The sequence below is a fragment of the Anopheles marshallii genome, chromosome 3 (assembly GCF_943734725.1).
Source record: "Anopheles marshallii chromosome 3, idAnoMarsDA_429_01, whole genome shotgun sequence".
NCBI lineage: Eukaryota > Metazoa > Arthropoda > Insecta > Diptera > Culicidae > Anopheles > Anopheles marshallii.
This window is the reverse complement of record NC_071327.1, coordinates 2171079-2243167: the sequence shown is the minus strand read 5'-3', so window position 1 is coordinate 2243167 and position 72089 is coordinate 2171079. Positions and strand designations below refer to the sequence as shown.

The following is a 72089-nucleotide window of genomic DNA, read 5'->3' as shown; positions in this document are numbered from 1 at the left end:
AAACTGTTTTGTATGTTAAATCTTGAAAAAGAATTGTTAAATTTATAAACACTATAAATGTGTAATGTATAAACCGTTCTATCACAGCCTCATTGTTTAAATAGCTTTCCGCAAATATTGAATATGTTTTGTTTCCATAGTCATCTTATTTGAACATTGGTTTAATCAAATGACTCGTGAAGGAAAACATTCGCACCGGCCACACAGAGCATACAAAAAATGCTTCTTTTCCCAACCATCGAAAACATTCGATTCCCACAGGTGCACCCCGCCAAGTCATCGCGACACGCAAGGGCCGGCCTCCAGGACGAGCCTCCCGGAATTGAAGTTTTCTTTGCATGTTTTAGAAGGAGGCGTTCATCTACCCGGGAACTATTCGTCCGGTACATCCTTCGAAGCAGCACCTGGAGTAAGGAGTTTTTGGCAAACCAAGACTTGGGAGCTTGCATATCGGACGGTTCTCAGCACCATCACCACCAAGTCCGAGTGACATTCTGGTGCAGTGTAAGACATCTCTCAAAGCAAGCCCGTAAGACTTGAGAGTTCGAGTCTGTTGCTCCTCCCCGAGTCAAACGCCATTTGGCTATAATTAAGCCAGCGGGAATACAACGGTAGGACCCATGGTGCACCCATCGCTCGGGTGCACCCTTGATGGCATGATGTCTTCCAACCGCCGATTCGTACCGTCTTCGGGGCTTGAAACTTTTTGATTTTGCTCTAATGAAATAATTCAACCCTCACGCTGCAACCCGGGACCGTTTCTGCAAAAATGGCCCCGCTTGCCGGATGCTCGCCACGGGAAGGAAAGGTTTCGATGCAAAGCCGTAGGACGATACCTTCGGTGCCTGGAGGATCAATGCCTGTGAAGATGTGTGCATCGCAAGACACGTATCGCTTCATGCTTGAGTGCCCACGGCAGCAGTTCTCGCTTTCGGGGTCGCTTCCTTTTCCGGCTTAAGTAGCTGATTAAAGGTAGCCCACCGGTGGGACGGTTCGACGACTTTGGACAAAAAGCCACACCGTACCGCTGGGCGTACGGTGGATTAATGGCTGTACGGACAGGGTTCGGTTAGAAGTTTGGAAAGTGCATCGTCGAATCAAAGAGAAAAAAAAGGCAACACGAATCTTTCAATCAAATCATTGTACCGCAATCAGCAGCTGTGAAGTTTACGAGCAGTCGTTGTTAAACATTTGATGATTTGTTGTGTCAATAAAAACGGGGAGGTGGAACGATATTTGTTATTTCACAACAGTAAAAAAACCCAAACAAATCTGTTCAAATTTAATTGAAACTTAGCAGAAAATAAAGATTTATTTAAAAAAACGGACAGGCCCTCCCTTCCATTAACTCCTGAAAGTATGCATTTGCTTATGTGATGATGTTTGTGGATACCAACCTGGTAAATCTGCGCTGCATTTGTACAACTCTGTAGGACTGTGGATAATTTTCTGTGATAATGTGTCCGCGATCTTTAACACCCGCCGTGTTTATCGCGTATTGTTAGTGCGTGCATGTTTGTTCAACCGATTAATTCGATTCAAACTATAACCCCTTCGAGAACGATTTACCTTAACTTCTGTGAAAACAATCGTGTCGCATGTTGCAGCAGCCCTCTAATGCTACCCCCGGGGACACGTTCGGACACAACAAAACCACTAATTATGCGAAAAACGCGGTAAAACCACACCTCCGTTTCGATTACCGGGACAATTCTTTCCCACGGCATCCCTGGTGTGCAATGCGCAACGGACTATTTTGAATGGGGTTCTAAGGATTTGAAGGCTGGAATAGTTGGTGTAAAATCGATCAGCTCACGCATAGGTTGGTTGTAAAGTTGAAGTGTAGCTCAAGGGCTTATATTACCAGGTCCCACCACGCGCTCAATGTATTTACTGAAATCAAATACAAAATAAGAAATTGTAACGAATTTTAAAGAAGTCGTTCGAGAGAGTGCGGGAAGCTCTTGAAGCAATCTAAAGAGGCCTTTTAGAGTTTATGTACGATCGAGTGTGACGGAAGTTTTTGGTGGGTTGAAATGGGATCCAGAAATTGGGGTAAACTTAACAGAAGAGAATTTATTTCAAAATTCGCATTTTAAACAGATTTTTAATCACAATCACAATTAGTGTACTATTAGCATCCAACAGAGCAGCTAAACCTCAAAAAACGGCCAGGAATGATGCAACGAAATGCAGAGATATGAGCAATGCAATCTTATATTCAGGTTTGCGTCACACGAAAAGAGCAAAGTCTTTGCAATGGACATTCACAAACCCGGTCCAACATCCAATTTGAAGTCTGTAACAAACCAAACGTCCATAGACATGTTTACTTTTCTCAAGGTATTTTAAAAAGACGCCTCACTGCTAATCTTCTCAATTCTTTGTTTCCGATTCCGATGCTCTTCTGGAAGTGGGAATCCTTTTACTGTTTGATGTTCGATTTAAAGTTTTTCACTACTTCCGGGCTGCAATAAAATGGACCGACACAAAACAAAACCAAAACTCGTTCCACACGGGCGTGAATGTTTTCTTACGGGAACGGGGGTTTTGTCTGCTTCTGTTTGAGGTTTGGCTCAAACCGAAATGAGTAAACCTTGCCTCGAGGGTTTATACGTTCTATTCTGTGTGGAGAAGACCTGTAACTTGCCCTCGGTAAGGGATATGTAAAGGCAAGGAAGAAAGGAGGTTAACAAATGAACAGTTTGGATAGGAAGAGGAATGTGGATGGATGTGTTCTGTTTTTGTAACAAAGCACAATAGCAACTTCGGAAGAGACCCTTCAGAGCGATAGTTTACGTAATGTTTACAAAATGTTATGAATATTTAATGATTTTAATTGAGGCTAAGTGTGCGAAGAATAGCTAAGCTCTTGCTACCGAGCAAGCTCATCGAAGTGAGCAAATGAGCGGAGGCTATACGTATCTCTATAATGCGCTTACTTTATTTCGATTTCTGGACATGGTAACACTTATTCTCACTATCAGCCATTAAACTATTGCATACAGCTGCCCCTTTTGCGTAGTTTATCACTGAAAATGATGGGAGATCAACTAGAAGGAAGCAAGAAATGATATTTGCGTACATTTAGGCGGATAAGTTTAGCAACGATGATCTGCTAATCTGCCAAGGGTTGATTTGTTGGTCTTTTCGTCTAACGCGAAAGGCTCAGCATTAGAAAGTGCATACATGGAATGCAACATGGAACGGAATATTTAAATGTAACGATCTGACACAAGAGAGCGGTACCATAGCAACCGTAAAAGGTGTACTTTTGTAGAATGGGGTTCGTATCGCAGCATAAATGAACACTGGGCAAGATGGCTTTTTATGGTTAGTAACGAAAACAGAGAGGAGGTATTTACAGTGCATGACAAAAAATCATCATCAGAATGGGTTATTTAGCAACTAACAGTGATAATTTAATTCTACGTCATAAATTAACATAAAACTGTTTTAACAATTTATTGGTTCATAGAAGGCTTAAAAAATAATATTTAAATTTTGCAACAAAAATAATTGTTTTGACCGTGAACTGTATGCAACAACTTTTCTGTTTCATTCTATAAAACCATTGCATCCGTACCTATGTTGGCCTTCAATTGGCCGTTAGAATGCCAAAAATGCACACAAACACACACACACACACCCCTCTTATGTTCCACGCAACAAACAACACAGCAATTTGCCGCCGTTTCCTAAAGTCTTTATTTGGTGCCTTGTTCATGTTAATATGTTTACATTTCAAGGGGCGAACACGTAAATTAATTGTTACAGTTTTATTAGTTTTCGTGCAACAAGGGTGGTTTATGTTGCTCTTTAGCCTTGGTTTTTTTTCTCTCTCTCCCTTTCCTTTTGCATGGTAATGTTACGAGCTTGAGGTAAATGGTTTCGATTGGGTTTTGATAATGTCGGTCGGTGTGAGCCTTAATCGGTAGGGGCAGTAAAACAACCGGCCGACCGGGGCCACTCGAGAGGCATAAGGATTTTTCCAGCGAGGGTTGATTTGGACGTACTTCAGGCACGCAATGGTTGGTCGGAATTTGCGCGAGGGCGATGAAAACAAAGCCCGTTGGAAACGTAAGTATCGCTTAGGAGTTGGTGGAATAAATAACTCATCACATTAGACAAACAGAGAGAAACATTTCAGGGTTTAATTCACCGCGCAAGATGCACATTATTTGCATCACAGCGATTTAAAAACCTTTATGTATAGCTCTAGCTACAGCTGTAATATGGTATTCTGCCAATGGGATGGAAGACAACACCACTAGAAGGATTCTTCCCAATTTCTAGTCCCACCGATAAATGTAACACAAATTGCCGGACCGTTTAGCACTCGGCTGACACGCTTCCGAAGGGGGAAATGAAACGAATTTTATGCCGGGCGCTATCCGTATCTTGGTTTGGGGTAATTAGGCGTAGGAGTGAAACGTTTGTCACCAGCCCTCCAACAACCCAGAACGGTTAGTGTGAAAATTATGACGATGACAAATTATCGGATATCGGCGAACGTTGGTAATTGACCACGATACATTTCGTTTACGGATGTGAGCATGTTGGCAAATTTGGGACAGGAATGGAGTTCCACGAAGCGACTTGCAATCGGGTAAATATGAAAATGGGTAATTATAGGAAATAAGCAATTTGTAAGTAATTATCGAAGTTTGTAAAGGAGGGACCAGATGAACTGTTGGGTCAAAATGTGTTGTCGATAAACGTTTTTAGCAGGATGTTGCTTATAGATCTTTTTTCTGAAGATTCCACTCCCAGTAAATATTTCATCGACTCAACCGTCGTGCCTTTAGACTATACGCCTGCATGTAGGCAATGTATTGAGCAAATAAGAATGTTGATTGAACATTTATTCCATACCTTTAGGTGTTCACTAAAAAAACAAATGGTATGAGTGGACTGGTTATGACTCACCACATAAGGTGTTCCGACTGCTTCTCCCTTATTACAAATAATTAGTCCTAATCGCGATTAATCACATTACTAACCTTTAAACCCAAATCCCTTTGAGTAGAATGTAAATATCCTACCTTCGTTACTTGCTCTAGAGCTCTTCTCCAGCTGTGTTCACCGGCAAAAACCTGTTCGCTCCACGTCCATCACTCAAAAAGTACATCAAACAATGCCTTGGCGGTGGTGTGTCACATGAACAATTACAACCGAAACACGAACCAGTCTGGGACCTCCTGAAACGAAGCACAGAAGCGGACATGTGAAGGGTGTGTTGCTGCTCGCAAATCAAACACGACTCACCAGACATGTGGTGTGGTCTTTTTTTTACCGATCGTGATTGACTTCCGCGATTTGCCACAATGCTGAGTTTCGGCTGATTGTTCGACGCGTCCACCGGATGGAGTGATGGCACTGAAGTGGCAAACACTTTACTGGTCCGCAGTTCCAACGCTGACATCACTGACACCATCACAGTTTTGTGTGTCCTCTCCCTATCCCCCCTCCCTTATGTTAGTCCTCCAAATGTGAGCACTGTGTCAGTTCCACTTGTCCTGCGTGAAAAAAAGAAATAGTGTGAAGTCTTTGGCTGGTACTGTTTGCGGACAGAAAATTGATTTTCCCCTGGTGTTCATTTCACTCTTTCGCTTGTGTGTGATTCTGTGTCTACGAACACGTGTGCCTTTTTTGCCCGGAGTGTCTCTTCCGTTTTTTTCTTCTGAATGTCTTTTTTCTGCCCCAATCCGGTGTCTGGCCTGGGCTAACTTGTCAGCCATTTCATGGAGCGATGGAGTACGGTGAACAGGTCCGCAAACGAAAAGCTAGATGGACACTCACGTTGGTGTCCTTTCGAAGGACACCGTACCATCAGTTCTTGCCATTTTGGCCCTTTACATTTGCAAATGGTCACATACAATTTTAATGTGCTCGGGGTGGATTGGTCGGGTTTGGAACAGATCCAGGGATGCTCGGACCGTTCGGCGGATGGCAAACAGGACGGAACGATGCAAAATGGCCACTTTTGAAGCACGGGTCGAGCAGAACCCACCCTGATGGGGTCAAGCGCGGAGGTTTACTTTACACCACCACTTTTACATTCCGCCATTCTAGAGTGGCTTCCAGATGACCATCTGGAAGATGTCGCTACCAGCGTTCCAGAGAGTGTACGAGCCACCTGACGGCTATTTTTACTGTCCATGCTGCATCATTTTCTCTTTCTCATCTTCATGATTGGCATGTTATCAGGGCGCCTTTTTAACCTTGCCTTATAAGGAGAGTTCTTCCGTTTGGACGGACAAATCAATTGCGCTAGTTCAAACACCGTACCCGAGGGTGACCTCCCTCAAGGTAAAACTATCAACTACAAGAGTTCTGCCCTTTCCATCGTCCTTTCATCCTTTTTTATCTCCCTCGTTTGCTTTACGGTAGCCATTTCACATCAACACGTCCCCTATATCGTCCTTATCATTGGCCGCAAACCTGTACTACACGGATCCACTCGAACAACTGCTGTCCCCGGCTTCATGCCCGGTAAATCTCGAGATCTCGCTTTCCGTGTCGCTTTCGACACTGTTTCAATTAACGAAATTAAACAAACCCGAAAATGGTCCCGTATGTGCGAACGGGGGATCATCGATCGATAGCTACGGCTACGTGGCGCGATTTCCAACCTGCTCATTCGGACAGTGCAAACACGGCTGTGTCTCGTGCTCATGTGCCCTGCGGAAGGTTGTGTGCTTTGATGTTGGGAACGGACGATGAGAAGGGTCTTGCCACGGGGCTCGTTTCAGCGCGGGATGGAAATTGAATCGATTTACATTCATCTCACTGTTTGCACTTTCCAATTTTCGGAATGATGATAAAGAAGGAACACTGCAGCCGAGTTGTTATCGTTGGCTGTTCATCATTCGAACGTCTGACGGGTGTTCGCACCTTGTTGAGCTATTACCACGAGTAGTACGATTGACAGATAGTACGCGGCTAATGGGACGAATTGTGCTAAAGAAAAGCGACGCGTCCCGATGTGTAACGACGAAGTGGTTTCAAACATCTCACGAAAACATCTGCTCTGTAGTTTGTGCAAGTTGTACCAACTTAGCTTGTAAAAGCGATGTTAATATAACACATTTTACAAATTTACGAGGAATGCAGAGCAGGTTGTTTAAATTTCATCTTCTGGTTCATGAAAATCTAATAAATCTGATTAACAAATATTGTCGATAGCATTGGTGAAGAATTCATAATAATTTATCTAAGATCTAATATCTTTTGTAAACTAAACAATATGAACCTGTAAAAATTATATGATATAGGATTATTTATTTTCGTTAAGGTAGATTCCATCAATCAACTAGGTTCGTTCCGTTCCTTTAAGAAAAGAACCTGGTTTCGTTCCGTTCCGCAACAAATTTCCCATCACTACGATATACTAACACTAGCGATCGTTCTCATGATCATGACGGATAGAGATGGGAAATGTATTAATATTTCTACTATCACGCTCAATGATAACATGCGAGAGCGGTACAGCTGTATGCACGCTGTAGCTGAATCAATGTCACCTCCTAGAAAGATGCTCTCCTGGTATCGGAAATCCAGAAATCGGCTCGTTTGTATGGAGTTTCGGCATCAGTCGACGGGGAGTTTGAGAGAGATGGAGGATGCTTTCCCTTTCATCTAGCTCACTGACACTAGGCGATCGTTCTCACGAGTTTGATAGTATGCGGTGGTGGAATTGCCCATCACTATCGAATACTCACAAACTATCACAAGATCTGCCATCACGCTCAATGATAACATGCGAGAGCGGTACAGCTGTATGCACGCTGGAGGTGAATCAATTTCACCTCCTAGAAAGATGATCTCCTGGTATCGGAAATCCAGAAATCGGCTCTTTTATATGGAGTTTCGGCATCAGTCGACGGGGAGTTTGAGAGAGAAGGAGGATGCTTTCCCTTTCATCTAGCTCACTTACACTAGGCGATCGTACTCACGAGAAATTGCCCATCACTATCGAATACTCAAAAACCATCACAAGATCTGCTATCACGCTCAATGATAACATGCGAGAGCGGTACAGCTATGTGCACGCTGGCGCTGAATCAATGTCACCTCCTAGAAAGATGATCTCCTGGTATCGGAAATCCAGAAATCGGCTCGTTTATATGGAGTTTCGGCATCAGTCGACGGGGAGTTTGAGAGAGATGGAGGATGCTTTCCCTTTCATCTAGCTCACTGACACTAGGCGATCGTTCTCACGAGTTTGATAGTATGCGGTGGTGGAATTGCCCATCACTATCGAATACTCACAAACTATCACAAGATCTGCCATCACGCTCAATGATAACATGCGAGAGCGGTACAGCTGTATGCACGCTGGAGGTGAATCAATTTCACCTCCTAGAAAGATGATCTCCTGGTATCGGAAATCCAGAAATCGGCTCTTTTATATGGAGTTTCGGCATCAGTCGACGGGGAGTTTGAGAGAGAAGGAGGATGCTTTCCCTTTCATCTAGCTCACTTACACTAGGCGATCGTACTCACGAGAAATTGCCCATCACTATCGAATACTCAAAAACCATCACAAGATCTGCTATCACGCTCAATGATAACATGCGAGAGCGGTACAGCTATGTGCACGCTGGCGCTGAATCAATGTCACCTCCTAGAAAGATGATCTCCTGGTATCGGAAATCTAGAAATCGACTCGTTTGTATGGAGTTTCGCCATCAGCCGACGGGGAGTTTGAGAGAGATGGAGGATGCTTTCCCTTTCATCTAGCTCACTTACACTAGGCGATCGTTCTCACGAGTTTGATAGTATGCAGTGGTGAAATTGCCCATCACTATCGTTTACTCTCAAACTACCACAAGATCTGCTATCACGCGCAATGATAACATGCGAGAGCGGTACAGCTGTATGCACGCTGGAGGTGAATCAATGTCACCTCCTAGAAAGATGATCTCCTGGTATCGGAAATCCAGCAATCGGCTCGTTTATATGGAGTTTCGGCATCAGTCGACGGGGAGTTTGAGAGAGATGGAGGATGCTTTCCCTTTCATCTAGCTCACTGACACTAGGCGATCGTTCTCACGAGTTTGATAGTATGCGGTGGTGGAATTGCCCATCACTATCGAATACTCACAAACTATCACAAGATCTGCCATCACGCTCAATGATAACATGCGAGAGCGGTACAGCTGTATGCACGCTGGAGGTGAATCAATTTCACCTCCTAGAAAGATGATCTCCTGGTATCGGAAATCCAGAAATCGGCTCTTTTATATGGAGTTTCGGCATCAGTCGACGGGGAGTTTGAGAGAGAAGGAGGATGCTTTCCCTTTCATCTAGCTCACTTACACTAGGCGATCGTTCTCACGAGTTTGATAGTATGCAGTGGTGAAATTGCCCATCACTATCGTTTACTCTCAAACTACCACAAGATCTGCTATCACGCGCAATGATAACATGCGAGAGCGGTACAGCTGTATGCACGCTGGAGGTGAATCAATGTCACCTCCTAGAAAGATGATCTCCTGGTATCGGAAATCCAGCAATCGGCTCGTTTATATGGAGTTTCGGCATCAGTCGACGGGGAGTTTGAGAGAGAAGGAGGATGCTTTCCCTTTCATCTAGCTCACTTACACTAGGCGATCGTTCTCACGAGTTTGATAGTATGCAGTGGTGAAATTGCCCATCACTATCGAATACTCACAAACTATCACAAGATCTGCCATCACGCTCAATGATAACATGCGAGAGCGGTACAGCTGTATGCACGCTGGAGGTGAATCAATTTCACCTCCTAGAAAGATGATCTCCTGGTATCGGAAATCCAGAAATCGGCTCTTTTATATGGAGTTTCGGCATCAGTCGACGGGGAGTTTGAGAGAGAAGGAGGATGCTTTCCCTTTCATCTAGCTCACTTACACTAGGCGATCGTACTCACGAGAAATTGCCCATCACTATCGAATACTCAAAAACCATCACAAGATCTGCTATCACGCTCAATGATAACATGCGAGAGCGGTACAGCTATGTGCACGCTGGCGCTGAATCAATGTCACCTCCTAGAAAGATGATCTCCTGGTATCGGAAATCTAGAAATCGACTCGTTTGTATGGAATTTCGCCATCAGCCGACGGGGAGTTTGAGAGAGATGGAGGATGCTTTCCCTTTCATCTAGCTCACTTACACTAGGCGATCGTTCTCACGAGTTTGATAGTATGCAGTGGTGAAATTGCCCATCACTATCGTTTACTCTCAAACTACCACAAGATCTGCTATCACGCGCAATGATAACATGCGAGAGCGGTACAGCTGTATGCACGCTGGAGGTGAATCAATGTCACCTCCTAGAAAGATGCTCTCCTGGTATCGGAAATCCAGAAATCGGCTCGTTTGTATGGAGTTTCGGCATCAGTCGACGCGATGTTTGAGAGAGATGGAGGATGCTTTCCCTTTCATCTAGCTCACTGACACTAGGCGATCGTTCTCACGAGTTTGATAGTATGCGGTGGTGGAATTGCCCATCACTATCGAATACTCACAAACTATCACGAGATCTGCCATCACGCTCAATGATAACATGCGAGAGCGGTACAGCTGTATGCACGCTGGAGGTGAATCAATTTCACCTCCTAGAAAGATGATCTCCTGGTATCGGAAATCCAGAAATCGGCTCGTTTGTATGGAGTTTCGGCATCAGTCGACGGGGAGTTTGAGAGAGATGGAGGATGCTTTCCCTTTCATCTAGCTCACTGACACTAGGCGATCGTACTCACGAGTTTGATAGTATGCAGTGGTGAAATTGCCCATCACTATCGTTTACTCTCAAACTATCACAAGATCTGCTATCACGCTCAATGATAACATGCCAGAGCGGTACAGCTTTATGCACGCTGGTGCTGAATCAATGTCACCTCCTAGAAAGATGATCTCCTGGTATCGGAAATCCAGAAATCGGCTCTTTTATATGGAGTTTCGGCATCAGTCGACGGGGAGTTTGAGAGAGAAGGAGGATGCTTTCCCTTTCATCTAGCTCACTTACACTAGGCGATCGTACTCACGAGAAATTGCCCATCACTATCGAATACTCAAAAACCATCACAAGATCTGCTATCACGCTCAATGATAACATGCGAGAGCGGTACAGCTATGTGCACGCTGGCGCTGAATCAATGTCACCTCCTAGAAAGATGATCTCCTGGTATCGGAAATCCAGAAATCGGCTCGTTTATATGGAGTTTCGCCATCAGCCGACGGGGAGTTTGAGAGAGAAGGAGGATGCTTTCCCTTTCATGTAGCTCACTTACACTAGCGATCGTACTCACGAGTTTGATAGTATGCGGTGGTGGAATTGCCCATCACTATCGAATACTCACAAACTATCACAAGATCTTCCATCACGCTCAATGATAACATGCGAGAGCGGTACAGCTGTATGCACGCTGGAGGTGAATCAATTTCACCTCCTAGAAAGATGATCTCCTGGTATCGGAAATCCAGAAATCGGCTCGTTTATATGGAGTTTCGGCAACAGTCGACGCGATGTTTGAGAGAGAAGGAGGATGCTTTCCCTTTCATGTAGCTCACTTACACTAGGCGATCGTTCTCACGAGTTTGATAGTATGCGGTGGTGAAATGTCCCATCACTATCGATTACACTCAAACTATTAGAATGATCTGCTATCACCTCCGATGATAACATGCGAGAGCGGTACAGCTGTATGCACGCTGGAGGTGAATCAATGTCACCTCCTAGAAAGATGATCTCCTGGTATCGGAAATCCAGAAATCGGCTCGTTTATATGGAGTTTCGGCATCAGTCGACGGGGAGTTTGAGAGAGATGGAGGATGCTTTCCCTTTCATCTAGCTCACTGACACTAGGCGATCGTTCTCACGAGTTTGATAGTATGCGGTGGTGGAATTGCCCATCACTATCGTTTACTCTCAAACTATCACAAGATCTGCTATCACGCTCAATGATAACATGCCAGAGCGGTACAGCTTTATGCACGCTGGTGCTGAATCAATGTCACCTCCTAGAAAGATGATCTCCTGGTATCGGAAATCCAGAAATCGGCTCGTTTATATGGAGTTTCGGCATCAGTCGACGGGGAGTTTGAGAGAGATGGAGGATGCTTTCCCTTTCATCTAGCTCACTTACACTAGGCGATCGTTCTCACGAGTTTGATAGTATGCGGTGGTGAAATGTCCCATCACTATCGAATACTGACAAACTATCACGAGATCTTCTATCACGCTCAATGATAACATGCGAGAGCGAAACAGCTAAATGTACACGGAAAATTAATTAATGCTACCTCGTGTTTTGGATGCTCTCCTGGTATCACATCCACCACGTGCTGTTGGACAAGTGGCGGGGCTATTCGGGATGATCTCCTGTGACTCGGGGTCGATCGCTTCATGTGTGTGTTCTCTCTTAGTTGCGGGCTCATAAACAGGCTTATTGCATTTTTATATTAAATTATCCCTTCGTAGTGGTTGTACTATTTCATTTCTTTCCTTAGTAATGCTACTTAAACTCTTTTTATGTGGAATCCGAAGGCGCCGAAGAATTTTATTACCACGCAGGATGTGTATATTCGTTGGAAGGAGTTTAACACCATTGAATTAACATTAATGAACATTATACACTTATGTACACTTGCTGCTGCTTATTGTCTAACACGGTAACGTTCAAACGAGTGGGTGCGTGCGCGTATTTGTGGGAGGGAAAACTTTTAGTATTTACATTTTAGTGCACGTAGCAAAACTTTGTTGATGTAGTTTAATAGAGAAGAAGCAGTTTTTGTTTTGTTACAATACCACGTACCCAACCTACCTTATTTGTAAGGAGAAATTTTCCGGACCCAAAGTGACAGGATTCCTTGCCATCGCCCGTGTGTGCAAGGAACCTGTTCCGTGGGGGGATTCGTCCTCGGCAGCTATTGTGTGGCTCTCTTAGCTTTCGATCGCTGGATCATCGAAAGCAGAGAACCAACCGATATTAGTGAACTATCAGCGCAGAAGCAGAAAAGCTGTTACTTTTTTATTGGTGAAGAGCGGCCACCGACCGTATTGGTAAGCTGTTACTCTTGGGGACAGTAAAAAGGTGTTATTAGAGCGCAACCAACGTATCAAAGCCACATTAGTGTTTTCTTTCATAATGATACCACCCAATAGCGCACCCTGATAAGCGTTTAGCGGAAGGTTTTGGTTTTTAATTTTCTTGTCTTTTTTGTTTGTTTGTATTTGCTTTTTTAAATATATTTCCATTTCTTGCTCTCACAATCATTCCTCAACTCTTTTCCCTCGGTATCCATTTCTGCTTTCCCTCTATCTGTGGTTGTCAAAAGTTAGCGTTGGCTTTAGTATTCATGATCAGTATGGTTAAATTAAATTACTTTCACTCGAATTCACATTCCCAACGCTTATTGTTTCGTTTTTCCTTTTTGTTTTTACTCCGACTATGACAATTCCTGCATAGTTTGTAATGGGGTTTCACGCTCTTTTTCCCACTCTAGAAACCCCCCAGTTTTATTTTATATTCAGTTCTGGTATGGTTCCCGTTCGAAAATCCTTCGTATGTCGATGTGTTTGTGTTGGATAAGTGTGTAAGTTTTGTGTTATTAACAGCTCTGTCGAATGCTTAGTAAAGCTTTGGCCCGTTTGTGAGAGCAACGCTTTTTGTGTGTATGTGAGTGAAGTAGTAACGACGGGATTAACGAAAGGAGATAATCATAATTATTCATATATGTACTTATAACTTGATGTAGTTAATGCAGAGCAATAGCGATAGATCTTAATATACGGTACGGTACACGGTTTGTTTGCATTAATATGAAATATATAGCCACCAAAACGCTTCGTTACTGTGTGGAGTGTTGTGTTGCACGCTTAATTGTAATTCCATTCACTCCTAAACCTTACCACTAGTTCGGATGTACTACTGTTTCGATTTGCTGCTTCCGGCTCCGGTTAGATTATTTTGTTTGGCATTGAAAACTGACAACATCCAGCGGTTCCACGGCTTTGAAGGAATATCTAAAGACTTTAGACAGGAGATATACACACCGAGCAGGGTTGGAAAAATGTGCATGGTATGCTAAAATTTCATTGCAGTTGGACGCGGTAGTCTAGAGAGGCGCTTTTTGTATGGATTAAACAGGTGTTTCGAATCTGGTGTACTAGAAACGATATTTTTCTACCTGCTGGATGTATATCTATCCAGAAACTTTACGCTGAGACTTTAATATTGACAAAGTACCTCACGGAATGACAATGGCTAAACGTGGAAACGTTAATAAGAGAGTTGCACGATAAAGCTTGAAGAACTATGTCGTATTACCCGTCTATGTATGATTTGTTCTATCTGCTTCTTAACTGCTGTCGGTCACACCCAGAGATCCTGTCTGCAGACTGGTCATTTAAGCTGTATCAAGATCAGCTCTCAGTTGGATAGATAATCCATAATCCATAAGCTTTTTGTAAGCCCCATGTTACGGACTATACTAAACCACCAATGTCCTCATGTAAAGTGCATTGACACGGAGCCTTTCTCATACTCTGCAAAATAGAACCTCTCTACGTTTGCGTTACCGTCATGCGTGTGTAGGGGTTGAAATCGTTCAATTGTAAATACTTTTTCACATGTACTAACTATTTGACCCGCAAACCGGGAACATGGATGTTTGTATCTTCCTCTTTTAATTGCTACGTTTGTTGTTACACTCGCTCAACCGCTGCGATTGAGTGTGATCTACCGTGTTAAGGTACCTCGGTTAATTTGCAGCTTGTTCGTTTTACCCTAGAGCTGGGGGCTCACAAAATAGTTATGAGGTTACGTTTGCATCATATTTTGGAAAGACAATTGTGTTGGTTTGTGTATCGTAGCGCATTGCTTTTAGTTAACTTTCAAACCAGTAAAATAAGTACTTCTCATGTTGCACACTGATGGAGTGTTTTCTTTTCTCATGTACACATTTTCACCGCATTTTAGCTGGCTTTGTGATCTAGTCCGAACGATTCCTACACTACTGTGTGTGCCTTGGAGTTTAGAGTTAGTGATTCAAACACTCCCAACGGGGAAACCGAACCAAAGGGAATACAAAATACAAGATTTATCGTTCGTTTAAGCATGTATGTACAGCAAATTCTTGGTTTAAACCTCTCACAACTGCTTTACTTTATACACTACTCACACACACGCATGTCCTTCGCTTCTACATCCGACCTGACCAGTTTTGTTAAGAATAGTCACATCATCCACAGCACATTGATTAAACATTAAATTCCTTGCTAAATTCCTTACTCGTTTACCACATTCCCATCCATTCATTTGAGACCCTCGGGGACGAGTCCCCCGGGGGCAATAGTAGTGCGGTTAATTATGATTTAGTGTTTTCCGTTAACGGGGAAAGTAAATCAATATGATTTAATAGTTGGTTTAATGTGTGTTTGTGTGGGTTGTGTAGATTGATTAGGCTAAATATTAGTACTGACTGAAACGGAGGCCCTTTTCCCTCTCACATGAACACTTCGTCCCCGCTGTAAGAACTATCGATTATTAAAGTTTGCATTAAGACGGGATTTTACCACAAACGGCACACAATTTAAAGTGCGATTCGGTGTACCCGATATTTTAAGCAGCATTCGCTTGCTTCGCGATGCCGCACATGGAGGGATGGGGAAAACGTTCAACTAACCGTTTGCCACAAAAAAAAACGCTTAACGCAATTTCATTGATGCTATTGAACAAAACTGAGAGATTAACGACTACTGCTTTTCGAGTTCCATTCGAACCTCTTCATCTTTCAATCATCCATCGCTATATTAACCAAATCTGTCCGACCGCCGGTGTCCGGCTAGGGTCGGAGATTGATGTTCAAACAAATACACTAACAAGTCGCGACTAAAACAAACAAACACACATTTGGACGGCGTAGATGCATGGATATTTTTGTCTATTATTTTACTCACTAATCTGCCGCAATCTGCAAATCCTTCAACTCAACAAACTGCCTAAAGCTTGGCTAACAAAGAAAAAACTAACGCTAAACATCTCATCGTTAATTTAGTGTTGGACGAACAACGGAAACAAAAGATTAAAGAATCGTTATAAAACGTGCTTCCGACTGCTGGCAAACAACCGTATGAATATGCTAGTGATATTACGAGCTAGAGGGATAAACTTAAGCAACTTGCTTGCTGTTCGTTAGTTAATAGGCGCTTTTTGTTTGGAAGGAAAGTCTACCATATAAAACTTGTTGTTTTTCATATGTCTTTGTGTTTGCTGTTTTTTTTTGTTGCTTTTCGTCGTTTCTTAATTTAACTCAATCTAGATATGGCGCTGATATATCTTCATCGACTAATGAATTTCCTCTGGATTCGATCGCGATCGTACTGACACATGTAAAATGTAGTCCAATTTTAGACAATACTACGCGTAGAGCCTGTAATACCTACATCGAATACGCAACTACTACACAGAACAATTCATTCAAATAAAACGTAAAAACTATTATTCGGTGCGTACACCTGCTAGAGACAAACATATTTTTGTTTTGTCTTACGAACAAAATTGACAGCTTTATCCGGAAGGGGGAATGTTTCCGCATTTTTGCACATCCTTTTTGTGTCTTGCACTATTGTGCAGGATACGCACACAATGTTAAAGATTACCACTTCCGGTTGCTTTTGTCCTAGCCGTTGTTGTTCACGTGCTTTTGCACCTGGTTGAGCATGTCGACACATTTTTCGTACATGATTTGATTGTTTGTGTTATTGCTCATACTGTTGTTGTTGTTGATACCATCGTTGTGATTGCTGCAATCGACAATGGAGTTACAATAATGGGTTTGGTTTGAATTGCAGTTTGTTATGTTCAAACTTTCTGTTCGTTACATACCGATTGGTGACTTTGGTGAGCATATTTTGTGTCATTATGACGGCATTTTCGAGCTCTTTCAGCATCAGTGAGTTGTTGCGCCCATTGATGCTCGCCTCATCGTTTGACTTTAGCCGCTGGTGGAGCTGTATGACGGTGGAGGTCGTTTGTACGAGTTGGTTGATGATGTTCGTACAAAGCTGGTTGGTAACTGCAAGAGGACGAGCATAGAATTAGATTCATACTATTTCATTGATGTTTGAAAGAATGTCACATACGGTCTGCATTGTCCAGATCTGCGTCTTTCACTGGCATGATGGCTCCGTTGTTGGTGGCATTGTTAATACCACCGCTGCTACCGTTTGTCGACTCGGAAGGAATGGTCGTAGTACCACCGACGGTAACCGTTTTCTTCACGTTTATAAGACTAGTGTTCACGTTAGCTATCCGTTTGTGTTCGAAGGCGATGCTTCGGGGACGCGGTGGGACGGCCGGTTTCGTCGGTACCGTGCTTACTGTACTGGTGGGCGACTCTTCCGAGCTAGATTCATCCTGTCCTGCGGATGAGATGTTTACTACAAAGGAGAAGAAGATCTTCATTAATATCCCGCTATCAAGCATTTGCTTCCATTTTACTTACCACTGCTGTAAGCGTTTTGTAGACCTTTTCGTCGATTAATGATTCCAGCTGCACTGCGGGGGTTAATGTATTTACCACCGCTGCCATTACCAGTCCCATTACCCGTTCCGTTGATCTTGTTTTGGGACGAAATCGTTGGTTTCAACAAACCTCCTCGTGAGTTTGGTGGTTCCGCCTCCGAGTCACTCTGTAAGTATGACAAAAAATAAGCACTATAGCATCATTTTTCTCGCTGCACTGACTGAGAAGAAATACATACCGCTTGGTTCAACATTCCAACTGAGACACTACGGACGCCCATGCCTGTAGACAGTGATGCACCCCCCTTACCGACCGACGAGGTACTGCGCTTGGGCGTGTTGCGTATCGGTGTGCTGGTATTTCTGTTGCTTACCGATGGTTTGTACTGCCCACTGCCAGTAGTCGATTGATTGGGAGATTTGTAACCTGTGCAGTGTCGTTAAGCCAACATACACAACAATATGCCAAAAATACCCATTGAGAGCAGAAATTCATGCCATTACAATGAAAAAGAAAATTCATGAAAGAAAAAAAAAATGTATTATTCTTTGAAATCTACAACATGGTGAACAAGTCAGTAAACGAAATGATTTCCATATATAAGAGAAACTATGAAACATGTATTCTTCAAGGCTCAACATTTAAAAAGATACTCAATTTTATTTTGAAAAGTGAAAACTTTTAAAATTTTAAAAACAAATTTTAACTGTAGAAATGGAAAGAACATCAATATATATTGAAACAATATAAAATAGTATTTAAGAGATTAAAACAAAAACCTTCATGCAAAATGGAATGATTGTCCATGAAGTAGAAACGTAAAAAACTAAAACAAATGAAAAACAAAATTAGATTAATAGAATACGTGCGAAATGATTGACGTAGATAAATTAAATTGAATAAAAAATTGAAATTTCAATAATAACACAAAAAATGTATAAAATTTCATTTAAAAAAATATCAAATTCACAAAACTCAAACACAAGAACTCAGTAGGATAGAAAGAAGTAGAAATAGTAAAAGAAGAATAAACAAAAAAATATCAATGCTTTACCTTTTCCCATACTCAAATCACTAAGCGAACAAGCACGTCTAATCGAAGATTCACTATCTTGCGCAGAGATTAAGCTTCGGGGATTACCGCCTACACAACAATTTCGATTTGGAGTATGTGTACATGTTGCCAGAAAAATGTGTATTGCATGTGTGTGTGGATGTGTGTGTTTATGTTGCATTGTTTATGGAATTGTATCGCAAAGGAACATTCCCGGGCGGGGGTTTTTATTTTGCGGGTGGTTGTGATTTGTTTCGTACGCGGGAATAGATACGGGAATATTTGCGTTTCGGATCGGCGGCATTTAATTTTGATTTTCACCATCGTTCGATACGCAACGGTCGCGTACACACCATCATGTGTATAGAGAGAGAGAGAGAGAAGAAAAAGAAAAGAAAAACAAATTCATTTAACGTTAGCCTTTTGGGCATATCATTCACTTTCAACCACTAAGTGTGTGCAAAACGAAAGTAAACGTACAGCTACAGCTTGGGTTATATACAACGAACGGACTAGTTTGGCTATTGAGTGATAATACATGAAATACTACGGAATGATAAGTTTACATAGATCAGAGGTGAATTAGATTACGATGGTGTTTGCTGCTATGCTGGATGCAATATAACCGAAAGCTTTATCTGAGCAGGGCGAGATTTTACTTGAACCGACATTTAATCCGAAGAATGGATTGGCGCGACACGTTCCGTTCCAGTACGGGAGGTTTACAGTATAGTATGAGGTGTATTAGATATTTGCCGTTTTTTTTAACATGATTACGGGCATTATCGAAAGATCAGTCGCGATCTTCACCCGACCTTCACCCGAATTCGTTCCATAGGGAAAGGTTGACGATGTGGTGCAGACTGAGACATTGGTGGATGACTAGCGGTGGCAAATCAAAGCAAAGCGTGTCAAAATTTGAGGATTATTTTCAGCTACACCAAAAAGCACCCAAAAAGCAGTACGTTAAACAGCTAAGAAGCAAAATGGACAACTACAAAGAAGCGGAAATCATTTTAAGCGTGAAACGTAGAATTAAAATACATTAACAAAAACTAAGAAAGCGAATAACTTATCGAAACACTGCTGAAAATTCTTCATTTAAACTTTATAATGCAAATAAGTGTGATACGAATAAAACACATAAACAATAACTGTCGCTATTGACAAACACTTTCCCCAAGGTAATGGGAAAGTGAAAACTGAACCAAAGAGTGGATAACGTAACAACAAAATAGGAACAGCTAGTATTTGACATTATAAAGTCATAGAAACCTTCATCGCTGTTCGACATCCCAATGGCAGCGACGGCAGCAGCAACTGCCGCAACAGCGGCCGCCATCGAGTTTTCCTCCTTTTCCGACAGTTCTTCTTCGTCCTTCTGCTTGTACGCATCACATCCGTCACCACAGCATCCACAATCTTCGCCTTCCTGTTCGCAGCATTTGCCGCCATGCTGCCGGCAACAACAATCCGCACCAAAATCAAGCACATCCGGCAGACTAAAATTGCGCTTCATGCGAGCTTTTGCCAGATACCAGCTTTTCTCATTTTCCAGTTCTTCCTGTGCATCTTTTGCCAACCGATCAAAGTTTTCCGTCAAACTCTTAACGTAACCCTTCTGGCGTGGATCACAATCGAACGGGCGCATCCGATACTCTTTGGCCGTGCGTTCCTGTTCGAGTTTACGTTCCTCCAGCTCCACGAGTTTGTTAATGATATCGATCTTTTTCTCAATATCAAGAAAACGATTGTATTCACCACTTGTTAGGAGTCCACGATCGATTAACTTTTCCAGCTCACTTGTTGCTCCATGGGTGAGACTCTTCTTTGCTAATTCTAACGCTTCCTCAGCGACGAAAGCCTCATCCGCGGGATTCACATCGTCGTCTTCGATTGATTCCATCCCTTCCAACGCTTCTACTCCAATCTCCGTGACGCCTTCGACTGGTGGGACGCTGACTTCGAGCGAATCGGTAGAGTTCTCCTTCCGAACACAAGCGGCACTCTTTGCCTTGGAGAGCAACTCTAAACTATCCATGTTATCATCCTCACTTACGCCTTTCTCTGCGACGTACACTTCGAAAGACTTTTCCTCACCAACATCACCACGGCGTACTCCACCAACTGACACAGACATAACGTCCCCAGACTTTGGTGGCATCACAAAATCCCGGCTCACAAAATCACGCAGTTTGCCGTCGATCATAGCCGTTTCGTCACATTGACCGGCAGAGTTGGATATCTGGCCAATGATCGTGTTGAACTTTTCTTTGGAGCGTACTCGTCCGCGACCTTTCATGCTGGCCGATCGACGATGGGCAACCGGCGGTTTGTGTGGTACGTAATCCATCTCCAGTGTTCCACCAAACTGCTGATGGTGGAAGCGATCGTTCGATTGCTGTCGTTCCTGCTCGAAGCGTTGCAGATTTTGTTCAAACTTTTTGGAATTTCGCGCTATTCGACGGCCACCCATTTCAATTTCAAAACTGCACGACTTCTTCATTACATAAACGGACGATTCCGTGCCAAATATGTCGGACCGGGTGATCTGATGGTGTTGGTTTGTGGCGTTGAGAGTTTTACGAATGAACAGATCCCCGTTCCCACCACTATTGCTGCCATCGTTGCAGTTGTAGAGTGGATTTGAGTTCATCTGTTTCCGTTGGTTTGCAAAGTCTTTGCTGAGGCTTTTAACGGTGGCACCTCCATACTGGGCTGCTTTTGATGTTAGCGAAGGTATGAAATCTTCTCCCTCTTCGAATGTTTCATTGAAAAGTAACTCTTCTCTTCCGGTGGATAGTGGAGCTGTGCCGGCAGACGCCAGACTGGGCAAAAACCGAGGGTAACTAATCGAAGTGGGCATTCCGGGTGCTCCCTGACGAACTGTTGAGCGACGCTCATGTCCGCCGTACTCCAAACTGTCGTGCACCATACCGAAATAACTGCTGTCGGTGGCGGTCGCATGGAAATAATTACCCTGCATATAGTAATCGAAGCCACTGCCTGCGTTAGGACTCGAGCCGTACGATTTTGAAGTAGCACAGCCAATGCCCTCGAGTTTGTACTCGAAATTGGAAGCATTACGACCACCAGCTCCGTGTCCATGTCCAACCTGATTCAGATGATCTCGTCGGATGCGCCCGAACAGCACTTCCAACGGTGCACTCTTGCACTCGGAGTCATCCGAAAGAATACTTTCCATGCTGTTACAAAAACTAACACCACCACTTCCAAACTCATCGGAAAGGATGCTTTCCTGACTCTTCCGTGTCGGGTACTGCTGGCCCAGAAAGAAGCTAGCGCTCGAGTGTCGTTGTGTTTCGAGGAACCGATTCTCCGCCTGCCGGATCGCTTCCTCATCATCTAGAATGTCAGAAAGCGAGACGTTTCGGTAAGGAATTTCGTACGGTGCACCTTGCGGTGGTTGATCGTAGATAAAGTAATCTGACACGGATCGTTTTGGCAGTGAGAGTTGCATCTTTTTGGCCGGATTATGTTTGGCACAGTGTTTTTTTCTTGCTGGTGGTACCGGTTGACCGTGTCGCTCTAAGTCCAGATCGAGACTGCAATCTTCCAGCGAGTCGGAGCTAAAGTTCGGTTCATCTTCCGATAGAAACCCGTGCTCGTGCTGGTCATGAGAAGTGGTTGCTTTCGTGTCAGTTTCCGTGGAAGGTGCTGGCGCCAATGCTGGTTTTTCGCCATCTTTTACCTTTGCAGTCGGTTTTATATCATCCAGATCTCCGTACTTGCTAGTGATTTCGCGAATCATCTTCTCGGTGTCGGAATGTATCATGCTCAGTATCGTTTTCGCATCTTCGTAGTACATCGAGTGACGCATCTGCCCATGACGACCGGTACGATCGTGTGTCTTTTGCTGATTGTGCGATGATTCGTCGTGATTCGAAGGACTGGACCATTCCTGTTCTTCGTGAACGGGTGAAACGGGGCAAGATTTATAGTTCTTCAATATGCCAGGGTGTTTCCGCAGCTTATCGGCTGGCACTGGGGGTAACTCAACTAGATCCAGTTTATCTGGCCGGGTAGGTTGCTCATAAATTCCAACACCTCGCGGATACGGTGGAAGTTCTTGCTGTATTTGGTTCATAAGCATACAGTTTTGAGCAAGCTTTGATCGTGGGGCAGCACTGTGAAGAAAATTGGCGGCATTTATGTGCGTTGCAGACCCTCCGAAAGGTCCGGAAGTACCGGACACTGCTGGGTACATTCTGGAACCTGAACTATTATCTACTTCTAAAGTATAAATACCGACATTTGCATGCAACCGTCCATTATAATGTACCCCACATATGAAAAATCGTGTAAGAGCCCATAGCCCAACCATATATCCATGTACCATTTACCGTAGTGTGAAAAATCAGTCGAACAAGTAAAGCGAATGAGCGCGGCATGGAAAATAGGGAAGAGAAAATACGTTTGCTGGTTGAAAGAAGGGTATTTTTCGAAAAGTACGGGCTTGCCAAACACACACTGGACTGGATAAAACGAAAAAAGTTGAACGTTACGAACCAAAATATGTGGCATTCAATTGAGCTTCGGGTTGAAATGAAATTAATTCAGAATGGTTTCAAAGTGTAGATCGTCTAGCGGTGGCAGTAGTAGTTGAAATACTTTAGTAATTAATATTAATAGCCAACTTTCTACAATCGATTGCTCCTACACCAAACAAGTGCGAAACTTTTTGCGTAATTTTAGCTTTTCCTCATTTGAATTTACCGTTAAATTTTTCCAATGGTTGGAAAAAGGAGTGAATCAAAACAAAAAAGAGTGAATAATTCACGCACAGTAAGCCCGTGATGGCCACACAACTCACTACATTTAGTCAGCTTGGTCGTGAGGTGAAATGTTAGTACAAGAAACAAAAAACAAACATAAACCTGAACACCAATGAAGTGGAAATGAATGAAGGGTGGAGTGTGCAAATGGTAAGTGGAACTGGAAACTCTTACCTATCCGTTGCGTACGGTTTGGACTTGCTCCCGACATGTTCATCGAGTGACTCAAATCGGATATACTTTGACTAGCGCGTAAACCGGATCGGTAGCCGACCTGCAAACATTTGGGAATAATTGTTCGATTAGAGATTTGATTAGTGCTAGTGGAAATTAAGAAAACATTAGTGTTAACATTGTTGCCAATTGTGTAATTCTTCGTATTGATAGAAGAACTTACCCTATTATAAAAGAATATTTTATGTGAGTGAGATTTGTAAGGGAAGCGGGAAAGTTACAAGTTGTACGTATTTACGATCCATTTCCAAGTTTTGTTACTCATTGAATTCCAGAGCAAAAACCTAGGTTCCAAAAGAACGACTACATTCGCTGCAAACGTTCTGTTTTAATTGAGATACAGGGCCAGTCTTGTTTGCATCGTAAATCATTATATTTTGGTTATTCGCAGACATTCAAATCCGTATTTAGTGTCCTACCCCTAGTGTTCATTGGAAGCAATAAACTACCACGTAAAAAAGAAACCACGAGTGGGTGGAACATTTGCAAACTGCAACCGGAATGGATTAATTACCGATCGAAAGTGGCATGAAACGAACTTGCACAATGGATTGCAACATGGGAAGAATGGAGCAGCCCAGTGTTTCATTTGATTGATGACATTTTGATAGCTTTCTGGGTGGACAGAAACACCAAGGGCCGAGTTTTGTAGACCATTCAAGTTGCAATAGAATGAACATATTTGCATAATGAGGTTTTTCGAAGCCTTTGATAGAAGCAATGGTTTAACCATTCTGTTGTTATTGGAAGCAAGAAGAGAATAACTTGATACGGTTAGAGCGCTCATGCCATCACACATTAATCATTATAGTAGTTATAGGTTTAAAATGTAGGGACAGTCATTATAATACTGTAAGCTTTGCAGTGCCGTTCGGTGATGCCACAGTTTTGCAAAGTGTGTTTAAAACATTGCACTGGGTCACACATTAACTCCTATAAGCAATTCTCTTGTGTGCAGTTATGCAGTGAGCGATTTTAAAAGGTAAAATGCCGCAATTAGTAGGACGGACAAACAGGAAACACACTTATCTCACCTTTAATTGAGCATAATTTAATGGACGCTTATTATGAAACATTATCCCCTAGAAAATACATGTTGTTTAACCAAATGGAGTTATTTATGAGCAGGAGAGGATGGTATCGTAATGCAGCAGGAGGCACGCAAAAAACACACAAATGCATAAATAATTTTAATATGAGGAAATCAGCCCACACACAAACAATAAAAAAAACAGAAGAAAAAAAGGAAAACAATCAATAACACTAAAAGGAATATAATTAATTTTTAACACATGTCTAGCCCATGCGTTGCGAAATGAAGTACACAAAACCTTGGGCACAGTATACTTAATCATTTAAAGTACTTCTCTCGAGTGAGTTTTGGAAGAAACTTTCGGGGGGCCAGTTCGGGTGTTGAGGAAACACCTCATACTCACATTCTCCAGCTTTGCCTTTGCCTCGTTGATCACTTTCATCAACTCCTCCTTTTTGTTGTTGGCAAAGGATTTCGATATGCTGGTCGTAATCTTTGCATCGTTGTTGTGCTTGGCGCTCATGCTTTTACGCGCTTGTGCTGTGGAATGTAAAAAAGGATAACATTAAAACACGTTCTATTTAAACGCTAACCTCCGAATACTTACAACGTTCCCGATCGGATAGGCTTCCCGGTCCATCAAGGACAGCTTGTAGAAAGGTGGACGATGCCTGTTGAGGTATACTTTCCGAGCTTCCTCCCAGCGTTGAGGCAAGCGATCGATCGGCATTATCACCGCTTGGAGTAGATCCTTCATCTTCGTCGTCAGACGTTCCCGTACCGGTACCTGACGCGGCACTCTGAAATTGGGCCGCTAGACTAAGGCCTTGCTTTTCTAGCTTCTGGCGACGAATTGATTTGCGTAGCTCGTTTGTGTCGACATCGTTGATCTTGAAATCACTGTAATTGATAAAAAAAAGTTAACTAAATGCTATACGTGAAAAGCAATGCCGTTTAGCAACACATACGTTGGAGTCGATGGTGCAGCAGATGGATAATACACCATGCCATGGTCCGAGCTCGTTCGCTCACCATCCGATATATCCTCCACGTCACCGTCGTGTTCGGTGTTCGATTCCGAATTTAAACTGTTCAATGCCTTCGTTTCGGTGATCTTCTTGTGCAGGAAGGAGCTCAGATCCGGCCGTCGGTTTTCTCGTCCACTGTCGATTGAACTGTCTTCACTGAGGTAGGCGTTACTGTAAACATCTTTTGAGCCACTGCTATTATATCCGGAAGTGGGTGTGTTAGTTGCCGGTGGATGCGTAAGATGACCAGAGACAGGCTGTGGAGGTGTTGGTGTTGTCGGTTGTCGCTGCTCCGTGGTAAACGTTGTGCCCAGCGGACTACTTTCGACGATATTTCTTAGATCGAATGGATCCTCCAGCTGTCCACCGACACCTTTCTGACCCCAGCGACCTCTGGGTTTCGGTGCTAGGCCACCGAAATTGCTGCCGCTCTGGCTAGGACTACTGCCGAGTACAGGTGAATTTGACTGCAAATCTTCGGATGGTTTCCTTTTGGCCCATTGTGGTAGCTGACCCACGTCAGAAAATCGATACCCGGGAGTGACTGGAGCATCATCGACCAGAAAAGCACTGTTGGGTGGTGATCCGAACTCTGACACGCTTATAGCAGCATTGTTCGGCACCGGCGTTGGTTGCGGGTGGTTTAGAATGGCATCAGTAAAGGGGTTCGTTGGTTGAAGCGTTCGTGGAATAGGCTGAATGCCCGACCGAAGCGCTTGCTGTGACAGGCGCGCTTGCATCGTAACGATCATGTCATGTGGTACTTGCCAGATGAACACACACCCGTCCCCACTAGCCGATATAAGATATTTGCAGTCGTTGGTGAACTTTAGCCCGGTAACGAGCTCACTGTGACCGTACATTCGTGCCATGCATTCGTTCGAATAGTAATCGTACACACTGAGCGTTTTGTCCGTGCATGACGTCGCAATATAGATGCCACTCAGATCAAGACTGACTTTAATCAAACTGCCCTCGTCCGAATGGGATCCTTTGAATGTCTTCGTGTGCTTTGCGTTCTGTGTGCTATAAACGCGAATATTCCTGTCCTGGCACGCCGTAAGAATGTGCTTACTGTTGCTGTCCACCTCCATGTCGTACAGTGTATTTTTGCCAGAGCAGTTATTACCGCGCAGAAACACATTGTTCTGAAAATGGCGGAATATGATGGATTTGTCTGCACCGCAGGACACCATTTGAAACTGCTTGCCGGCTCCGATAAACCGTACCGAAGTGATACTGCTCGAGTGATCGTCCAACGTCTGCAGTATACGATAGTTTGCCTCACAATCGAAAATGTGAATCAATCGATCCCGGCTCGCACTGGCCAGCAATCGTCGGTCGATTTTATCATTCGTGTACTCCAGACACAAAACCTCCGAATCGTGCGCCTCGATCGTCGTGATGAGCTTAAGGTTACTGAGATTGTAGATTCGAATGTTGCCACTTCGATCGCCCGTCGCAAGCTGCCGACTTTCCGGGCTGATTTTGATGCAGCGCACTCCGTTGCGGCCATCGTAGCTTGAGTTTTTCTCCGTACTGTGGATCGGATTGTCCGTATCCTTTATGAAATTCAGCTCGTCGTCGATGTACAGCACCTTGAGCAGCTCCTTGCTGTAGATGTTCTTCCGGTACACTTCGTTCGTTTCGCAGCTGTCCACGTCCCACACGCGTATCGTGTCGTCCGACGAGCAGGTCATGAAGCAGTCCGACGGTAGCGTATCGCCCCCGTTGGCGTTGTGCTTGAGCTGCTGATAGCTGAATGGCACTGTTTCGACGCCCCAGATGCAGGCGGAATGGTACAGGAATGATTGGCTCTTGCCCACCCGCCTGATGTCCCGCAGGTCCCAGATGTACAGACTGTGGTCGTTGTACACGCACGTCACCTTCGAGCGAGCTTCGTCGTACACGATGGCTATAGTGTCGGGATACTTTGCGTTTTGTGGTACCGCCATCATGTGGTTGATGTGTACCCCTTGCGCTACGTCCACACCGAGGAAATGGGTCCTCGGCAGAGTGGTAATGTATTCTAGCGTTTCAGCATTAAATACCCTGGAAAGGGGAAAGAAAACAATGTTTTACTATTGCGTTCGTATTGCTGCTTTTCAATAATAGTTACCTCACGATGGCTTCGGCACAACCGACGAGAATGTACTTTGTACTGGCAACCATACAGTTGGCCGCATTGGTGCGACACATCACCCACTTGTCCAGCAAACGACGCGCATTGAACTCGACCAGATGACCGTTCCGCGTGATTGCGTACGTACTCTCGGCCATCTCTCCCTTACCGCACGCGACCGCACAGAAGTCATTGTTTCGTAGCTCTCCCAGGATGGCACTTCGTCCCATCAGCGGGATCGGTTCCTTATACTTGCGGCTACCCTCCAGATACCAGTATTTTACATGCCGGTTGCCCACCGTGACGAAGTAGTTGCCATCCTCGCTGAAGCTAACCGCCACCACCTTGGCCGTTACTTTGTTTGAGGCGATCTTAAGATTTGCCTTCCAGTCGAACACATTCACGATGTTGTCGTGCTGCGAGCCAACCGACACCAGGTACTTGCCCGTGGGCGAGAAGGCCACACAGCTGACTGCGTACTTGTGGCCGGAGAACTCTGCCACGATGCTACCGGCGGCACCGTTCTCGATCGCACCACCACCGTTGCCGCCGGACGCGTCCAGCTCCCACACCTTGATCGAGGGATTGTGACCGCATTCGCCCGTTGCCAGATACCGACCACATTCTGAGTATGCGACGGCAGTGATGGCCTTCTTCGCTGTGTTGAGCAGGAAATTCTGGGTCAGCTTTTTTGAGTTGAACAACACTACCGTACATCTGTAGGAAATGGAAGAGAGAGGAAGGCAAATTGTACTTTAGTAATTTATCAGCTTCTGGATTCGAATCGGTGGTTTAGTGTTCGCTCGGAACACAAGTAAATTTAGTCAATGAGAGTCCGAATCTACTAAAGTTAAATTGTCAAAAAGATGAATATGAAGAACTGTAATCATGGAGGTGAATTTTAAAGCAGTTGTTACGAAATAGCTCCACTAGAAACACACTACGGTCATTGCTTCAAGATCGTATCGCTGTGTTTACTTTGAAATTTTGAACGCAAGAGTTTACGAGTTCGGAGGTAGTTTATGCATATGAGCATAATGGAACTATCATTCAATGAGATTGCCAAGCATTCGTTAATCAACATTAACACATCCTCCACTATGTACAGGTGGGAGCGCCAAAGCAAACCAGTGCTTTTTTACTATTGATTTTGGTAAGAAGCGGTGGCGTGATATTTAATATCAAGCACAATGCACAATAAGCCCCACATCGCTCTCCATCGTTAAACAAACAACACGCAAAAGAAGCTTAAACACCGGATCGCTGGGTGCCTCCGGAGTGGCAATGGCGGCTACCTCCTAGTTAGCATGCCGCCTTTTAAGGGTCGCTTACGAAACACACTCGCGCTGATCAGCTGTCGATCGTCTTTCTTAACCCTCGGCACAAGGTGGTCAATTACAGTTACCAACAGACGAGCATAGTTTGGTGCGTATATCTTGCACATACTGGAATTCGTTCAGCATGCCGAAATTTAGATAGCGTGGAAGGAAACGTTTTATGTGCATCTTGATTGAACTTACGAAGAATAGAAAACATCTTACCATCACAATGAAATCGTGACATGCAAAAGCAAAAAGCACATAAAGTGCGTAGGTGCACATGTTCGGTCACTTCCATCAATCTGCCTTCGGGTACATGAAATGAAACTTCCCATCGGGGTGATTTGTTTTTTCTTCTCCATTTTTTTGTTTTCTAAAGTATGTTTGCCTGTCATCACCTTCAGAAGAAAAAAATGGAATGCCCTGCTGCATGTTAGGCTATCGCTTAATCTTCAGCTCATCGAACATTGTGTTTAAGCATTAGCGAGGTTGTTTATCCTGGTGGGTATTTGTGTTGTGCCAACACCTCCAACACCTTCCCCCCGGTACCTTCTGCAAACGCATGGAGACCATGACGAACTGATGACTTCTTATCTAAGGCTATGATGGTTTGCAACTCCACGGTCGACGGGTGCACAACAGCCCCTACCCATTGGATATACTTCAGATGCAAATACGCTTGCCCACGCACATTGCCACATTTGTCTGTTTATTAATTTTCGGAGGTCCCCAAAAGTTTGAGAGTACCGGCGGACCAGCAGAAACGGTGGTCGAATTGATTGTGTGCCGCCTCTACAAAAAAAAAAAACGTATTTACCATGAACACGTTCCGGTTTCGTTCGATAGGTATCTTCGAAATACGTTCGAAAGTCCACACCAATCGACTGTCAATCTTTGACGACGTAGTTTCCATTTTATGGCGAGGAAGTAAAATGTTTGTGAATGAATAGAGAAAAAAAACACTCACACACAAACGATTTATCAAGAAAATCTGAAAGAGTGGGTTGTTAATGTACACAGCTTAAGTATCTGTTACGAGGAATTAACGTCTTCGATCAATGCGTCTCGTTTTGGTGGGTTGATGCATGCTGATAGTAATGCTTTGTTAGCAAACTGACTAACGAAGCGTAGCGAATTGAATATCTTTAAACAAATATTTGGATGCAGTAAAAACCACAGCCACACATCTTTCCTACGGTAGACAAATTAACTTAATTACAAGATTGCTAATGCAAAAGATGACCACATTAAGTATAGGCTAGACGTTTAGAGAAACTCCATTCAACGTTCGGCCTTTCCTTCGGTATTCCTTTTGCAAATAATCAACGAATCAAGAGGAAAGTTTTTGTTTTAAAAACGACCACGATTCGTTCCGCAGTGAAAGGGTTAGGAAGATGGTAATACTTTAAATTGATCTTCTCGATTTCGGAAATCCAACCCGCTCCGCGTACGTGCGCGGGGCTTAGCTAATGTGGCTTAATTAGGTGCAATTTGGTTCGATATGCTTCGCATGCCTTCCCCACACGCAGCTCACCTTGGCAGTGAAAGAAGCGCATCGTCTAGTGTTTGCCAACACAATTTTCGCTGTGTCTGCTACCGGAATCGATAACCATACGGGCACCATACTAATCCGGTACGAATTGAAAACAAATTTGTGGATAAAACTCCTTCCGCTGTGTTGCGATCGGTTCAAGGTGATGATTTTGTGTTTGTTTTTTAATCGAATAATAATCCTGCGGCGGATGGAGAAACCGCAGTCGAGTATCAGTGCAGAAGCTCCTGAAACACGGGACGTGTTTACTTGGTGATGAAGTCACTTTCGCTATGGTTAAGAGTGTAAGGGATATGTTTAACTGTTTCCTTTAGGTACGTTTAAACAATGCTACGAAGCTTCTTGCTTTGTCACACAGTCCAGGCAGTGGCGTAGCCTCACTGGATCGTGTGGTATCCGATTCCAAAACCGCTGGCCGGTTCCGCTTTCCGATGCGCCGATCCACCAAATTAAGGTTACGGTGTTTGTAAACCGGCCCGAATGGTTTCGAAGCGCGGTTGGCGCCGTTGGAGTTGCCGATGGCGATTTAGATTGGCCGGGGAAATAAAAGACCAAAGAAACGTACAGACCATCGCGATCCACTGCCGGGGGGGATACAATGAATCGAAGTGTTTGTAGAAGGCTTCCTGTACGTTCTTCATTGCCTTTTTATAGATTTGATGCATGTTTAACGATATTGGTTGCAAGAAGACCGATATTAGCAGTGATGGACATTCTGGAATTAACTTGGTAGGTTCATTTCGACCCTAAAGCGGATCGCTTGAAACTAGGTTTGAAAAATTTAACTAAGTACGTTGACGCGCTCACGATATGTCTAGACATGTTTCTTCAAACTACATTCGATAAAACTACTCTTACCCTGCTGGATACGCAAGTACGCCGGTTGTGGAGGATACATCGAGTCCAGCACTGCTGCATACTGTCAAGCCTAAGATTTTCTTCAGTTTTATCTGCAAATAAAAATGGGAGAAAAAAGGTTACATGAATACATCGTTCTCCAAGGTTTGGTTTGCTAGTTTTGGGGAAATAACATCGACGCGTGCGTCACCCGATCGTAAAAAAGCTACCACACCGCTATCTAAAATGCCCTTGGTCTGCAGATGGATAAGTTATCTTGGTTTTTGGGGCATGATAAGACGCTCACACCATTGTACTTAGCAATGTAAACAGCGAACCGACCGACCACGTCTCTGTCCGCTAACGTAAAACAGCGCTGAAGGAAGTTTTGGATATATTTTCAGACCTTCTTGTCTTCTTCAATTTTAAAGGTCGCCATTGTGGTTTTACCTAATTGCCCCGAGGTCAATGACAAAATGACGTATTGTTTTGTGAGGTTGCAATGGAGGCTCTTTAGCGATGTTATGCTGCCAAATGAGCATCGACGACCGTATGGGTGCGGTTGCGGTGAACACAGAGACAGAGAAAGGAGAAAAGGTGCAAAAAAACACCTAAAATTAACGGCCGCCAATGATTGCCCATTTATTCGTTGGCGGCATTCATTTGATTGGAAATGAAGCGTGCACAACGAATGTGCGGTGCAGCAGCCATTGCAGCCGCGCGGTCGTAGCGTTAATGCTGTGAAAACGGTTGCATTGCGTAAGGTGTAGTGTGTGGAATTGCTTGTGAATGGTAAAAATTACCCGCGTTACCCGCGTTACGGGGTAAAGGTACTGCATGTATTGAACATTTAATTTAAAATTCTTTTAAAAATGAAGCATAGTTTTATTTCTATCAATTTTAGTTTTTATTAGAGACTACTAGTGAACTGAAAATTTAAAAACATTATTTTCTATACATTACAATTACACCACCCACTGTAAGGCTTAGAAATAGCACTCTTGCACGTTGAATGCTGCCATGATCGCCTGAGGCTTGCTAAAAAGTGGCAAAAGGCGAAATTGAAAATTCTCTCCTGTTGTCTGCTCCCACTTCCTACCCTGTAAGCCTCCTCACACAAATGCTACATACACGCGAAGGCGGCCCTCAACTGGCCGCCCTACATAAAAGGGCTTCCCGGTGGCAACCCCGTGTACGTGCCGTAGCCTAGTAAAAGTTCGAACAAGAGTTTTTTTTCCGTAGGAGGTTTTCCGCCGTACACCGTGTCGACGTAGAAAGTATTTCATGTAGCAACACATAAAAATGTACGGTGGAGAATAGAAAGGGAAGCTTATATTTTGTTGGTAGTGAACTTAACCTTAGTCTGTTTGCAGGATGAATGGTGTGTTGAAGCTTTACTTTCAGGCAGTTGGTTAAAAAAGGAATTGGAGAGAAAAATTTACATTGTCAATAAAGAAAAGCTAACGATAGGCAAAATGCAAAAGCATTTTGGTGCATGCAAGTATTGTGCGTCAAAAATGTTGGAAGAAGTAATGACGCCGTTGAAGGTATTATTGCAGTTTAGTCTTGACGTGTGCATAATTTAGTAATAGTAGCTTTCAATACCGTCTAGCATAGGTTTGGCACGAAATGTCGTCTATCGGTACTCTCGCCCTTGGCTCGCATTATTCAATCGGTACCATAGGTGGGTTAGACGCTTAGAGTGAGTTAAATGGGAGGCATTATTTCGAGGCAAAGCCGAAGGTGCGTCACGCCACGGCACGCGTCCCATGATGGGCGGGTGGTACTGTATCTTCATGTGTAAAGCCTTAAGCTGTCTCCCGACTGCAAACCATCGACAAAAGGTCATGGGAAAAGTGGGTATACAGCACTTAAAAACTCCCACCCGCGCGAAGTAATTCGCGAGTCAAAAGTTCCTGGCGATGCAATTAAGGTAAGTACTTTATGATGAACAAAGTTTATTGCGTTGATAAACAAATTTTGGAAGGAAAATGTATGACATGAGTAACAAATAGCTTGTGGTTTAACTGATAAACTTGTTTATTTTGAGTTATCAAAAACATGACATAACAAACAATCGATTATTAAAGATTTGATTCATGAGCGGTTATGTTCCGTGAGTCAATGAGACGATGGACAAAGCAAAGAAAATTCAGTTCAATAACCTTCATCTCTCAACTTCGTGCAGTTAATAAGGCAAAACGATTGGAGTTGCATGATTTAACGCTTTTATTTGTTTCGTCCCTCGATTCGGTTCGGTGACATCTTGCTAATTTGTGCGAATACTGTCCAAGAGAAACACGATGAGAGTTTTGATTCTTTTTGTTGCACATTGGCAAATTATTGCTATTATTCTCTACCGAACAGAGCAAAATTTCAATGCAGAACGAAATGGTTTATGTTCCCACCTGTGTGTATTTTTTTCGCCCTCTCAAAACCCATTTGCTTTTGGGGAAATAAAACATTCCTTTACTACCGGTGGTAGTCATGATGATTGCAGACTTTAAGGGTAGCATTGAAACCAGCAACTTGGTGGATATGGAGCGTACAATTAGTAAGATTTGGCCTCCCACAAAGTGCCCACCGTTTCGTGTGCGATGGAGCGAAAGGGATCGTGCGATCTCAAACATAAAACAGAGGAAGCATGAATTTGGGAAAAAAGGTTTCTTGCACTTGGGAGCTGTTTTTGGGTTTGCCAAAACAAACAGCACAGTTCACGCTGTGATGGATAAAAGTTACTTTCACGCACGAGTGCCCATTACTGTAGGCTGCGAGAGAAGTTTACCACTTTTTGGCAAAGAAAATGCATGGAAAATTGACCAACGCTGAAGTATTTGAAGCAACTTTTACCTTTATGTTGTTTTCTATTGAAAATAAAAATGTAAAATCGAAAAACAAGTTAAATTAATATTCTGAATTCTTCCAAGTCACATCATGACCTTTTCATGTTTCCACGTTGTAGGCGAAAAGAAAATATACCATCAGAAGACAACATGTTGTCCCAAGTAACTCTTGACGGCACGGTACGTTGAGTATAGTTGGAGCTTTTCACGGTCGAAATCATGTGCCTGCGAACCATTTTCCTTGTTCATTTTATGTCATCTACCAGACATGTACACAAATTTCAAGGTTAACTCACTGCAACAAGACGAGGGCTAACATTGTTGCTGACAGCGTAAGCTGAAGGAAAACATCATCCAGCACTCTTTACACATCAACGAAAATTGTGACACATTCATGCAGAACGAGAGTAAATGCTGCGACCAAAGACAACGGCGCTGGAAGAAAAAGTTGATGTTTTCTTTACCGCAACATGTTTATTTTCCATTTTGTTTAGACAAGGATTAGGTGACTGATTGTACATCTTCATTACAAACGTCACTCCGTTGCCGTCGACAGCGCGGGTTGGTGAAGTTCTTGTGAAAGCATCGTATTTATTGCATCTCGGAAGTAGGTCATCTAGCAAAGCGAAATGTTGCAACGGACGGTAGCAGTTAATGCGCAACGAGATCCGAGCACGCCACCTCCACCTTGTTGGGGTCCACTTGTTTGCCACTAAGCGAAACTTCCAACGGGCGCCCGTAATCATCTTGGACGATCGATCGATCGAGACGGACGACACGTTTTCTCCACCCTAGTCTCTTCTCCCAGCGCAGTGCGTGGATGTGAGCTGACTACGCCTCGAATACTAGGCCAGTAAATGCAGAGCGCGATCGATGAGCCACGTCCAGCACGTCTAGGTTAGTTTCTTCCGATGTCCGAACGGGCCTCGGGCATGTAATCCGATACATCCGGACAGTATGAGGTTCCATTCATGCTCCCGGCACGTGTGCCGTGGCTTACATCGAACCTACCCTTGCGGTCTAATAGTTTCACTCTTTGCCGACAAAGCGCCAACGGAAAACCATCCGGGAGAAGAAAAGGGATGGAATGACCGATTGCTTAGTCAAGAAGTAGCCAGCTACTAACACGCATCGCCACCGTGTACTAAACTTGTACGGGTTCCTCGGGTTCGTACTAACCACCATCTTTGGATGCAGTTGCAGTTGGTTGCAGTTTTGCTCGAACAAAGAGCAATCTTTTTGATGGCCCATGACACACGCCAACAAGAATCTAGCCCGCGTCTCGCAGTGATGCGAACAGATCTTTACTCTTATAGCCTTAACGGGCTATAACAGTCAGATACTTCCTCCTGCATGGTTTGCTCTCCACCGCTGGTGTGGTGAATTGTGTCATAAAGCGTGAATTAATTATTCGCGACACTTTACCCACGACACCGTCGCATACAAACTACGCTGCGTATATGACCAAGAAATGATCTTACAACTAGAGGTCGCAACGATGCCAGCCTTCGGTAGAATTTGCCACCCACATTTCGAATTCCAGCCTGATGTTTATTGGATTGACGTCCGGGGGTGCTGTTGGGGAGATTGGATGAAGAGTGAAGTTTATGACCTGCACCGGCTATGATTTCCTTCACGCACGGATGCTGAATCCTTCCGAGTGTAAGTACGTCGGTTCTGCTACTTCATTACTTACGCCCGATAGCATGTTTAATGTTTTACGAGGTTGTTGAACACTGAATTGCCAATTTGAGCCACACCACCGCGCGTAAGGTGAATTTATTTATTAACATTTACCCTCTCGCTCTTCCGCAGCGAAGGGAGTTTAGCTTGAAATTGACACTTGGAGGTACTTGTGAATGTAAGAGGATTAGCAGGAAAGCAATCAAACTCATTTGCTAATGCCCAGAAAGCTGTAACGGTTAAGCTGTCCAAAATGGTCTACGGTCCACGTGAGCTGCTTTTTTGTCAAATTACTTAACGTTAAAGTAATCCGAGAAGCAAACCCTGACCTATATCTTCCTTTCGGGTAGATGTCCAAGCGAAGCACAATGGCATTTCTTACGACATTGTATTGGAATTTTTCTTAATCTCTAACTAATTAGACAAGGTGGTCTGTCTGGTTTGGGTTCTACTATGTATTGAGTAAATGCGCCTCAAAGTATGCAATGTTTTTTTAACAATACTAGCCGATCGTGGTGGGAAGTGTCAAAACTATCCCCATGCGTGCAGAAAATTAAAGACATAACAGCTTGAATAGACGAATAACACGGGAAGAGGTAGGATAAATAATAAAATAAGAATTATTTAAAAGGCCCCTCAACGTAGACTGATTCAACAGAATGCTTTACTTTAGCATTACATAAATAAATGTACCGTCCAGGAACGTTCTCATAGAGTAAATTATATGCATTAAAAGAAAACGAGGATCGGACGGAGAGCTAGATTTATTTCATTTCATGGCCAATGCCACTGTTTCCAATTTACGCTGGTAGCAGTATTTTCCCATCCAAAATGCAACCCCCGTTCACCGGAAGCATCGAAACGCGCATGCACAGATGGTGCACGCGCATTTAAATATGCAACTGCAATCGTGATGGTGCATCGCTTCGTTAGCCTTCCATTCCTACAGCCTGTACTGAGCCGCACAACGGTGCGGGTAGTTTTGTTGGGTAAAAAGGTAAAAATTGATTAAAACCGAAACATAGAAATATAAATCAAAGCAAAACGGAAGCCCGATTCCACATTCCGATAATGAGAAGATGAGCAATAAACCGTTCCACCCCGTTTTACTTTCGATCCAGTTCGTGCGTATGCACCTTCGTTAGTTTGCTTCCTGTTTAAATGTGCAAACTTCCGCAAAATCTACCCCCTCCGTCTTGAAAGAGATCACTTTCGACACTGAACTTCACCTCCGCAGGCTACTGGCTGGTCGGAACTTCCTTCTTGCGGCAAGACGGGTTACAATAAATCATTTCCAATCTCAAACCTCCTTCGAACACGCGTGTTCATAATGGATCCAGCGGGTGTTTACACCACAAGGTGCAATTGGACGATTAAGCACATGCACGATCACCATACGTCCCGCTCCATCTTATGATGAATGGTGCTTCATTGCGAATCGTGTACGTCGAAGAATCGTCAAACCCAACCTACGTGTGCGGCTGAAGAAGTTCTTCTCCTGCCGGGTACATGAATCGAATCGGTGGTTGGGGATGAAATATGTGTCACCTTTTTAATTTCATTTGTCGCACAAGATTTACGGTGGTCGGATCTCGGGTTGGCTCCAAGATCTATCGTCATGTTAAATTATACTCGCGATGAATTAAAATCACATTCATTATTTTTTTACCTTTTTGTTCCACCAGATACAAGATTGAATTGCTTTTCGGAAAAGGGATAGGGAGGTTGTAGCTTGCTGTGTGACATAAAAGGATTTTGCTTTGGATGGCGCAGGTGAACGGATACGAATGAGCGTAGGTTTCGTCTATTGATTGAACTATTTGTTCGAGCATTGTGAGGGTGTTCTATGGTATTTTGACATGATAGAGTAGAATAGAATCGATTACGTAACAAAAAGACCGTATCTGAGATAGTGTGTAGGACGGTTTGTTAGCGAATAACATGGATTCCAGTTGAATTCTCGTACTGAATGTTTAATGCGTTTTTAATGCGAGTTTTAATGCAACAAAAACACTTCCTACCAACATAGTTGCAACTTTGAAGTTGTCTTATCTTCTAGCATCTAGCATCGAATCTTTTTCTCGAGATATTTTGCAAAGTCTTTTAAGATCTTTCTTCCTGGTAACTTAACGATAGATACATTTCGGGCACATCTCCGAGCTGCCCTACTGATTGGTTTCTCTGGTCCTCATTTTCTCTGTTAATTACTTCGATTTGTTATTGAAAAAATCAGAAGGAAAAGCTCTTCCATCGGTCATAGCGCTTATAAGCACATGTACAAACCTTACATCTCAACAGACGATAATTTGAAACGATGTCCACTTGCTCCACCACACACACACACACACACACGGTCATTTATGTTAGGAAGTAACTTTCATCTTTTCCATTTACATCTTTCACCTTCCCGGACCGGGCGGGAGGTTGAAAATCGTTCAAACGGTCAAAAGATTAGACAACTGTGGCGTGTAAAAGCAAAAGTGATGGAAAAAAAGGGACGCGCAACCCGCTAATGGGTTTTGCATGCTGCGGTGGGAAGTGCAAGGGTGAGAGAGTGTTTCATTTTTTTCTACTCGGGATCGAAATTTCCAACGAGACGTTTCATTAGCCGCCTTTAAACCACCCGAACATAATGGAGCTGCAAGCGGACAATGCTCGTCTCGTCTCGTTTGGCAGATATGTTTTTCCACTTCCGCTCTTTCATTTCGGGAAAGCTTGGAGGGTTAAATTGCAAAAATGCTGTAGGATGCATAGCAATCGTAAAGGTCGACCAATTGGACGGTACAGGATATGTGTGGCTAAAAGTGAAATAATGGTTTTTGCATAATTGGAGGCCGTTCGGTCGGTGTAGCGCACGGAAGGTGATTAGAAGGATGCAGCGATTGCATACGTCGTTTACAGCCGGACGAAAAGTGAAACCATTTGCGTGCACATTTTTCAAAAGCCACGTCTACCATGTCTACTACGGTGTGTTAAGATGTACTACACACTGGACTGTGCTGACGAATGTTTCCGGGAGTCCGAACGGTTGCATTTTCTCGTCTAAAATGGGTGCTTCACCGCAGTACCATTAAGTTCGACATGGGGAAAGCTTTTCTCGCTCCCAGAACTATCGTCACTTGCGAACCTCAATTTTCGCCAACGCAAAAGAAGGAAGTAGACGCGAAGATTACTGTCAGGGTAACGATTTAACCGTCATACGAGGGGTTTTGCAAATTGAATTACAGTGCAATGGACCAGTGGAATCTTAAGTCGTTCCACTTAACCACTGCGTGACCTTTGACCCTTTGGCGGAGCAGGGTCGACGACTTTGGAGCCAGAAAGAAAGTAAAAAGGATTAGGAATAGTGTACACCACCCAGCACATGACGGAAGTAGCGGTGAAGACGGTTTAGTAATCAAATTAAGGCTAGACAGGCGGAAACGTGTATGTGACTGAATTTTTAAACCACAATGGCGATGCGGTTCCGTTTTCGTTAGTCGTTTTGTGAATTACAACGAAAGTTCTTTAAGTTCTGAATTTAAAATGCACTCGGTTGGAGTCTTATGAAATGAGAAAAATTAGGAAATATAATATATTACATTACTGCATCACTTTTTCGGAATAGTTTTATCACTTAATCAAACAAGTGCGTGAGTGGTTCTCTCTATCTCTCCTGGCGGGGATTCGAATATCTGCTGACCCACCAAACGTAACACCACATGTACACAGCAACCTACAACAACGGCAGCCGATGTCAGCGCTGAGCAAGCGAAAAACCTTCTCTTGTTTTTCGTTTCGATTTAATATTTATCGACGAACGTTGTTGTGTATCGCGCACCACCACCGTACCGGGCAGTGGTCAATAGGCACATAAATTAAATATTGATGCAATTTAGACCCCCACACACGCATATTGCTGGACGAATGGCGTCGTGGCCCGATTGGAAGGCAAATAATCGATAAAGAAGGAGGAGGCCCTGGGATTTTATAGTGGGCAGCAATATTACTATTTCTGCACAGATCAAACCTCAGCTATGAGACACCGAGCCCCGATTGAACCATTTCGCGGACGGAAAGTGAGAAGGGACGATACGTATATAAATGTCAGAAAGCTGTCTTTTTAGCGCTTAAAATGTTCACAGAGTTGGTAAAAAAAAATAAACATGCAAATCGATTACAGACACCGTATCGAAATTGCGTTTTGAAAATCATGTCGTGTTAAAAGTCGTTTATGGAGTCATTATTTGAATTAAAAAAGTTAATGTAAATTAAAGAGAGTACTATAAATAATGCATACAGAGTCGATGAAACAAACAATGAATGCTTGAACGAACCGATGGCTAAAACACACAAGACGAAATGGTTGGGACACTAACAATTTCTTTGCAAAACAACTTCCGAGTGAAGAAAAAAATCCCGGTACAAAAAATGAGAAGAAACTGCATCTAACTTTTCCTTTTCAAGAATAATTCATTCTGAAAGTTTATTGGGACAGAGAACATTGCTCTCGTCACGGTTGGACTGCAAAACATAAGCTAAAACTAACTAAAATAAAAGTGTTTCGCAAAGCTTCTGGCACGCTTTTCCGCGTCACATAGAGATAAGAAACGTGAAGGTGGTAGATAGACAAGAATGACAATCCGGAAAAACATCAAATAAAGAAAAACAGAAAACTTTTAGCCAAATCCAAACAGATGTACACAAAATACAACTCAAGTATCAATCTGAAATAACTTCATTTCAAACTCTAAAAGCTCACTGAAAAAGATTAAATGAAAGTATGGAGTGAGCTAGGAATTAATTATGACAAGTGACTTTGTACAGTTGATTTTTGTATTTTATTTTGTGGAACATTATGCACTGTTCGTACTTCTTCTGTTTATTGAAATACTAATTTATACTAGTTTTAACTTTTTTACACTTACTGTAAACACTAGTTTAGTGACCAGAGCGAACAAATGAAACACACCACACATTATGATTTTCCATTCAGTGAATCACTAAAAGAGCTACATTAGTAGTTATGCGTTTTCACCTGCAATCAAGCATACCCGGGTGCGGTGGTGTGATGCATTTCCTGTTGCCAAATGCATCGAAAAATCGAATTTTCTTCACCGAGTGCCGGCGTGTGTTACAGCCGTCCCGGCAGCGGGTGGTATTTAATTTGTTTATTAGCTTTGTTTTTTGCGACCATTCTCGGTCATTCGCTTCAGACGGCCCGGCAAGAAAGAAAAACATGCAGCACGGGTAGCGGGCCAAACCAACCGTTAGCAAAGGGTCGTTACGCATAGCGTACCGTTTTTCGCCGCCGTGAGACTTTTCAACGCTTTCGCGCAAGCTTCTGACAATTTGCATAAGCTTACGGTACTACCCTCCCCGGATGGCTCTAACCCTCACCAACCACACCGGCCGTTACTGTTCTTCACACGCTTCTTCATGGGCACACGGCCGGCACGACGATGACGACGTTATAGTGCTGCTCTTCCTTTCTCTCTACGGCTTCAGTAACCATTCGAGCGAACCATTTCCAGCCATTTCCCTTCCCTTGATTCAGCGGATTATGGATCTATGTTTTCGTCGCAGTGGGAGTGTATGTGTGCTGCTTCCCAAGAGCACACTTCCTATGCGCCACAGGAAATCCATCAAAGACAGTTGCTTTTAGCTTGCCGTTTTCTATCCACCCTGTTTGGTCGACCTCGGAGGTGCAGAGTTTGGGTGAGCATAACCGGGCCACGATAAGAGATACCCCCCACACTCGTGAACATTGGAAACACTGCCACTTTAAAGCGGTGTAAGATTTTCTCATTTGTCAGGGCATTTCCACCATGAAAAGCGGATGACTAATTTACGTTCTACATCCGTCCGTGTTGTAGTTGCTCAAAAGAACAGGAACGCTTTGAAGATTTACTTTGGGCAACATGGGTTGCTAGTTGCATTCCTTGCCGTTTTACTACTTGTTCTGCTTGACTTGGTAGTGCGCGCTGGAGACAGGTTGCAAGTGACATAATATTGTGTAAAAAAATGTACGTGTTGGACACATTTCGATTTGCGTTTTTGTACCTTACGAAAACCCAGCAAAAAGCATAAGAGAGAAACATAAATGTTTCCAAGCAATGCTGATAATTATTAAAATTTTATAAGCAGCTGAACTGCTAATCCAATTTGAAGCACGTAATTTGAACGGAGCACACGTCAGCTATTAAAAGGCAAATAGTTAAACGTGACTAAATTTAATGCAATGAAGAAAGAATGAGATGAAAAAGTGTATTGTATTCTCAGGGAGAAATAATCATTTAAATTATTTGCTTTACAAGGCCGATGATGTAATTTGCAAAGAAATATTCCAAAATTTATAAGGTAATGCAGTAAGAAATATTGTTCAACCTCTAGATAATGTATTAGAGCAAATGAATTAGGGATGAATTTATGAATTGAATTAATTCTAGTACTTGGATTAAAAAAAAAACCTATACACATAGGTGAAATAACAAAGTTAAGTAATAATTGTTTTCCTTCAAACATGCATACATAATTAAACTAAGGCACCACAAATCACAACAACTAACAACCGGTTACAATATTTAGCATCTTACAATCGTACATTTTACGATCAGTCGCCGGTTGAACGATCTTGAACTGTCGATCGAGTACTATCCGTACTGGGAAAAATTCTACCGTACATCATAAATCTACTCGCTTTAATCACATAAACATCCCAGCCCATCAACTCTCCGCCTAGATTTAGAAACGTACAAGGCGTAGCAGATAGATCGTATGATTATCTGACAGCATCATCTGAGCAATCAGCACGGTAATTATAGCGCGAGAAGTGAGCGATCTTTCCTCAAGGTATGACAGGCGAATAGCAAGTTGCAGCACATGTGACATTGGAAGCACGTGGGTTGGATGGTTTGTATTTTATGCAGGAAAAATGATGTTTTGCTAGGTATTTTATGAAATTTGTCGCTTTGTTGCAAATTTTGAACTAGCATAGTGGACACCGATCAAGAATCTGAAACTTGGGTGAAGTGCGAAAAACCTTAAAGGCGCTGCGCATTAGCACGATGCGCAAAACATTTGTGCGCGCCCTCGATGTAGGACTTTTATCTTTCGGTGGAGGAAAAAACTGAAGATCCACATCGATGTTACCTTGTTTTCACGACGTGCCTGCCGTGAGCGTGTGCGTGTATGTTGTGGAGTATGAATGACATCTATTGATTTCGATGGCGGCTAGATCATAGTGGCAGCAAGGAAAACAAGCATCAATTCCACCCAACTCACTTTAACCGTGTGTGTGTGCGCCAATGTGAAGATGTAGGATGGGTGACGGTCACATTTTTGGAATCTTTTTTCCGAACGGAAGATACCGTCATCGGGTGGCATACTGCGCCGGGTATTTACATTCGAATGAGTTCATTAAGCGGCGCAGGCTAACGATGATCGTTTACAAGCCCGTGGTTGACATCTGAGCGGAAAAGTTTACGACTAAACTGCACACTTAACCACGTCAAAGTGTGTCGTTAGGTAAGGTTTAAAAGGCATGTAGGAAGCCCTACGGTCGGTCTCCTTATCATCACGTTTCGTACGAAACGTGGAAGGGTTTGGCCGAGATTCGGTGCACCATTCAATGGTTTGATGTACGAGTATGATGATGCACCCAACAGCCGTTCGTTAGGTCGTTTCGGTGCGTGTTAAATGTTCCAAATTGCAACCATATGGTCCATAAAGTCGAAGAAATAAATACGCTGGACGATAGCTGCGATGGGAGGGGAATACAATTCATACTGGCCCTGGTGGTCGGTAGCAAAAGGGATGAATGGGTTGCCTGCGAATGGCGAATGTAAATATTCCATTACGAGTTGGTTTATTCTACCCAACTGAGGTTTAAGTAACAGACCAGTGGTTATCTCTGTGACAGGTTGAAAATTGTTGACATACTGTAAACTTCGGCCAGTGGTTTGGTGGCCAGATACCAACACACATACACGTGGGGGAGTGCTCTTGTACATCTCCGCATCGTCACAGACTACTTCACCTTCGAAAACATTAGTCTGGCCGATAGAGGCTGCCTGGGATGACATAATGCCTCCCTCTGTGTTTCACTATCCTTCTCTCTATGTCTATCCCTTTCTCTCTGTATCTTACTTAGTATGCCCGTTTGCTCCCGTATAAGGCGACCCGTTGTTGAGAATCATCGTCATCGGCAACGTTGTAAGTGAGCCGACTGGCTTGGCCTGAAGTTTTGTTTTGCAAAGCCCTGTGCATGCAAACCGATCACGAACAGCTTTTTTTATGTTTCGATATTGTCAGCGTATGGCGCACAGTCTGTCGAGAACTATAAAATGTGTTCGATAATTACTAAACCGGTTAGCCGATATTTATACAAATTGACACCGATGAGAATTCATTTGGTGAAATTAATATTTATTGCTTTATGAACGATTGAGAGTTGTTGCTTCGTAAAAGGAAATAATCACTAACATATAACATGGGAGATACTTTTTTTTTGGATGAATTATTTGTCGATATTAATTTAAATTTATTAACGCAATTTGGATTGATTTCATTCGCGCACATGCACAGTAGTTATCTCTCGTGAATTAAACAATTTTTCAACCCTAATGAAGTGGCCTACACGCGGACCCTACACATCTCTCAGGCTTAGCTTAAAGTAAGAGAAAAAAAAATTAAAAATAACCATTCCACTTACGAGTGCTTCTAATACCATCTACCCAGTCATGTAAATCACGCGCAACCGCCAACTGGTAGCAAATCAATTTGAGAGCTTCGCGGCATTGTGGAGTTACTGCAAACGTGTTGCAGCATACCGAGCCGCCACACCTATGGAATGTGTGTGTGTGTGTGTGATTCTAAAGGCACCTTCCTCTTTGAAAGGCTGGGCGGCAGTACAATTACTAAACTGAAGCTATAATTTAGAGCAATTTCGCCGCTCGCTTGTAATTAATTTAACCGTACCACCGTGAAGGACGCAGCACGAAGGGATGATCCGAAGGGTAGCGACGGCAGATTAGCAATAATAAGGAAAAATCTTTAAGCGATTTCACTTAAGATCCTACTGTTGGGATGATGCGTTGGGCGAGCAGAAGTGAGCATATGTGTTGAGTACATGATGGAACACATTTGATGACGAGTAACTTTTCGGGCATATAATCCATAGTCACTCATAAATTTGCCTACAATGCATCATCCGTAGTAGCAGCGATCAGTTTTTATTCTTTATCCCAAATTTTCTCATCACAAAGTTCAGTGTCAAAAGCCACACTGACGACCCAAACCACCATGGGCTGAATTCATTGGGGCTTTCTATTCTCCCTCAGGGCACGACACGACATCCGAACCGCTTGAGTCGAAAATTGTGATTGACAGTCGTCGCCGGTGTGTGCGGTTTGTGGTCGACACGGATGAATGCCGTAAATTTCAACACCGAAAACTGTGAAAAACGTCTCACACCGTGAGGTTGTATGATAGGGAGAAGTGGACAAAAACAACGACGTTGGTGTGCCGGCATCCGAGCCGTAGAAATGTCATCTTTCGAGATTTCGAGGGCTTTACCAGTCCATCGGAGCATTAGTGAGATACCAGACACTTTTGGCTATAAGGGCTAGCTATAGTGATGTGGTTTACTTCCTTTTCTCCACTTGTGCATCGGTTTACCAAGAGAGTGGAATAGTTTGTGCCACAAGAGTATAATCCAGACAGTCGATGCACCCTGCAGCATAGGGACACAACATTGTTTGCACCGTCGAACCGTACTGAGCGAGTAGAAGTGAAGAAACACTTTCACCAGACAGACTCCGAGGGTGGCGTTCGCGGCCACTAGAGAAATGTTTAAAATAGCTACAAAATAAGAATGGGACTTTGAGATAAGGTGGTTCCTCTCACCTTCTGCACTGCAAGAGGGGTGCGACCTCTTGGAACATTGCTTGGAGAAAGTTCCCGAGGAAATCGAGCAAAAATTCCCTTTCTTTTCTTTCATCTCCTGGAGAGGAATCTCCGGCTCCACGTGCCGCACACAAACTAGAGAGGCAAGCAAGGGCTGCACCCAAATCCAACCCCAACACGGAGACACAAATGACTGCTTGCGTTCGGTTTCTGCTGTGTTATGTCAACAAGAGAGAACACCATAATCACTACACCCCGTAGCACATACACCATACTAACCTGATAGGCGGCCACCTCGTCGCTGTTGTAGATGTGCAGCGGAGGCGATGAGTTTCTTGGCGCAAACATAGTGTTTGTTTTCGTTCACATTCACACAACAGATGCGGATATAGAGGCGTATGTAATCGCTTAGAATAATCACACGTAGAAGGTTGCTTCTTGGTCAACAATTTTCACCATTCCACCAAAAGCAATATTTGCGATATTTGCTGTTTACTTTTCGTACTCGTATTGTGTCACTTCGCTAAACCTACTGTCGGTTTTTAGGTATCTTATTACGTTCGCAAGTAGGGAACACCTTTAATTCGATTTTTTCTCGCTTAAATCATTTATTAAATTATTTTTCATCACTTCGTATTATTTCGTTAGCAATATTATTTTGATTAGGATATCTCGAAAAACACCTCACACTCGATCGTATCGGTAATCGATTTTCTCACGCTTGACGAATTTTTCCATTTGCACAATGTTTGGATTCGCACTTGCACTTTCCATTGTCATCGCTTTTTTGGGTTCGATTCTGCAAAAAGAAAAGCATCGGAACGGTCACATACAGTTTGGGGAGAGCCCAAATTCCACATACGCATGAGAGAAGAAATGTGTTTACGGTTGAATAACTTTTTCCGCTTTCCATCATTGCCCAACCACAGGGTGAAAGGACAACGGACAGTGCCTGTCCGGACAGTTGGTCCGGGATGAGAGGATAACTCTCAGCAAGACGGTTATGTCAGATGGTTTGTTTTATTTTTTGGAATTCCTAGTTCTGTTACTCGTGCTGCTGCTTTTCTACCATTCCTCAATGAGAAACGAATTTTTGAAGACGTTCTGCGATGAAACGAGCTCCTTATTTATTTGTTTGTTTTCAATTCCCTGTGTGCCATTCCCGCTACCGATGTGCCCGAATGCTGGTGTCCGTTTGTCGCCCAACAACTACGTTTGTTTGTCGGTGGAAGGTTTTTTTTTAGGAGAAACATTGAACCGTTTAGAAGTACAAAACATTTGACAAAACTGGATGTCTGTGTTGTCTGTGCTGGGCAGGAGGGGATGCTAAAAAGTTGGCAAACAACACTGATATGGCAATACCGAACCAAATGACGACGGCGACAGCCGAACGCTTCTATTGACAGCAGAGAATCCGAAATCTTGCTGCCCGGAGTATACGAGTAAGCCGATGGGAATCATTTGCATATTTAAATTATTCACAAACTTTACCCGACCTGCTGTCTTACATTCCTACTCCGGACAGAACCGTGCGCCAGTTGCTTAATCGATTCCAAAACAATTTTACGACGCCCGTAATGAATCTTTCCTGTACAAACGTTCCAAGTTCGTCAACAAAGTTTACAGCGTTACTTAATGGTTAAAAATACACCTTTCGACTTTCGAAAGAATTAAAGCTACAGAAACACACCCACATAATCAGAAAGTTGTGGACAGAAAACGCAAAAAGAGAGGTTCATATGAATGACGTCAACTTCCCATTCGGAACTAACGACTGTCATCAGCACCGGTACGGCGAATAACGTTTCGGTGAGCTTTAACCCAGAGGCAACCACATAAGCTTGCCAAATTATGCAATACCTCAAAAATAAGTTCGCAACAAAACCTGTTGAACTATTTGCTCTGTTAAGCAAACGGCATCAATCTTTTGTGTCATCTTTAATAATTAAATCGCTTCGTGGATTAAAAATCATGTCACAGCTGTGTGCTGTCCGTAATGCAGACAGATGAAGAACCAAATACTCGACGAAGGTCAAACGATCAAGGTCAAAAATCTTTTTCTTTGCATCGCGGTCGATGGTAATCACAAGACATCAATGCAGCGAAAAGCGATGAACCTGTTTTGGGTGGCTTCATTTGCAAAGTGGATTGTTATGAAGTTCTGTTGCTTCACCTGGGTTGAGGTTAAAAAAAAACTGTACAAATTTAAGAAAAAAACACGCACATTGACCACACAATTTGAGATAAGAAAACAAAAACAACGCCACGATTTCAGAGAACAGCGTTCTAAGGAGTAACCTGTTCTACCGTGTATATTAACTGCAGTAAGCTTTACCTCACGAAGTAGCAATAATTTTTGGTGGATGAAATATGAACCTACATCTCTCAGGTCCACACAAAGAGGAACAAAGGAATGTAATAAAATAAACAAAATTTAGATCATCCACTTGGTCACACAAAACCGTCACAACACTGGGTTGGTGTCACCGCGGTTCTCGCACAAGGGCGAAGTTGAGGCCGGTGTGCTTGGGGTGTTGAATTTATCGCTTCCAAACGCTCGTTAACGTTCGAGAGTGTAGTTGCTTTGGTCAAAAGCTATTCATTTTCGCCACAATTTTTGCTGCGGTTTGCTCCACTCAATATCTTAACATTCCAACGCCTCAAGAACCACGTGTGGCGGGGCGTGCGTGTGATATAGTTGTGAGTGTGGCACAGCACTTCCGTAACGTGGGATGTCAAAACCGTAGGAGGAATCTTGTGTCCAACGAGGTTTGAAAATGGTTCGATAGTGGGAAACCTAGAGGGTGCTCTCGCAAGATGGGAAATTAATACTCCGCGCTATTAATCAGTCCCGTGTGCCCCCGGATGAAGGTGTTTCTCATTAACATTGAGCGATTTAGTGTGTGGTGCTTCTCGTTTTTGTATGACAAGAACGATATAAAAACAGCAGTAAAACAGATATATTGATTAAAACCCCAGTTGAAAAAAAAAATCCGGAGGACATATATAGCAAAGTTCCATGAAGAATTCAGTACTTTGAGGTATTCGGCCTTTGATTATACAATCTCTTGCGATCAATCTCCTTCTGGAAACACGAATGGAACACCCTACCACGGAGGATGCCCAAATCGGACATCAATTAAATAAAGATTAGATGAAAGAATAGAACAGGCCGTAGTGTCCGGACGTTCGTTTCCTCTCACCGAGCGTGTCTTGGGACAGTATTATTGACGCCTACGAACGTTAAGGTGGGTAGCAGGTGAATGCTTGGTGAAGAAATACGTTCTTCAACAATTCCTCTACTTAAAAGGTAGTTGAGCAGTTTACAAATGATTCCGGGAGCTCAAACTCAATGTGATGGAGTTGACTAATGCAACAACACAACTAAAATACTTTACGGAAAATTGCATAAAATAGGCTTCCGTGTATCATGAATAACTGATGGCAATTTGATACAAACTGACGTCACTATCTTTTGCACTAACCAGTGATGTCAATTAGGAAAATTCAACGTGCAATTTTTCTTATCTTCATATCTACAGCCTTTAGCAATTTACAACGAATTTCGCATCAATACAGCTTCTAGCGAATGGCAAAAGAAAAGAGGACAAACCCACCATTTATCAGGTTTGGGAAGGAAAGCAATGAACCCGCTGGCACAGCAGTCAAAATGCAACCCCGTCTACAGGCTTTCCCTTCACGGTCAAAGCACGGTGCACCATTAATCTTGCCGTGTGACACTCAAGATTTCCCACTTGTGAATGTGCAGGTCTTCAGCAGCGAGTGGTTCGAAACTTCGATAATAAAACCTCACCGGCTGTGTGTTGGGCAGGGTGTTTATTGAACCGAAAGTGACACGTACACCAGATTTCAACCAGTTTATGCACGGGAGGCACGTTTCCGAAGCCGGTAGCTACTTCGGAAAAAGGGACCACTTTGCATACGGACCACGGGTACGGGTGCGCTGGCTGTGTGTGTGTGTTTCTATTGCTGCTACTACGCAGCCAGACTACGTAATTAAATGGCGTTTTTGGTTGACGTGATACGGATCTTACGGGGTCAAATTCTACGCCCGTAACACGGTAGTAGGACAATCCGAGATTTGAGGTTGATCGGAATATAGCCGGATATGAAAGGTATGGCACTGGTACCCAAGACTATAAGTGAGTTTAAGTGTGGAATCGAAACAACAAAAACCAACAAACAATCACAATCATAAAACAATTGTTTTCAGAAAGCGGGTCAGTCAAATACATCAATCATGCGTCCAAAACTGGTCCGATGCGTACAGTTACGACGAGGGAGAGGTGTTGTTAGTAAAGATTGCCTTTAAAACATATGGTCCTGAATATTCAATCTTTGCAACACGAGGCAAACAGTTTAATTTTTATCACCTAATCAAACAGTGCAACTGTACAGAATGTGCATCGAATTGAATTTTATGAAATCTTTCCTGATGTCGAAACTTTCTTTTCCGAAGCAACCACAATTTTAACCGTGTCCCATTATGACGCTCAAGTGTCAAACAAACGAAAGACCTGTGCTCACTACCATAAGCGACGAACCTGTGATGTGTAAAGCGTTCTCCAGCAACCCACTAGCGATAGACCGATCCCTTTGAAGGGTCATACGCCGAAACAATGTGCGCCGGTAAATATGTTTAGAAAATATGTTGATTGCTCGATCATCATACGGAGCGAATCCCAGGAGAGATCATTCGTCTGCGCCTGGGTGAAAGCCCCGGAAGAGAACGTGACCAACATATTCGGTCCGGCTTTGTGACCGTTCGGCACATTATTAAGGGTTCCCTGGATAGCTGAAGACGACGCAAACGGTACAGTGATCATCATCATCAGCAGCAGCAGCGCATGCCCTGAACGAAAGCGAGAATTGTTCAATTTTCTCGGTCACTTGGGCTCGAAATTGTGGAAGAAAAGAGTGAGAAAGTGGAAAAGCAAAAAATCTCGCCAGATAAAGCGTTCCCGTTGCACGGCGCATGAAATAACTTCCAAGTACCGAGAGCACACTAAACCGCTGGTGCCCACCTGCAGCAAAATACTTTCATCCGTCCGTTGGCACCTCTTTTTCACAACTTCTCGATAGACGAACAACTACACACTATCCGGGTCTTTAAATGGGCCACTAGGTTCGTGCGCAACGAACGTCCTACACCAGGTGGATAGTTTTGGTAGGAGTTGCGCCGCTGAAAAAGAGCCATTTAGCGGATCTTCAAATCGGTTCCGAGTTCCGAGTGGCTGGGAAAGATGCGTACACCAGTATGCTGCGCGTGTGAGGTGTGAAGAATAACTGCAAAAATGTAACGGTGGCACGCGATACTGTCCGAGCGGGGGGTTTATTATCTTTTTTCCGCCGGTTATGATAGGCAAGACAGTTAACACAAAAGACACTCAACAGTTGCGGCACCCAAATTTGGAAGATTAATTAAGTTTCCATCCCAACTGTTTGACCGTTTGTTGGGGGATGTTTCCTTACTTTGGCTGGATTTTGTTTTTCTAAATAGCTCACTTCTCTAGCTCTTTATGAAGGAACTTTAATGGAAAACGTTACGGTGGACGTTTTACAGATTTATTAATTCAGTTATGATTCTTCTCCTTTCTTTTTTCAACTCCCAAAATGTCTGATCGGATGATCTAAATTTCATTTCCCCGGCGAATTCTACGCTTGCAAGAGGTCACAAGCAGCCGGCTCACTCCGGAGTTGATTAATTACACGATTAATCGGCTTAGAAAAAGCGATCTCTCCACCGTAATTGGTTTCAGACAAGAATAGAAAACTGTTTTCCCACAAAAATGGTTGTGAAAGGAAAGTTCCAATTTTGGGTTGATATTCGTTTGCAATAAAATCAATGTCACTGAACAATTTCCCCTCTTCAGAGTTGGTGTTACGGGTATGCATGATTCGAAAACTTTAATTCTCTTGCCGAGCACTTTTCAACACTGTTCTTCTGTTCTGCTAGCGGAATAAATTCAATGTGGGACTTTGAACAACGACTAATTATGTATCCTACAGAGCTTTCGAATAAATACATTTCCTAGCAGCATCGCCAACAACATGTCAACGGGAGATGGAAAGGCATGATCGGCATTATGGCAGGTAAGTGGTAGAAACAGTTGTAAATTGTCCAAACATCTAGTTCACAGCCTTCGCAAATTAAACTTGCGTACGCACGCGACATCCAATTAGACGATTCGAAACTCCCCTTCGCATCGTGTTGCGGTTGCACCAAATGGTCCTTCTTGCAAGTGTCACATATTTCGGGCGACTTTGTTCATGGAAAGCGTGCAAATTCTTAATTTGTGCCGTGCAGTATGGAATGGCAAGCTTCAACACAACATTTCCTCGGCGATATCTATTTTTGGCCTAAGATCAAGCTCGAAACCGACGCCAGACTTGTGGCCCGTGGTACAACAGCAAAGGAAAGGTGTAAATTTCACAAGAACGGTGCGGTGTCAACCGATTTTTCCATTTATGTGCCCGCCCGGTTAAATGGTCGAAAGCAACCGGTGATCGAATTTGGCAACCGGGCTAAATTGCATGCTCATTTCTGTCTCTTCGGAACCATTCATAAAAGGATCCCTATAGCTGTGTGACGCGTGTGTTGCCCACGATTGTGACACGATGACAAACGATCATACGCCGTTTGTAAACCGTCACCAACCGAGGTCAGCACCGTGTAGCAAAAACATCAACAAAAAGTCAATCGATCGCAAACCGGTGGGTTGTTAATTAAATTAAAATGTGATTTTCTCTCCCGAAAAAGGCACCGTTGTTGAAGCGGTATGTACCGATACTTGGTTGCTTTCGAACACATATTGGCGACGAATATTATATCCATTTGTAGTAAATTATGATTTAATTAGCGATTACCTTCACGCGGTGTTCGAGACGTGTTTGAAAACCCTTTGGAAGGATCATGCTTTGAAAGATGCTAATTAATTTAACCAACTCCAACCTTGGGCTGGTTCTATTTGCACATAATTGATAGAATAAGGAAGGGCGCAAAGAGATGCTAATTTCATCCAAGAACATACCACCATCAGAACAATCAAATGATGCTTTTAGAAAAAAAATAATGCACAATTCCCCACAGGCATTCAACGTGTCTACATCTTAATATGTCCATTATTCTTCAAGAATATGTTTCCCAAATTAGCTCAAACCAGCACTTTCCTGCACCAGAACATGTGAACATCATGCTCCATGTTCCGGCTATAATTCTCACATGGGCTGCATTCCATTGCAGGTCCCCATCGGCACTCGGTGATCATTGTTTGCGATGTGAAAAGTTGCCCACCGAACAACAACCCTGCTGTGTGCATAAGGGTTGCATGGTTTCACTGAAGGGCAATTTAACCAGAGCGACGGAACAGGCTCCCAGTAACGTTTACTTCATTTTTTTCTCCAACTCAGTACGTTTCAGACCTCTGTCTGATCTGACCGCAATCTATCGCATGCGTAGGAGAGCAATGACGACGCTTTCCCTTCACTCACACGTTGTAAATGATAAGAAAAATGACCAACGTTGTGTTAGCTGTGTGCCTTGCACGGGGACAGAAACAGGCAGAAAACTTCCTTTCGTAAATCGGAGCAAGTCTAGCAATACCGGATACACGGTATGGACACAGGCGCCTACACATTATCGACCAATAATAATGGCGGCTTCGTCAAAATAAAAAAAAGACATGTCACTGAAAGATACATGTCGCACGTTTTTCGAGGCAGCAGAGGCAGGAGTGCAGCACTCGCGTTCAGGCGCAATGGATTGTACGTACTATTAACTATTATTTTTTTTTTTACTTCAGAGATCAGAGTCAGAGCTTGCAGCCCATTTATACCATAAGCAGCAGCCGCAAAACAAGTCAGCGGGTCAATTTCCGAACTGTTTCCTATCTTGGATTAACTGTCTATTTCCCCCGCGGGCGATCGAACGTCGTCGGATCGGATTCGGGAAAAGGAACCCGCGGTCTGTATAGCGAGAGCCCTGGCAGGAAATCCGAACGTTTAAAATTTCTCTTTTAAATTGACCATTCCTGCTGCCATTCTCTTCACACATACGGGCATTGCACAAGCTTTTCATTATTTGCTTTGACTTTAAGATTCCTCTAGTTGAATTTTTGCAAAATAGCACATACAGTAGAATTATTTTTAACACACTCTTAAATTTTGTTCTTCACAAAACACACGTCGTCCAGAACCCTCTGTCGTGGACAACTTTTGGAAAGCACTGTTTTCGTAAACACTTTTCATAAAAACAACGCACACGAATAGCCACTTTTGCTAGCCTGATAGAAAGCCGCGTGAAAACAGGATTACTAGAAACTGCTAAACCATCGCTCACGAGGAAAAACGCAACAGAATCACGTTGCGCACGTGCAACGAACAGGAAAAAAACTAAGAAACATGTAATGCTAAACACCGGATGCAATTGCAATGCAAACGAGCGAATGCAAAAAAACGCACACATAATTTTCACAAACAATCACACACACACGTTCCGATGGTCACATCATAAGTATTTTTTTCTTCATTAAATTGTTACTTTTTGACACGTCATCGTAGACCGTAGTCTATGTTTTATGCACTTTCTAGCACAAAAAACACACCATTTAAACAATATTCTTTTATCCACTTTCATATCATTATTTGTCGCTTGCCTTAATTTGTTACTGAAAGAGTGCTGATTGTTCCCTTTATTAATTAAACATTTGATCCGCGATTCGATTCGCGGATCTTCGCGGACTTGCTTCGAAGTCGGACGTCTTCGTCGCCGTTGCCGTCGTCGACCGTTCCCGTTAATGGTTGGCGTAGAATTGTGAGATGACGCGAGCACAACAGGCCACGATCCATGCGCAACACACGCAAACCACACAAAACCAACGTTGTTGGTCGTGGTTATGGTCAACCGGGCTCTCTCGTTCTCTCCATCGGGTCTCTTTGCTGTACGTGTGGTTGTGTTGCTACACTGAGCTGTACGCAACTCAACATACCACCGCGGACAAGATCGCGGACTATGAATGGAATAGATACTACCGAGAGAGCTCGCGCTTCACACTGGAGGCACATAAAAAATTCTCCGTCGTGTTAGTGCTGTTGGTTTGTTTGTGCTCTGTGTTGTTGTTTTCTTAAGCGCGCCGTTAAATGGGTAGTGGTACCACTCGGCGGAAACCAACCCGAAAGCCCACATGATGTTGGGAGGTTTCATTGTTGGTGGTGTAAATGTGGTCGCCCAATCTTATGCTTGTCGTGCGCTGGTGGTGTGCGTTGCTTGTTTCATCCCCCTCCCTAGAGCTGGAGCTAGCTATAGCTGACACGACACGCCGAAAAAGCTTTGCGTGGACCAGGTTACCCTCTCTATCTCTGTTGAATACAGCAAGGTAATATGATTGTAGGTGTTTGGTTGTTACCTTGCTCTCGCCAGCTGTTTTGCAAATGTGTGTTGCGTACGCACTTTTGCAATTTAAATAAAAACACATCACTACAGGCATGTAAATCAACTAGATTTAGCAACAAAAATCCTGGAGTAATTTATATGAAGCATTAATTATATTATCTTTATTGCATAACAATTAAAGAGATTATTTTTAAATTCAATCGCAACCTCAACCTGTTCCCAATATTCGTTGAATAAAACATGGCCCATCCAACCGAAAAGAGGACAAGAATGACTTAAATTACTGCACACTTTGATGTGCCGGTAATAATTTGCAAGATGGCAAGTCTAACAATAAGAAGCAATAGTTTGGTGATTAAAGCATCGACTCCATTTAACGGTCGATTTACGCTTCAAACCTGACTGTGTGTTATGTTGGGGTTGTTGTTTTTTCCCTCAAGTTAGCTTTCCATCTCATTCTCTGCATTCGGAACCATTTTCCAATTATTGGTCTAGTGTCGTTCGGTGTGAGAATTGCTTACCTGCAAATGGAAGAAATGAAAGAAAATGGTTAATATTTATGTTTCCGCCGTGGTTCACCGGCCGCAGCGGCGGTGTGTCTGTGCGCATTGTGAACATTCATTTCAGCTCGAGCACACCCAACCGCGGGAAGGTGTTTGAAGATATATTAATTATAAATGTGTTAAAAACTTAGACCGAAAAGTCGATAATTTGCTTTTTATAGTGGTTTCGTCTTGTGTACGGTTTTGCGAGAAAGTGCAATCGAAACCATCGCGAAAAGCCATTCCAATGATCGTATGGGATGTACAGCAAATATTAAGAGATGTATACAGAAGAACACGAAAACAAGATGTTGTCCACTAAGGAAATAAACGGTTATACTTAAGCCTACGCGCAAGCAACAATTCCTACAACGCATAATGACCAACTTGAGAAACTCACAACACATTCCCGGAAGTTGCGTTTGGAACGAATCAATGATCACCTGCCTTGTCATCAATGAAATCTCACGGCAAAGATTTCAAACTTCTTGCATTGTTTCTTTACAAGCTCAATTCTATTCTTTATACGCCAACGTAAAGCTTCTTTTTTACTCTCGATTGAAACACACACGCATCAAAAAGAACATCCGAGTGGTTATAATTTTACGCAAATTTACTAACTTCAACCAGTGCACCAAGCCAATGCATAGGCCGCCACTGAGGTCATGTGGAGCCGAAAAGAATCACTTCAGACTGGAGTTTTTTTTATTAATTTTTGGTTCCACAACCGCTGACTGACAGAGGAGGTTTACATTTTTCCCCGAGACTCGCATAAGGCTAACATGCACCGGGGGCGGAGTGGAGTTATTCTATTTTGGCTGTTACGTGGCGCTTTTTTGCTTGGGCCAATGAACCCATAGCGGTCTGCAAAGCTTCACACATTCGTGCACTGTCGCTGTCCGTGACACTGAGGCTCGATTTTTGGCTGACATAAGTTTACGCTGCTCAGAAGGTAGAAATGGTAAAGTAGAATTCGTACGTGTGTCCACAAACACGTAGACATTGAAAGAGAGCGGGTTAAGTTTACACACCGGAAGTTTACATGCAGACGAGGATGGACCGTGAACGATGGGGTAAGGCCATAAAGAAAATCATTGTAAAATAACGCTCCGTTGAATCTAACGATGGTTGTAAAAGGATGAATTCGTTACTTTGTTTGTTTTTGGAATAATTTTATTTCGGAGCAATCTAGGTTGCTCTACCTAAATTAATTGGTTTTATTACTAATACCATTATTAAAATATGTATTTTTTGAGTCACGATTCAAGATACACAACTATGAGCTAGTAAATCACGCTTTTGCTGAACAAACCGAGACATCATCACGGTCGCCTTATTATGATTAGCCGAACACTTCTTACCACATATGTTATTAACAGAGATAGAAAAAATAAAAGAACATAGCAAACAACACTCATTTACATACCACACAAAACGGAGAACGATAAGAGAAGCCCCGGATGAAGCACGTTTTGGGGTAGTTTTTACTCATGATCGTTCGTAGCACACTGGTAAACCACACTAACCGGTAAACAACACAACGCAAATGTGCTCGTTACAAAGCTTACTTAACATAAAAACACACACACACACACATACATACATTTACATTTCCATGTAGCATTGAAAGCCTTACGTTCTCATGGGGTACAACAGTTTCCTCCAGTGGGAAATTTTATCCACCACAAACTCCCCTTTAGTGCGTTGTAAATATTAAAGTACAAATGGAAGTAAATGAACAACAACTGAATCTCCTCTGGCTACCACAACCGGCTAACGCGCAGGCAAGTAAGTGTAGGCACTGATATGCTTATACCCGAACCCCGAACCATACTGCATGCACGGAAAAGCCTCGAACGCTCATGAAATGTGAGGGAAACCATTTTCATGGCCATTGAAGCAAATTTGCTAGAACGTTGAGCAGCTGTGTACGAAAAACCGACGGTCTCCAGGAGATGCTGTTTGATTATTTTTTTTAACACCTGGAAAGAACTTTTCCACAGCACTTCAAGCGCAATAGTGATGCCCCGTTATGGAACGCGTGAGCGAATAGAGGAAGGTGAGAATGTTAGTATCGATTATCTGAAAAAACAAGACCGTGCTTTGGCTGAATACTTCTCGTTATATTTGATAAAAGTAAAATCACTGTTAGTGTGGAATCATTATGGAAATGTGGGATATTTAACTGATTGCAAAGTTAACTTACTACTGCTTACTATCGTTTATTATTCAGTCGTTGTAATTTGTTATGAATTTTTGTTTAAAGTTCGCGTTTATAATCTTAGCTTCCCGAGTTGTCTTCAAACTTTTTCTCATTTATTTATTTAATATAATTATAACGGATCTTAACCGTATTGTCAAATCTCTATCTTGATTATGCTTTAATTTCGATTGTTTCATATATTTATGTAATTACAACTAACCATAATTGTAAATTTTCAGGTAAATTCCATCAGGTTTCAATCAACAATGACTAGCACCGTCTGTGTTTGGAAATATGTTCCATTTCCTTCTCGGTTATATGGCCTTTGCGTGCTGTAAAACAACATGATTGACGTTGATCGATTGGCCATTTTACTATCCAAACGCAGCAAAAGCACAACACCGCTTTCAAACATTTTACCCAGATTCCAGGCCGAACCGGAATTGCAATTCTCACACACGATCTATTTACAGCGCAAAAAAAACTACATAACCAAACAATACGCAAAAAGGGTGTTTGTGACCACCGCTAGATAGTGTGGGCGGATGGACAAAGGCATTGGATGGCTTACTCAATTAGCTCAATGAAGCTGTAAGCAAAAAGGATAGCGGCAAAAGAGTTTGAGCGGGTTAGTGAGGTTAGACAATTTAATTATGAACTGTTGTTGTTAAAATAATTGCTTCAAGTATCCGTTTCAACAGTTTCGCCGTGTGGTGGAATGGCGGAAATATAGACCCGTTCGGTTTGGGTGTATGTGGATGCAATATCGAATTATAAACCCACCCTTAACGTCAGACAAATGCAGACAGACGGATGCATGGGGGAGAACAGACACACAGAAGGTGATGGAGGCGTCTAGCAGGAATATGAAGTGTCACATAAAGTTCGCAAAACGGGTGGCCTAGAACTCGTGAACGGTGGCGAGATTGAGTTCCATCTGAGGTTGATGGTGGTTGATCACAAACTTTAATAGAAGTATTAAAGCAAGAGGGTTTCTTCGTTGTCGAATGCCAGGGGCATTTGCAACAGTTGGATCAATCGAAATGCGACCGATTGAGCAAAAGCTTATTTAATGTTCGTGAACTGTTTCCATGTTGGTATAAGAAATGCAAGACAATAACGTAACGTGTAGAAAATAACGTTAACATAAAGGATAATCTATTTAGTAACCAGTAGTCTGCGTCGCAACTATTTAAGAATTACGAGTTGATTGAGAAAGGAACACTCATCGAAAGCGAAATTTCACTTTCGTTTGTTTTTACACATCTAACAGGGTTCAGCTCAAGACAAGACACAGTGACCGCCACACTTCTTTGCACTGGAGATCGTGCCTCCTCACCAGGCAAAAAAAAGTTGCTTTCTTGTTAGTTCATTACAAACAACCACTCCCTTTTCTGGCGAGTTTTACTTCGTGACGTTCCACTTCGTCTCTGTTTCTAGGACCACCATTTTGGATGGTTCCTTATACGGGACCGAAACCACGATCGAACAGACCACCTTATGCAGCCCTCCCGCATAGCACATCCAATGATCACAGCTGCTTGCGACATATATTTATTCGGGGCCACCACATTCCGGCTGCCTGTATCATTTGGCGCACATTTCGACGCTTCAAGCGACAATACACCACTGCGCCATGAAGCTGATGATAGGAAGAAAACATAAATCACGATCACGAGAGAGTGATCACTACGGGGTTCACCACCAAATCGGTGGGTTTCAAAGCCTTAAATGGAGCGGCCACAACAACGCCAAGCTCAGAATATGTTGCATCGAGCCCCACAAAAAAAAAACCGAAAAACATAACACATACAACGTGCAATAAAATTATCGATTTCACTTTCCTTTCGGGTGGGAGATGAAATGTCTAACCTACGGCGCGCAAGCAATCAATACCCACCCTCCCATTATTCCATAAAAAAAAAAAATAGGTTCATAGGCATGTTCAACCGATCGTGGAAATGATTTCGGCGACAAGATTAGTGGCTATTGAAGAAAATGATGAAAAATCCAGCTGTGCCGCACGAATCTCATCACAACAGCAGGATAATACTTCCCAAAGTTATTAAAAGCCTTTCGCATGCACTAGGTTGAAAGTGGGGTGTATTGGTTGTACACAATTTGGTTGGAACTTTTATGATTCAGCATAGAAAAGATGTGGAAGACCACCGTAGAAGTTGTCTGTAGTGATCACATAACGAGCACAAATAGTCCCACAACACAGCTGTGTTTGCGTCGCTATTGGGATGGTCAGGCCAGTGTGTGAAACTGTTTCAATCATTCACTCTCTGTGATTGTAAAAATTGCTCCCAAAAATTGTCCCAAAAATGGTTTATGTCTGGCGTATAAACGTTTACGGCGCAATTTTAAAATCATTGCATTATTATCCTCGCGGAGAGGCGACACAAAACGCGACGATATACTGATTACAGGAAGTCATCAAACTTCCGGTATTGCCAAGTGCAACGAACAAAAGCGGCGTTCGCAATTCATGGGTGCTCATCGCTTAAGAGAACCATTGGCGAACTGAAAAACGGAGCAGATTGTGTAATTGTTCTGCTTTTGGCTTGAACCCAACGTTTGCTCTCTTTTGGTGAATGCGCATCTTCTATGACACTTGTTTCACGTGCTTACGCTCCCGCACGATTTACAAACGAAGCAAATTGGCAGCTTGAAGTATGCGGAGCAAGAATTCCATTACCGTCAAGTGGGAGTCTAGCAAAGGCTGACACAAATTTTCAAGAACCTTTCTTTTGCCTTAAGCCGTTCGAGATGATTCTTCACTGCACATTCTAAGTGATTCTGATGCGGGAATAGTGATTATCTTTTCATGGAGAATACTTTTTAACCGCGTGACTACTTACAGTGACGTACAAAGACGCAACTGAAAGTGACGACTAAATGTGTGCCAGGAACTTTAACAATTTAATACTTCAACTTTCTTTAACGGTTTGTTCGTTTAAAAGTGGATATATGTGACAGAACATTCGTTTGAGTTGTATGATTCTGTTAATGTAGCTAAAGAACTTTATATTTCTGATTACGACAGTTTGAAGATTTATATTTTAAGATCGAACTATGTTTTCATGCCCAATCAGTTCAAAAATTGTTCTCCATTCAAATCCATTAAAAAGCGATCAAAGGTGATAAATTGGAATGTCAAAATTCCATTATACAATTATGAAATCTGATCTCTTTTCACGCCAACAACAAACTACCCAGGCATCGAAATATGCTCCACCCTTTCCTTGGACACACCTAGCAGGCGGTATGATGCACAATTCACACCCTACACGGAACTGGAAAGATTTTTCTTACGAATGTCACATTCGTCATCGTTAGAATGCGTTTCGTTCTGGTCGGTAGATGAGGAATGTTATCCGAAACCACGAAAAGACAGAAAAAAATAAACCAAACATCGACGCGAGAGAGAATAAAGGTGGGTACCGCTGGTGGCTCGTATTTCCTCTGCCAGTTCCAACAATCTATGGCCTTACTTGATGCTTGACTTGAGGTTTGTTCCTTGCACACAACATCGTCGGGTGATGTGACGGTTTTGTCGCCTCACCTTATTAGATTATCCGTTGTTTTTGGATCCAAAATAATAACAATTGTCTCTAGAGTCGTGTCGCCTGGAACTCAGTCTAATGCTGCAAGAAGCACCCTTTCTTTAGATTGCAAATGTCTTAAATTCAACCAACATCGGGACACAACAACCGAGAGAAAGAACGAACACCTTTCTTACGGAAGTGTCTAATGAAACACGTTCGGAGGGACGCTTCGTCATGCTACAGCCATTATGCAAATTAGCACCTCAAATAGTGCACCAAAACCATTCGCCAATCCACCATATGGTAAAGCAAACGGTTAACAAAATCCACTAACTACACCGCATGTGCAAAGTCCTCTTCGCAAGCTCCCTTCCTGTTCGATGGAATTTAATAATTATAGCTTCCGATTATGAGTAGAATTTTGCAATGGTACCCGATTTTGCAACACTACTTTGTTGCAAAAGAAAACTATGCAACGGTCCGCCTACCTTTCGTGATTCCACCTGCTTATGTGTGCGATTGCCATTGCTTTATGGCATTATTATCGATTGTACTTTACAGTATGCGTGTCAAAAATGAGCAAACTGCTCGTACATTTTCACGAAACCACGTACAAGTAAGTTCTTCAAAAAATGTTCACCAATCGTTCGATTTCCCGCGTTTGGAAATCAGGAGGTGTCACTTGCTAAGTTTTTATTTTTAACAACAATAAATGAATTTAATTAATCGATTTTGTCCATTATTCATTTTTTTTTAAAGCAAAACCGGAGGGAGGCCCAGGTGTTTCGGTGAATTTCATCAATGGAATTAAAATCAGCTTAACTTACAAAATTAGATGATGAAAAGCGATCCATCAAAAAGAAAGTGCACCCAACAATGAAATCATCCTCCTTCTCTGCTAGCCAAAAATGCAAATGCACCATTGTGCACGTGTTTGCATAATAGAGAGTAGGAGGCGTACCCGTATGCTAGTGAGGGTTTTTGGGGGCGAGAGTAAGATAGTTTCATTTCTTCTATCACTACCCCTTTCTTTTGCCCATTAAAATCCCTAAATAATCAAACAAAAATCGTGACCGCTAACAGCGACCCATTATTCAGTGCCAGGCGTTTGATTAAGACTTGTGGTACGAAATGTTAATTAACTCTCGGTGGGGAGCTTTGTGCTCCAGCATAATCAGGCAATGAAGTGCGGTGAAAATAAAAAAAAATATACTGAAAAGCTCGACAAAAAGATTGTTATCGTTGCACAAAAGCTAATGGATTTGCCGACAATCGGTGAAAAACGACACCCTAGCGATCCCCTATGGGCTGTGGAGGATTGCGTTAATGATGATGATCGATGGCAACGAAAATTAGGCAAGATATGTTAAATTTACCAACTCACTGCGTCGCTTTGAAAATCGTTGGTATCGAGGTGAAGATATCGTACACACTCCTCAGTACATGATATTGATCAGCAAATCGGTAAATGAACCATAACACGCTACAAGTCGCATGGCCCTTTGTAAATGGCATGGTTCGTTTGTTCGGATCAAATATGTCGTTACTTCATCTTGGATCGGATCGGATCAGATCGTATTCTATTACGCAACGGACGGAGCTTCGTTTTGTTCCCTGCAATAGTAATTTGAACTGATCTTAAAAAGACACAAAACCCGAATCAGCACAACAACAGCTAAACAGCATTAAGAATCAATAAATTTGAATAAGTTGTAGGGTGAGTTTTTTTGGTTTACTTTTTAATCTTCAAAATACAAATGAAATTTCATGAAATTCAGGCACTAAAAAACCGGCCTGCTCTACAGATTGTTGATCCAGACGAAATTAATAGCTCTATAAAACGTTAAAATGCAAAAAAAAGATCCCATCTAAAGGTGTACAAACAGATACAGGTTTGGGGACGCTTAAAATATGGTAACTGATTCGCCTCCGAAAACTCGTTCATGCAAATGTTTCATAAAATGTTTGTAGCCACAGGTGCCAGAATTAACAATGCAAAGAAGCTTCTGATACGGCGACAAACAAAGAGATCGATGTTCATTTGATAGGGTGTATTTTTTGAGCAATTGATATTTAACGAAACGATTTCACTTGTTTAGCTACTTATTGATATGTCATACACGTCTGTAAAAACGACGAGATGCGAAATGAAGATAACCAATTCTGGCTCAAGGAAAGCTTCCGACACACGCTGAATGCACTTTTCCAGTCTAGTCACGGAAACGCATCCCACGCAAATAAGCGCAGACAAAGTCGCACACAGACATGTGTCGGATCATCTTCTTCTGGCACGAAGATCATCAAAATGCAAATTTCAAGTGCACTTTGCCACCTCGGATGGAAAGCTCCAACAGCACTGTTCGCGCGTGTCGTTGGTTCACTTACAAACACCATTCAACACAATGGTACAAGGTGAGTAGCAATGCAACCGAATGTCGGAGTGTAAAAAAGTGTACTTCGGCAGGCAATATGATTGATAGTGCATGCTTTTGGGAAGAATAGAAAGCTGAACCAGTTTTCAAAAGACTTTTTCAAGATGCGCCATCAAGGGCAATAAACATTTAATTTGAACGGCACGCCGACGAAGAAAATTGAAATCATCCCATTGTTATTGAACTTCATCCCTGGAATCTTCCGCATGTGAAAAGAAGCAGATACTATAAAAATGGTACCAATATCTATAACTTAGTAATTATCGATTGCCTAGAGGATGGTATAGGACTGGGAGAAACGGATCAGTAATTGTCGCCTTTTCTTCCACTCAGGAAGAGAAAGAGTTATTTTTATTAAAGTGCTTACAACAAGCAGACCAAGATAAAAATAAAGCTCAATGAAAACAAAGTTTTCCATCGACAGCTGGAGGCTTAAAAGAAAAGGACAGAAACAAAAACGACACATTACAGCACACGACTAGTGGTCTCTCACTGCCGCCACGTCAAAGATAATTAACGACACCGATCTCATTTGCATTCGGTTTCAATCATTGCACCGAAACCACGGCCAGCGAAGCAAATGATGAATGAAGAAAAACCCCGACCAGACTTTGGCGGCAGTAAATTAAGCAAAGGCAAGCACTTTTTTCCACTCGGAAACGGAGAAAAGGCGATGGTTGAAACGCAATAAACCTGACAGCCGCCAGTCAATTAATTGAGAGAAATGCACTCCAATGCGACTGCGACCCCGAAGACCCGGGGGTAACAGTGACAGTGACGGAAAACTTCCCCCAAAATAGGTGTCTTTGGAGAAGTTGCAGCTGCACAACACAAAGGCGTAAATGCACTAAACGTATATGTTAATCAGTGCCGTTGAAAGGTGTTGAAAGCTGCCACAGAAGAATGGCCGCGTGTAAACCTACACATTACAACATTTCTTTTGCGTCTGATCTGGGGGAGAGTTAGAAGTTTAATGAGTGCGGGGCTGTGTTTGTCGTGTGGTGCTGATGTCGATTCAGCAACCACCAGTGACCGTGTTAGGCAAGGACAGTGTTTGGGCGATGCCGGTTATGTCCAAGGATGGCAGTGCGAAGCTGGGCGAAAAAGCAGACAAGTGTCTTAATTATTACCAAGGCAATGCATCGTAGCCTACAACTAGAAGTTCCCCATTTGTCAGATGGGTAGTAGATGGTGTGGATTTTCTGTTCTGTTGAATATTTACATAATTTCCTTTAGGTCTCATTGTCTAATGCCCCTGTGATTGCTTTAAGTTCTTCGATCGAATCTCATCTCTAGCAACCCAGCATGACAAGAACTGAATATCCAGAGTTCTATCCCGAAAAGAGAAGCTAGAATACGATTTTTTTCATGCACTGGTCATCTTATTTAGGACACCTTGCATTGCAACAACTAGTCACGTTTTGACCTCCAGTCTTTCTTAGGTTATATGAAAATGGTCCAGACCGTACTGGGATCATAAGGTTGGGCGTTGGTACGAATTACGACAAGACACACCGAAGTAACTTAAAAAGTGGGAAACTAGAGCAAAACCTATAACCCAAACCCACCGACCAAACCCGAATGCAACTGCAGTGTCATGGCAGTTGCACTACAAAATAAACCTGATTCCCACACGAAGTACATTCCTGTGTGTCACTCAGCAGTATGGCTGATTTTGGGTAGATGAAATGTGCGGTAACATGTGTAGCTAGGGTTGGACCGTACCATACTCCGAAGGCGGTGGTAACAGCAACACCTGCAATTTACGCAACCAAGAGAAATACACCGCACGAACAGGTACTGCTGCGTACGACTGAAAACCCGAGGCCAGTTTATGTGTTGGATGATGTTATTATGCAGAGGAAAACATTTCTGAAGGCGAGAAGGTTGAACACGTGACAAAATATCAACATTTCAAAAACCGGATCAAACGTATGTTTGGATCTAATTTAGTAATCTTACATTTTTGTTTAATGGTTATTTTACTATCCTGTCATGGTGTTTTGTTTACGATGTCTTAATAATAAAACTGATCTTTTAAATTAATTTCGGCTCATCCCTAACTTTGGCAACCGAATCAAAACTCATCATAAAATGTTGCGAAAAATATACCGCTCGCACATGCTTTACCATTCGGTAGTTTTATGCTGATGCGTCGGGTCGCATTTACTGCCACGAGAGAAACATCGCCTTACAACGGGCTTGATGATACCCGCCATAAACACACTTCACATACGCAAGTCACACACAAAAACGAGGTGACAACTGTGAAGGTACAGGCCTGGATTGAGGAGCAAGATAACGAGTTCGACGGCTCTTGGCGATCTTCGCAACCGTTGTAAGACATTTCGGTGCCTATAAACTTATTCCCGACTGTCATAACAATGTTCTACCGTGCCAGGTAGGTTATCGGGCTGGGGGCTAGGGCGCCACGTAAAGGTACAACACAAAAGAACGATGAAGAAGTAAACATACGAACGCATCAAAACTGCTACACGATGTTGATATCAACGAACAACCTTGCCCTGATAGGCAACTCAAAGGCGTTGATATACAAAAAAAAAAACATCGCGTCTCGTTCTTTGGAGTCAAACTTTTGGCGTAAAAATATCTTCACAAATTATCACCCACAGCAGCAATTTCTTCGGGTACGTGTCATTGAAAGGAAAGCAAGCAAGGTCATGGGGAAGAAACGCACCCCGTACGTTTCTGTTGTTCGATAACCCATGTGTGGTTGCGCGTGTGTTACTGACATTGGAATTGAAATAAATTATTGCCTCACTCGGGGTTTAATGCATTGAAATTTGAGTTATCGGTCCATAATATACACTACCTCGCACCGAACACTCTTTATTTCTTCCCCCACTTTTGGATCTCGACCTAATGAAGAGATGAAGAGATGGAGTAGCGAATACAGAAACAAAGACACTGAAGACAATCAACAAAAATGGAAAAATCTTTTTCCACCACTTTTCCAGGCCAGGTAAAAGTAAGACAATTTCGTGTGAGAAATCCCGGTTTCGTTCCAATCACAGTCACACGGAGGCAATGCAACGGCAACGAGATCGGAGCCCTCGCAGTACAATAGTACACTCCGCGGTTCGGAGGTATGGCCCCAGCGTTCACTCATCCTCAGGGAGCAACCATAACCCTAACCTTGTTTCGTTAATTTCCCGCTAATAGCGAAGCAAGAGCACCAAAAACTAAGCATAAAAAGGGTTCACCTAACCAGTTGCATATCATGTTTTCTATTTTCTAACAAACAATCACTTGCAACTAAGCTTAAAGTAATGCTAGGTTGGGAAGCGATGTCGATTTCAACTGACGCATCTTCTAATTGGTAATGCGAGTGCAATCATTAGCTCTATGATAAACTCGACACACATAGAGCAACCAGTAAGATACTGCTTGTGTCTGGTGCGCTGTAAAACCAATCCCCCTATTGTGGGGGTAGCAAATGAACATTTCGTTAACAGTTCGTCAGGTTAATTTGTTCCGAGCTAATAAAATCTATTTGTACAGTTCGTTCTTGCTTGTCAACGCAGTGTTTCACAACGTCAATTAATTTCATGAGTTAATCATTACCGTCAATCTTCTGGGTGGGCGACACAGATCTTCGTTGCCACGACACGAATTAGCATGGTTGTTTTATTGGTCTTTGCTCATGACTTCTTGTCTGTGGTGCTTGTTGCGGCAAAACTAAGGCAATTTGATGACAAATCTTTTATTTACTGTGTCTTGTCTTGTCAAGATAAGTTTTATTTACAACTAACTTTGATACGTTTTCCTTTGAGATGATACATTATTTATTATATTAATTTAAACCCTTGAAATCGTATCTTTGAACAAGTGGTTTGCTCTTGTTTTCTTTACTTCAGGAGGTAATCATTTAGTCACGCCCAATAAAAAGTATTTACAAGATCTGAGAAATAAGTTCTTTGGTGCGCAATCAAGCATAAAAACATAAAGTAGTCCCACCTAATACAGCACATGTTACATCAATAATCGTTGAACCAAAAAACCGAACAAAGTATTTACAATGCCTTGAAGATTGCCCACAATTTGTCGAACATTTTTAACCGACAAAATTGCACTGAAACTAGCGATAACATGATTGCCCCCTCAATAATACACGGCTGCTATAAACTGTGTTACTATCATAACACCCACTGTATGGGGGGCATCACACAGATTAGGTTAGTAGTGTGTAATGGTGGAAGTCAATGACTGTAACTTCATCAAATAATATAGCTTGGGACCAAACAGTCAAAGCATCATTATCTACGTTGCACTTACTTGATCGCAACGGATGTAATCCATGGTTAAATGTAGGTCCATACTCTGGTTGGTTTTAGATAGGAGATACCAATATACATTAGGAGAGACCAGCTGGCATGAAGATCATTTTTGAAAACGTTTCCTCTATTTATCTACAATATGTTAACGAGCACGTCGCAAACGGTATTTATTTAGAGACCTTGTAGGGGACTATTTCCTCTTTTTCACAATTTATTTCACGTTTGATCACAACACGAATTATGACACTCTACTCTCCTCTGGATTTCCCTTCTTACTCAATACTCAATGCTCTTAGAAAAGGCACTATTTATAAACAGAGTGCCACACCACGTCACAGGATGATCGAGAATCGATATCATCCTATGTTGACACATACACACGAACTGCACAGGAACGCGGCCAATATAGAGGGCGTTATATTTTTATTCTTATTTACACTTTAACCCATCCCGTGAGGAAAAGCTTCGTTGCCGAAGTGCTTGACACTTTCACTCCACCTTAAACTCCTCCACCACTTCTAATTGGGGATTTATTGCGACCCAGGAGAAAGCTTTCCCATTTTCCACTCGATCAATCACCTTGCGAATGGTGTTTTCAGATTGAACACAAAAAATGCCTTTGCCGATATTTAGTTACTGTGATGGTTGGAACGTACTAATACAACGCTTCTAAGCGTACCTAATCGTGCGGTTAGTTAGACTAACAACGCAGACGCTTAGTGTCAAATCACTCTAGTCACACTCACACATGTATGAACATCTATTGCTAATGCGCACTTAGGTAATGGAGGAGATGAGTATTTCTGCACTTTGACACTTTCTAATAACACTTAGAACACCTCTTATTCGTGCTTTGGATTGCCCAACTATTTGTATATAAGCTTTATTTTAGATGAGGTCAGCCATCGCACTTTGGCAGACGAATTTATCGATCACAGTTACGCACGTGCAGCGCACAGCACCGAAACGCCCCAGCCAGCACCGTCACTAGCTGCGCGAACTTGCCAAATGACACCCACCACACACTGACAGCCCCAGCCACACGGTGTGTCCGGTTTCAGAGCAGCAGCAGATACTCAAAAAACAATCCGCCACACTATCAACCGCGACCGGTGCGCGGCGCAAGTGAAGTGCGTCTGCAGGAGCGCGGAAAGAGATTGTTCCGTTCCGACTTTTTCACCATCATCTCTCCTGCTCTTGCTCTGCATAGTGTCGCTTTTACTGCGCATGCCCTGAGCACTTGCGACTGATCTGATCGCGGGTCAAGGGAAGGGAGATACAGTGAAGAGGATGCAGGTGTGTTGCACTCTACCCTTCCCATTTTGCACGAGCTGCACGATGCTGTGATCTGTTTCATCTCAAAACACAATTGTCTTTCTCTTGAGCAGAAGGTGATCTTTCTGCTCACTTCAAAGTGCAAGAGTACGCGTTATGTACTCTTCAGTAATTCACCGACTCCATAAACTCCTATACACCGGGTCTCAAACGCTGAAGTACAATAACACATTTTTAATCATTTTTTCTCTCTTTTACGCTCTCTCTCTTTCTTGCTCTAACAACCCAAATTCTACTCTGTTCCAGTATGACAATTTTATCACTAAAAGGGGCTACTTTAATAATTATCTCCGCTGAGTCGTTCAACGGCACAACAAACTTCAAAAACGAGGGGTCGCCCATTTCCACTCTATCCGATTTTTCCGTCACGAAAGGGTTAACTTCGAGGCCTAGAAAAGGCCGCTTTTCGATCGTTTCTCTCCGAAATGCGATCAGGTTAGGTTACCTATACGTGCTTCAATCAAACTCGACCCTTCCCTACGGCATTGCGCGTTATGCTTATGCTTTTTAGGGGGTTGCGTGTTCGCGGACCAAAAAAAAAACGTACTCCAATTGCAAAACGAAACGATCGACGTCCTCCACCGTTCCATTCCATCCCTTTTCTCCCGACACCCCCATTAAGCAGACACACACAGCAGTTTGTGAGAGTACTTCTGCTGTGCGAGCCTTTAGCGTCATTATCAACTCTCATGATCAGCTGGCTGATGGTTGCATCGCTTACACCCGTCCCCTTCCACCCCACCGGATGTGACGGTTGGATGAAGGGATGGGGAGGAATAAGAAGTAGAAGAAGATAAAAACAGAGACCGCGTGATGTACAGGGTGCAGCAGCAGACAGCTTGCAATTAGGGGGATCCTAAAATGAAACGTAATAACGGGGATCGATCGGATCGGAAAGGATGATGAATACTTTCCCTTTTTTTCGGCAAAGGAACGTTGTGTTTACAGCATAACGTTTCGTAGTTGCAACCAGAAAGGGAGATAAATATCACTCCAGGGTAGTTACGTTTTCTTTGGTAAGGGTAAGGGTGCTGGGGGGATCCATACGAAATGAATTATAGATTAACTTCCTAGTGTCCTGTTTTGATGTTCGAATGAAATGGTAAATAAACCGCAAAGAGAAAAATATTTTTCTAACTTTAATTCAAGACTGAACTTCTTTCAGCAGCAACATGCATTATTATGCATTATGATTTGTTCGTAATAGTTTCTAAGGTACAGGGCAAGATACTCATGAATCATCTACAGCACGTAATCACATAAGTGCTGCACATAATTGAACCATTCATAAAGCACAACCAGATAACGATCCTCAACATCGTACATGGCCGCACTATTTTGTCTCCCTTAGTTATCGAAAAGAAATTGACGCCCACTAGTGAATGAAGCTGAACGTACGGTCCTCTAGTGTGGGCGGTATTGATGGAAACACTTTCATTATGTGTACCAGACCGAAAATCACAATGTCCAAGATCGAAACATTCTGGAACAGGTTCCATTTCCTCCCTTTCTATTTGTTACCGTAAATGCCACCGGCAGGGCCCTGCATATTTTCCACGACCAAGCGTGTACACTTCAAGGTCATCGGGACGGTGTGGATTTCATAACCGTGTACACAAAACGAAGGAAAATTCAGCGCTAAGGGACGCGGTTAGTTGGAAGGTGGGAGACAGCATTCGGCAACGATTTATGGGGCCGATTTATGATAACTACAAGCAGAACAGGAGGAAATAAAATTCCCGAATGCGCTAAAGGTAAAGCGGTTTGGACAGATGTTATGATGAAGTACAAGGATTATGGGTTTTTGGAACAAACATACATTTTGCTCTTTTTTCTTACAGAATGTAAGTTATGTTCACGTTGGTTTGCGTTTTGGAATGAAAAAATATTGATTTAACTTAAAGTGTATTTTTGTCGTGTTTCATGATTTTAGATTTATTTCCTGCGCAATTTACTTGCGCATTCAAATTAGCAAAAAAAAAAAGGTTTAAACAAAGGTGCGCAAAAACATACCGATAAAGGTATCCTACTGTTATACTGTTGAGTGAGTTATACCGTCCAATTACACCACACACCCGAGACCCGCTTAGCCAAGACACTTACCCTGTTGTTCAAGCCTTCGTAGTTCTTTCCCCGCTTCAGAGAGGGCGCTCGGATGACGACTTCATTCATTTTCTTTACACTCGCTGTCACGGAACGAACGAAATGGAAGAAAAATGCATGCAAGTATGCACTGACTCAGTACGGTTTGCACAAGCGAGGAATAAGTTTGTCAACACATATTGCGTAATTAACACTTGTTTAAAATCACTTGTTACACACACAACAAACACCAATCAATCACTAGCTTGATTGTGAAACAATAAACCTAATCATTGAGAAATGGAATGTTAAATTTAAGACATTATTTGAT

The 72089-nt window shown here is 42.9% G+C and overlaps 1 protein-coding gene across 1 annotated transcript; it reads right to left on the bottom strand.

Moving 5' to 3' along the window:
* Positions 1–16671: 16671 nt before the first annotated feature.
* LOC128715968 (uncharacterized) lies at positions 16672–71848 on the bottom strand. The gene is made up of 15 exons (XM_053810891.1): positions 71780–71848; positions 31514–31605; positions 27782–28501; positions 25603–27714; positions 25242–25534; positions 25038–25174; positions 24636–24683; positions 23542–23641; positions 19847–22825; positions 18572–18661; positions 17756–17943; positions 17497–17683; positions 17135–17431; positions 16878–17067; positions 16672–16795 (listed from the first exon to the last, which is right to left on the bottom strand). Exons 1-15 carry the CDS (start codon positions 71846–71848, stop codon positions 16672–16674), a joined length of 7626 nt encoding a protein of 2541 aa, XP_053666866.1.
* Between the last annotated feature and the right edge of the window lie 241 nt (positions 71849–72089).

Coding starts and splice junctions, on each gene's coding strand:
- LOC128715968 (XM_053810891.1), bottom strand. CDS start 71,848: ATGAATGAAGTCGTCATCCGAGCGCCCTCTCTGAAGCGGGGAAAGAAC. Junction 28,502..31,513: donor GTACTTGCGTATCCAGCAGG/GTAAGAGTAGTT, acceptor CATTTCCTACAG/ATGTACGGTAGTGTTGTTCA. Junction 25,535..25,602: donor GCTGCACCATCGACTCCAAC/GTATGTGTTGCT, acceptor TATCAATTACAG/TGATTTCAAGATCAACGATG.